General features: G+C 39.7%; 3 protein-coding genes across 3 annotated transcripts; 2 read left to right on the top strand and 1 right to left on the bottom strand.

Moving 5' to 3' along the window:
* Positions 1-13,660: 13,660 nt before the first annotated feature.
* Positions 13,661-40,710, top strand: LOC310955799 (RNA polymerase II elongation factor ELL-like; the record flags this gene model as incomplete). The annotated part of the gene is made up of 12 exons (XM_083925844.1): positions 13,661-13,798; positions 14,667-14,714; positions 26,384-26,511; positions 29,241-29,404; positions 31,196-31,440; positions 32,543-32,667; positions 33,426-33,531; positions 33,805-34,288; positions 35,592-35,643; positions 36,012-36,183; positions 36,284-36,328; positions 36,480-40,710. The coding sequence occupies 12 exons, from the start codon at positions 13,661-13,663 to the stop codon at positions 36,588-36,590; spliced, it is 1,818 nt and encodes a 605-aa protein (XP_083781970.1). The 3' UTR covers positions 36,591-40,710.
* Positions 40,711-42,268: 1,558 nt separating this feature from the next.
* On the top strand, positions 42,269-47,413 carry wdr93 (WD repeat domain 93; the record flags this gene model as incomplete). Its single annotated transcript, XM_083919854.1, has 15 exons — positions 42,269-42,340; positions 42,774-42,975; positions 43,227-43,291; positions 43,515-43,593; positions 43,678-43,763; positions 44,337-44,421; positions 44,686-44,836; positions 45,083-45,153; positions 45,296-45,373; positions 45,518-45,652; positions 46,070-46,277; positions 46,403-46,463; positions 46,594-46,750; positions 46,949-47,135; positions 47,305-47,413. 15 exons carry the CDS (start codon positions 42,269-42,271, stop codon positions 47,411-47,413), a joined length of 1,746 nt encoding a protein of 581 aa, XP_083775980.1.
* A 3,483-nt stretch (positions 47,414-50,896) lies between these two features.
* On the bottom strand, positions 50,897-54,683 carry LOC310951558 (putative gonadotropin-releasing hormone II receptor; the record flags this gene model as incomplete). The annotated part of the gene is given in 4 exon segments (XM_083919841.1): positions 50,897-51,423; positions 53,129-53,333; positions 54,094-54,644; positions 54,647-54,683. Coding segments are annotated over 4 exon segments (1,320 nt in total).
* Positions 54,684-60,948: the final 6,265 nt, after the last annotated feature.

Here is a 60,948-nt window from a genome sequence, read left to right as displayed (position 1 = left end):
AGTTGTACTTCCAGTTTACTGCTACTGAAATGGAATCTTTTTTCAGTGTGTTGTCAACAGTAGTTGTCAGTTAGCATGCAACCAACCAGCCCAACCACCCCAATCGAGGCAGCGGTGAACCAGCAGCTCCCGTGTCCTGCGAGGTAAAATTGGTGTTTTCGTCAATGGAGTCTGGCGACTTTGACGAGAGCATGGAATGGCTTAATTTCCCCCGACGCAAACTTAAATAGGACTTTCTGACGGAAGTTGTGAAAATATTCCAATAACAGTGTGCTCTTAAACCTATATTGAATTTTTTAGGTGGCTAAAATCACAGCGTTGCATTTCTTAGCTTCCATGCCTCTCCTCCAGCATGCTTCTCTCTCTGACTATGGATAAGTGCCTTATACAACCCACTTCAAAAAATCTGAACTTTCACTTTGAAGGTTGAATATGTAGAATCTTTATTAAAAGCTATATATTTTTTTAAATACACCCACAGGGCGTTTTGAGGGGTACAGAATGAAAATATTGCTTTGCCATATAAAATAAAATATTTAGTCTGAATTGACCTGACTGGTTTGACAATGACTTTCTGTCACGTTCTGTTTACATTGTAGCCAACATTGCAGGTTGCCAGGGTTGTCTGTTGTTAGGTGCAGCTACTGTTGGCTGGCACTGGGTGAAATGGAGTTTACCAAGTCTGCAGCAGCTTATTTTTCCCAGCACCTGTGTGAACGGAGAGGGGCAAAAACAAGAGTCAATATAGACCAAATATTCACTCGATGCACTGAGATAAAGGACTTCAGCGGCATTAAAACGCAAGCTGAAATGGCTACGTTTCTCCTTGATCGGTAATCTAACTTTCATGTTAACTTAGCTGTAACAGCTAACGGTAACTGTCAGTCAAACTCCTCTGCGATTTGCCGGAGGGAATGGATTAAAACAGGCTCAAACAGACTCCGGTCTCCTGTAGGCTACTGGGCAATGAACCTGGCAACCCGACTGCTTTTAATTATTTTTTGTTGTTGCGACTACAATGTGGAGACACTAGATGGTGGTGTTCTGCTCATTCTACATATTCAACCTTTAACAAATGTTAACATGCTAAACTAAAATGGTGAACATTGTAAACCTTATACCTGACAACCACAACATGTTGTCTGACCAAGTCAAAAAATGTTTATAACCGTCACCTTCAAGCATGTAGCCCTTTTGTAATGGAGATGCAAATCCCTGACAAGTGAAACCAAGTCAGGCCAAGTCAGCACACGTGTATAGAAACAAGGCTATGGGCAGAGGGGCAAGACACAATGACTGTTTAAATTAGGGCTGTCCGGCTTATATCCCGATATAGATCATTTCGTATCTTGATCATGGTATAGTTTATCACAATATAGTATGTAGTATTGTAATTCGATAAATTAATAAATAATATGAAATAACCACATGATAAGGCCTATTTTTGTTTGCGTGAATGAAACATTTGACAAATGAAAAGTACTCAGTATTTAAGTGCAAAATGAAGATATCATGCAAGGATCAGAACTTAGAGCATCATCCAAATGAAGTAAATATAGCCGTAAATCAGTACCCCTTGTTTTTTTCTGACATCATGATAGAAACTATATAGAAACATATATACACTGGAAGTTTTTACATAATTTTGACAATATACAGTATATGGTCATATCGCCCGGCCCTAGTTGAAATATGCAGATATTGGTCCTTATTTTAGGGGTCACTCCTTAAGGGTATTCATAGTGTATTCTTTGTATTTAAACTGACTGTGACAGAAGCTCGTAGTCATCCAAAGAATAAATAGGAGAGCTTAGAGAGAAGTTCAAACCCTGCTTACTTCATCACCTCCACAAATACAGAAATTATTGGAAATTATTGGACATTCTTTCTACATCTCATGCCGACGATGTTCTCCATATCTAACTCTGTGACTGGATTCTAACCTGTACTAACACACTAACATCCTGACACTTATTCTTCTTTTACACTTTATCCTTGTTGATAAGTTAAAATGTTTTTGTATAGTTGCACTGTCGTTATTTGCTGCTCTGTGTGCCCTGAATTGCCCCCCGGGGACAAATAAAGTTTTTTGAATTGAATTGAATTGAATAATATGATAGTTATTAAGATTTTAAGTATTGACCTTGTTTTTAAACAAACAGTTGTATTCAAGTCCAAATGGAAAGTTTCTACTATTCCTCTTTGCACAAAATATAAAAAAAAAAAAAAAAGTTAAGCATGAACTTACCAGTGTTCCCAAAAGAGCGAGACTAAAAGTAGCACCCCATATGAGGGAGTCTCCTCCATGGCAACTTGCCTTTACCAGGCCTCAATTAGCTGAGTGGCAGGACACACGGGAACCCTTACCCATCTCGAGGGAGGGCTTCTGAGACTGGAGCAGAGGGGAGTGAGTACAGCACTGGTTCTGTACAGTTAAGCCCATTATTGTTGGTCTGAAGAGTAACAAAGATCCAGTGCCTTTCCCCTGAGAGGACATATGGAGACAAATATTATGAAGGGGTGAATTAGATGTATCTTGCTCCCTTAGTCTTGCTCCTGTGCCCAGGGCTCTTCAGCTATAAAATATTTTTTCCATAATGGATACTTAACACAGTCTTTGTGTTAATTAGTTCATTATTTCATGCCATTTTAACCAGCATTCTTTGTATTCTACAACGCAGATGTTATACATTACAAAGCTAATAGCATATTAATGATTACGGTGTGAAATATTGAATGATTTAAAAACAGTATATTTAAAGTTGCAGTCGGACACATTTTTGGCTCATATTCACTGAAGCCGACACTATGTTACGATAGAACAACATAAATCATCCGGTTTTAAAAAAACAACCTGTTGTTTGTTTTGCAAAAATCGACAGCGCCTGTATCATCCTGTCCACTCAGCGCAGAGCTGACTGTCAGGCACAGTTCATGCACACACCACAGATCCCCTCTCCCCCCTTACAAATGTTATAATATCATAGTCAAACGCCTCAAGCTAGGCATACACTAAATGACGTTAGCAGTTGCTATCTATGAGTAAGTAAGCCAGCCTAGCTCCATGTAGAGTGTACTCCATGCAGCTTTAACCATAATCTTTAATCTGCAAACCGCAAACACAACACTGACATTTTATCATCTTTCAGTTAATAAGGTGAACTCAAAATCATCATTGACTTAATGAAATATTAACTCTTGTTTCAGCTTTGTTTTTGTCTCCATCAATTCCTGAGAAAATAACAATATTTATCATTGCAGCTTTAATTTAGCTATTTTTGTTACATTAACACACACATTAACACGCCTGTTTTGTACATAGACTGTATAAAAAATGGACGTAGCCTACCCGTCGGAGTTCGTTCTTTCAACTTGATTGAATCGTACTCGCCTATCGGAGTTGCCATCTTGTCGCCTCATTTCCTCTTACCAAAAAAGGGCATGTATGTGACTTTGGGCCGAGGAAGATTCATGCATCTGGCTGACGTATACCTCCGAGGAGAAGTTAGAGCCAGCGGCTAGCTGTCAAGAGGCGCCCCTAATTATTCATAAACTTTAACCTCCAATAAAATAAAAACTACCCAGGTACAAAAACATTCAACCCCCTCAGTATTGTCATGGAGATATGACCTAAACATACTAACTATAACGGATTTTTTGTACCAGGCCTTAAATAGGTTTTATTATGCTGTGAAAACGGCCTGTTTAACATGGGGATCAATGAGAAACTGTTCTATTGTGCAAACTGCTCCTAGTGGACACTCTGAGAACTGCAGTTTTTTGCACTTGCCTACTGGAGCAACCAGGAATTCGCTGTGGTGGGGTTCTTGGTTTTGTATTGATGACCTCTTCCAACAGCATACACCATTTTTTCAACTTTCTTACCCTCTAGGAATCTACGTCTTTATTTCAATGACTGATGAAATATGAACATTGATCCAACACAGTAACTCTGTGTCTTTTTAAGCTGTAGTCCTGACAATACCAGTCACTCCTGCTATACTGAAGCGAGTATGAAATTGTATCAAGTAACAAGTAAAAACAAGTTTACCTTAACTGGTCACTGAACTGTCAAATGCATAAACCACTTGTTCCATACCTTGCAGTGGTATTAATCCACAACCAAATGACCCAAAGTAAGTCAAAATATGAGGCTGAAATTTCCGTTTCTTCCTCGGTCTTGTTCTTTTTTTTTTTTGCACATTTAATCTATCATTTACCGTACTCTCCTTCCCTCTCTCTCACTCCTTTATGGAAGTGTCGTGCAGCTGTGGTAATACGAAGGCACCTGCCCTAAGAGGATGACGTCTGCGGCCTGAGTGAGTCATCAAGACCCTAAAGAGGTGCGGGTAGACTGTAGTGAGCTGCATGACTGCGTCATAAAGCTCAGGATGAAGCAGCTCCAATCACCCAGAAGAATAACATTCACAGAGTGAGTATATTAAGCTCATAGATAAGACACTGTGCAACTCTTTTGTATGTTTCTAGTCCTTTGACTTTCAAGTGTGATTACTTGGTCTTAATACATAATATAGCTCTTGACAAGGTGATGACTTTAATCAAGCTTCAAGGGAAAACGGCATCATGTGGTGGATACACACACACACACACACACACACACACACACACACACAAAAGCGCACACAAGCAGAGGACACGCTGATCTGTTTTTTTTCTCTTTAACACAGAAATGTATGAGTCATCCAGAAGTTTTTACTCAGAAGCTTTCCATATTGACAGTGTGCTAACACGCTAAACCAAGATTCGGATCATGGAATACATTACTTCACAGAAAATAATTGAGTATCAAACAAAAGTTATAATATCTACATAATCTTGTTCACAAATGAACACCACTTTTATGATATTTGAAGCATAAATGCAATCTTTAGAAGAATTAAAAAGCTAACATTAAACAAACCACACCATGGTCGCCTAACTTCAATGTCCATACCACACAAAGTATGCTCATCAATGGGTTCATATGATATTTCACATAAAACGTATGCACAACCGTTCATATGATATTGAAACATAACATTCTATTTAATGCTGTGAAACGGCGACCGGTACGTGTCCATCACTGGTATGTGGGTCAGAGTTAAGGTAGGGTAGTTAAGGCACCAAAACGAGAACAGGGTGCTGCCTTACAGCTAATGTCAATGGGGCTGAATACGTGGATTACAAACAAATTAAAGTTCATTACTTTTCATAGTTACATGTACCAACAGTGAATGAGAACAGCCTGCACCACAAGCTTCCAACAGAACCTTGCATGTTCGCGTGATGATGTTAAGTCTCATATGGCCAAGTGAGCAACCACCTTTAGTGTACTCACATAACAGAAACATAACATGAAAATCTCTAAAGCTTGTGTCAACCAGAAACCTTATTTCAGGCATCTAAACAAAAACACATTAAAAACACACACAGATTCACATGGTGAAAGCAATACTTTGAGACAAGAGACCCTGCTAATTTATTTTCGGGTTTAACGACTCACTCTGTGCCTCCAGGACTCTGTTGTGAACTTGTACGCATGCTGACACTAACATTTGCCTCACATGTGTTCAGATAAGACTTACTTATCTGAGATTGACCATTTCTTTAGTCATTTGAGACAATAAAATCCCAGAAATGATATTGCAGAATGCTGATGCATTTTAAAGTGATTTGTCAGAGTGTAAAAGTCTGGTCACATTACCCTGTTCGGTCAAAACATGGTTTCAAAGACACAGCCCCTTCCTGGTCCCTTGATATAAATGCTTCAGTAGTCTGGTGTCTGACTTTTATTGGATCATTCTGTCACTGTGCCCCTGTGGTTATGGGATATTGGCTCCTGCTCACAATTACCCAATCCAGTTCCAGTGGTAGGCGCCATTCATTGTTGCCTATTGTGTGTGGTGGCAGAGTACTGGTTATGCCAGACCAGAAGGGTAGTTTAATCAGACATTGTCCAATTATGCCAATTATGCTGTAAAGACTCAGACATCAACCGTTCCGCCACTTCTTAGATTTTGCTGTAAGTGTGGTTCACTGCTTTAGCAATGGCACAATACTGTTTGAAGACGGGTAAGTAAACAGAAACAGCGGCATTGTGAATCTTAATATCTGTACCACATGACTATTGTTCAAACCCAAACAATTAACAACAACTCTCTGAATACTTGAAATGCACAAGAGGTCTGCTGTGCGATGGCGTTGTGAGGATGTTTTCCATCACAGAGCAGCTCTTGTTTGACTGCTGTCTCTTTTCATGCGTGAAATGATCAGTAACACCTGTACAGTCAGTGAAATTGGTGGCTGTAAAAGTCCTGTGATCTCAATAAAAACACCAAACACCTGGGTCTGCTTAGCAACGAGTGTATACATGCATGTGTGTGAGTGATAGCACTGACACAGAGGATCTCTCTCTCTCACACACACACACACACACACACACACACACACACACACAAACACACACACACACACACACACACACACACACACACTCAGAGGGAATGGAGAACTGAATCCAAAGTCTGTTTGTGTTTCTTTGTGGGAAAGTTTTTGCACCCACCTTCACTGTCAAGACAGTGAAAACAAATGTGTAAATCTCAGACTTGAACATAATCCACTCTCTTTGCTGAGTAGACTTGAAACCTTTGTCCTTGCACTTTCCCTAAATATTAAGGTGGAGGAAGCAGCTAGTTAGCTTAGCTTAGCATAAGACAGGAAACGAGGGAACAGCTAGCCAGCACATAACCCCTTGTAAAATGGAAAATTGTTATTTTTACACTTCAGTTCTTGGACACATTAAACACATGAGATAATGTGATCATTCGTGAGGTTTTAAGATGCTGGTTGGCAGATTTAAGAGTGAGGCTAGCTGTTTCCCAATTTTCGGAATGAATGTAGACTATAAGAACTGGATACCGGACCCCAAGATGGTGTCTATTCAGTCCAATGAGTCCAATTGTTTCCCTAGCACATGCAGCAAAAAAAAAGTTTCTAGCTGCCTTGATATGCATCCCACTGAATATGTGCAGCATTGTTTCTCCCACTGGCGCCACCCCTGAGTTCCTGCCTGGCTCATAGTCTTTACATTGGGATGATGTCACAGGTTTTCAAATCAAATTTTGAGTATGTGAACTCCATGGATTAAAAATTCCTAATAGAAAGAATCATAATTGACCTTATTTTGCGGCTAATTTTGCGGAAAAAAAAATTGTCTGCAAGGCTGCAGGCTGCAAGGCGGAGTGGCGACGCGGTCTCCAGTTCTTGTTATATATCCATGTTTTCCCGTCTTTGTGCTAAGCTAAGCTAACCTGCTGCTAGCTCCAGCTCCATATTTACCGTACAGACATGAGTGTGGTATCAATTTTCTCAGGTAACTTTTGGAAAGAAAGCAAATATTCTAAGTATAGCTACTTATTTCCTCCAGTGTACCGCCAACATGCCTTGGAAGTAACACCCAGCTTTGAAATTCCTCCTCCTCTGAAACACAGACACCTTGAGTGTGGCGTTATGCAGCAATGTTAGGATTACTAACGGGTTTTTGCTCTCAGGCTTTACTCATATAAACAATTACTCGATTTATAGCACTTGTTTTATCTTAAACCAACGTTTTCACTCATCATCATCAACTTTGAGGGCAAACCTGTGCATGGGCTCATGAAGAGTCAACCAGCAGTGTTAGCTAATCCTATGACTGGTGCTGACCAATTCCTGAAAACATGAAACACTACTACAGCAAGAAAAGAAATGGTGACACTGTTTGCATGTACTCTGTGGTATAGTTTGCGGTGTATTATTTACAGTATGGTCATAAACTCACCATTTAATTGCAATATAAACCGATAAATGCAATGTAAGGCGGAGAGAGTTTTTGTTTTTGCAAATATTTTAATTACATCTTCTTCACATCTTAGAATTACAGCTCATTATTGACCCTGTGACATAATGTTTTCTTTATATAATGTTCAAAAAATATGTTTTATAAACTTTAGTGCACTTTGATCAGTAATGGTAGCAAACTTAAATTATATATCTGGTTTAAGGGGTAGCACCTTAATATATTATCTTGTCCCTCTTTGTAAAATGCTGAATGTTACATACATTGCACACAAATGGATGTGTCGTGCGTCTTCAAACATTTATTTTAAATGGGTGTCATCTTATTTGATTAGACAATATTTTAGTGGCTTGTGTTGGTCAGATATGCAAAAGAGGTTGAATGAGCCGTTTATCCCTTTGAGGTATCGGAGTACACAATAATATTATCTGTAATTCAGAGATGATGCTCATTTGCAAACATCACTGTGCTCCTGTGAAAACTAAATTAACTGATTGCTATTACAGTTCAGCCAGCATGTTGTTCTCTCACAGTGTGTCCTTTTTAACCAAGGAGAACATTTGACAAAGTATCAGAACTGCAGTCTGGTTTAACAAAATAACAGCTAACATGTTGCTGCTGTTTTACGTCTATGTTACCGACCTCATTAAGATAAATTAAAACTACATTGGATATGATTAATTGTAAATTTTGTAGGTCAGGACGATACAAATCTATTAACTTAAATACTGTAATGAAAAAGCTGAAAAAAAAAAATCTGAATTGTCAGCCTTTGAAAGTTTGACACCAGGCAAAGCGTTAGTGTTAGTCTCACACAGAAAGCGTTAGTATGTCTAACCTGATACCTTTCCCAAATTCATAGACACTTTCTCACTCTGCCAGATACACCATCTCTGCCAGCTGAAATAACAGTGTGTGTGTGTGTGTGTGTGTGGGTGTGTGTGTGTGTGTGTGTGTACGCGACCATGCTGGAATACAAATGTGCAAACTACACACCCACTCTAAGCCTCAGCCTTTGAGTCATTTGCACCGTCTTTGTTAAAATGTTTCACAGTGAAATTTGCAGTGAGGCGTCCTGCATATTGAATGAAAAACATATGTCATATGTGTTAACGTGTGTGCATGTGCGTGTGCGTGTGCGCGCATGTGTGTGTGTGTGTGTGTGTGTGTGTGTGTGTGTGTGTATGTGTGTGAAGACAGCATATTCTATAATATATGTACAGTTTAAGAGGAAAAAGGTTTCTTCCTCTGGATGACACAAACGGATGAAGCAAAACTTTAATGAGTACACTATTCTCTCCAAAGTCTGCTGATGGTAAAAGTTAATCAGGTTTGTCGAGTCACCCCATCTGATCGACAGTGCCAGTACCTTCTAACTTGATCATTTAAATTTTATATTTGCATGCACATTACAGTTGTACATATTATTTTACTGTGTGTTTAAAAACTTCAAACTTCAACGTTCAAACTTCAATGAAATGCTAAACCAGTGGATTGCTGAAATAGTGCCTGATATTCTGTTCTGATATTCTTACACTGTAACATTTGAAATATTCTGTCACTGGCAACTTGTACTGGTTCTATCAGACATTGCATGTTCACAGACAGCAAAGAACGCTAATGGCCGACCTGGGCACACAGAAAGTAGCAGCTTTCACTGGGATTACCTCAATTTAACGTTTGAACGAAAGCTTACGTCATTAAAATAATTTGACAGATAGTATGATCACATAATGGATCAACAGACTGTATCCCATTTTATTCATTAAGTTAGCATCATTAGCTAAATCTCACTTGGAACTTGGAATAAACTATACTCCGTTTTGGATGTGATTATCATTGAATCACCTCAAAATATGTTGTTTCGCCATCCGTGTACATAGCATAATGTCCTGTTCTTGTCCCACTCACAACAAAGACATATGTAGACATGTGTCACGTTTATCCTCATGAGGCTGTGATGTAATCTGTAAAGTTCAACCTAATGTTATGAACTGACGGCAGTTTTTGGACACACGGTGCTCTGCACTACAGAAGGGGAAACGTGAGGGACAATCGTCTAATGTGAACAAGCTGCCTCTTACCAGTTGCAGGTGTTCTGGGAGTCTCTGAGCTCAGGTGTGAAACGTCACTCCCAGGGGATTGGTGTGCATTAGCGGTTTCCCATGTAGCAGATGGCAAGCCACAGACAATGAGTGGATGAGACAGACGAGCCAGGTAAAGAAGAGGGAGGGGCTGACGTGGGTTAATCTTGCACTGCTTTGCTGTGGGACAAGCAACTTCAAACTTACATGCATTGGTGGGGGAAGGACTGCTGTTTTAAGTATCATTACACAGCATGCAGTCACTCCTGGACCTGAATTTTCATAATATATATACAGCATATATACATTTACTTTATATATTGGATTGTAGAGAATCACATGGTGGGCTGTACAGATACAGGATTTTTTCAAATCTCAAATTCATGGAAGTGCATGAGTTGTGAGGATTCAGCACCACCTGTTCTCTGTTGACCTCCAGTAACCCCTCCCCCCTCCTGTTATGTACTTTCATTCAGGGAGTAGCTTAGCAATTTAACTAAATAGGCTTACATGTCAGACTCATCTGCTTTGCCAATCTCCACCATCACTTGTGCGCTTTCTCACAGTTATGTAAACACTTAAGTTGCTCACATTTGCCGACGTTCAGCTTGGTCATGTTTGCTGAGCTGCGAGACACATAAATTCGACACGTGGATGTTCTTAACAGATAACAGGTCCACACAGCAGTGGATTCAGTTCCAGCTTCAGGTGATCCTGTTTCTGTTGGTTCACGGTTGGGCCTGATCCAACAGCAGAAATGAAAGTTGGGCAGACTGTCAAAAATTACGACGACTAAGCCCATTAACTCCTCAGGATAAGCATCTTTCTTGTCAAGGATTATTTACAAACTGACCCACATTGTAATTGTGGCTTGGACTTTCTTTTTCCTTTTCTGTTTTGTCCAGCTCCTCATGTGGTTCACCAGACAATTTAGAATTTTATTAAAAACTAAGGACAGTTGACATTTGCAGCCATTATATGTCTATTTAAAAATTCTCATGTGATTTAATTATTTAGCTAACAATTGAACATGGCTGGTCCCTGAATGGATGTTATGTGCAGATGCTAGGACATTTATCACCCACAGTTTTTACAGCAATCTACATTCAGAACGTGTATGCTGGTTAGTAATGTAGTAATGAGTGTCTTCACCTTTTACATTTGGTGATCACGGTTATAATGTGAGACTTCTAAGACTGTTAATACTGGGTTGTAATGGGTGTCTTTCTTTTCCCTGGAAACCAGTATTTATAAGGTTTACAGGCAATGTGGCCTATGCCAGTAAAGGTAATTTACTGAGTGACTGACGCACATTGTTGCACATGGTGAGGAACTCAACACCCTTAAAATAACCTAAAGAACCTGCCTTCAACATCCAATATAATTTTGTAGACAGATTTTCCTGCTCCGAAAGAATATGTTTCCCAAATACAAGCTTAAAGTGTGATGTTAACACTATTTTCAATTCAGTTTAGGTAATAATTGTCATAAAGACATAACTAATAATAATAATAATAACTTTGTCTTGATGCACTCTGTGGTATCTGGAAATAAGATAAATAATATTTTTAGGAATTGAATGAATGTCTTGGCATAGCTAGATAGAAACAATCTCACTAAAAGAACACATTTTGCAGGCAGGCAAAGCTAGCCAACCTAGTTTTATCATTATCCAATTAAGTGTTGGTGTGTCTTTTAACACAGAGGCTTGCACGTTAATTATGGTTGCATCATTTATCATACACTGTGATTCATTAAAGAAATGTTGATTGGCTTGTTAGGTTGTTACTAACCTGGTTAATCAGTTCAAAGCAGAGCCTTCACAACGCAGTTACACATTTCTCTACACATCTGTTAACATGCATCCTAATCAAGTTATTTTCAGGTTTTGAAAAAGCAGATTCAAATAAATAGCAGGCCTCAGGTTCAATATTAAGTCTCCCTTTAGCTTTGTTTTGGTCGCTACTAAGAAAAAGCTTGGCTCTTTAGCAGCTGAATGCTCCACTATGTTCACTATCCAACCATTAACTTTGACTGCATGCCACTTGGTGTTGGGCACGTATAGCGTACATTGGGTTTTGATCTCTTTGTCACTGAAAACAGCTCCCACGTAAAATTAGGTTGACAAGATTGGCGAGATGAGCCGAAACAGTTGAAAAACCAAAACCATGAGCTGAAAGATGCTAAAATGCTCCATCAAACTCAAGCCTGAAAAATTAAACCATTAAACCTGTGAATGTCCTCATTTGTCCAGGTCAACGTTATCCCCAAAGCAATTTCAGTCAAAAGAAACTGGACAACTGGATCCAAGTGGCTTCATCAGTTGACTCAATAGAGCACTAACAAAGTCGAAACCTACTTCCCACCAACGACGGTCGTTGGCACTTGGAGCACAAAGGGTTTCAGTGACATCATCGGCCTTGTGAGAGGTTAAATACCTGGATCTCTACACCAGTTAGTTGGACCAGTCCCAGCCTAGTCAGATGCGTACATGAACTGATGAAGCCTCTTGGATGAGAGGTGAAACGTCTACCTAGACAAATAACCAAGTCCAGATGCTTTTGACTGAAATTGCTTTGGGGATAAACCATAAACCACCGACCGTGTTAAAATGCCCAACTTTACAGCAGCACTTGTACAGCATTGGTACAGAAAAACAGTTTTGGTCCCTATAGCAAATTTCTTTGAGTAACAGGTGGGTCCCATTAAGGGTTGCTAGCATTGACTTAAGGCATCGATAGACCCGCGTCAGCTCCATTCATGTTACACCTCTTTGCCATTACACATCTTTGCCTCTTCAACATTTTTGGATTAGCCTGGAGCAGGCTGAGGGGGTCATCCCTATGTTTAAAAAATAACAGACTGGGCAACATCGGACGCTTTCTGTGAAAAGCGCAGAACATCTGACCTTTTTCTAAAAAAAGGGAACATAGGACCCGGGGAACAAAGATACGCTCCCAGGTGCAGTCAGGTACTGCCAAGATGGTGACGGCAGGAGCCACCGGCCGTTCACATTGAGCTTCATTTTGGCTGTCCAGAAACCTATGGGTGACGTCACAGAGACTATATTTTATGTCATATTTTTACTTCTGCTCTTACTACAAGCCTGACTCATAAATTGGAAGTTCTCGATTTTTGATTACAAGTGAACTCGGCATAACGTCAGTGACGGATCGGGCGGCAGACCAACCGCTGTCAGCATCGTCACTAGCATGGCGCCTTATTTACATCTAGAGAGGGAATGTCGCCACGGACACACATATTGAAATACTCAGCAAAAAGGCACTTAGAAGTGCGTTCATTAGTGGGTCATATGATCAATCCCCATCGTTTTACCTCACTCTTTGATAGATAGTAACTTAAAAGACAAATAAATGAATGAATGAATGATAAAAAATCTAAAGGAGTACGACCTGCCTTTAAATGAAACCAATAATATGGGGTCACTTCAGTAGTTCTTATAATGGTGCAGCTCTAACATGAAAAAGGTAAAAGCTGTGAATCCTTCCTGCAGATGATCCATTTTTTATACACTTCAAACTATACATAAAAGTAAGAAGCCATTGTAAGTAGAAACACGGTGTATAAGCCAGAGACTGTTTTATACTGTTTTACAATGTGAGCCTTTGGTTGACGGTGCTGTTGTCGCCGTGGCCCCGCCCACACCGTGACGTGTCAGGGAGAGTGTTGAGCCGAGAGGAAAGCAGCTTTAATTGCAGGACAGAGAGAAAAGCCAGCGATGGCTTCGCTCAGGCAGGAGCACCGCTACGGGCTCTCCTGTGGAAAAAATAACAAAAACAGCCCCAACAGGACGCTGTACCATGTCAAACTCACGGACACGGCTATCAGGGCGCTGGAGGCTTACCAAAACCTCAAGGTACCTTTTCCTCGCGCGAGTGTGTGTGTGTGTGTGCGAGCGCGTGTGTTTGGAGATGAATTCACTCTTTTTAAAGTTGTCGGTGAGCTTTTTTTGCCTTAAAAATGCGTTCACTGTCGCACTTTGGTGTTAAAATACTTTTTACGCGTATTCTGTTTTTTTTTGACAGTGACTTCTTTTGCAGAGTAAATAAGTAAGAGTCGCTCAAACTAGTTTACTGTCACCTCTGAGTCAGTTGGCGGAGTAGTGTGTTGCTGAAGCCTGTGATTGTCGGGAAAGAGGGGCCCGTCAGCTGTTTGCTGGGAAACCTTTAGTTGGAGTGAGTTAGGGTGGTGCATAGTATGGACACAGCGAAAATATTCAGTTTGAATTGAACTGTTAAAACCTTTACATTTTGAACAGCAAGTGTGTCCACTGCTCTTGTTTGTATTGGATTACATAATGTGTTGTATAGATGAATTCACCTATAAATATGTTGCAGTATAATTGAATTTATAAAGGCTGTATGGGTTAAGTGAATGACAAAAACATGGATGGAAGAGAAAAAGGCTGAACAAACTGATGGTGATCACCAAAACGTGAAATTACGTTGCGAAGACATTCCTGCAATGATTCTGTTAGTTGCTTTTGCTTTAAAGTAAAGCCGACAGTCTGTTTATAAGTTATCTAATTGACAAGTAAGCTACGCTCACAATTAGCTCTAGTGGAGACTATTAACAGCACACAGTCATTATTGATTGTGTCACTTTAAGTTACCTGTGAACCCATTACAGTAGAATTGTGCTTTCTCTACTGATTTAGATCACAGAGCTCTCTGAATATGTGTAACCATGTCACAATAAATGCTTCTGTCTTTCTCTCACCGCAGGGATCTCTGCCAAATGAACCATCAATTTGTTTCAAAGGAAACCAAGGGGTGAGGTTTTTTTTCTTCTTATACATTTAGCTCATTATGCAAAGTGTGCGTAATCTTGTTTAATCCAATCAGATAAAACTGCAGATCGCCTTTTAAACCAAGTGACGTTCATATGCATTCACCAAGGTTCGGTTGTTCAAATGGAGGGCAACATATCACTCAAACAAGGACAAACACCAAATCATTTCTTAAATTCTACAACCTCAGAGAAGCTTTTGTTCAACACATTGCTGTTGGCTCACACGTCCCCCCATGCTGCAGTGGGAGCTTATAGCTGGACGTCTCTCCAGCAGATAGGAGGCATGCAGGTTACTGGGTCAGGCTGGTGACTGTGGAGAGGCTTTGTTAGGTCAGTGAGCAGTGCTGGGGAAAGGACTAGAGGTTGGGAGGTGTATACACACACACACACACACACACACACACACACACACACACACACACACACACACACACACACACACACACACACACACACACACACACACACACACACACACACACACACACACACACACACAGTCTGCAGTATGGAGAGGAGCTATCATAAGTCAAATGAGGAGCCTTCAGCAGTACAGAACTTTGTCTACCATGTTCTCATTCGGAAGAAATATACTTTTAACACTAAATGTGTCTGCATTCACTGTGTACACATAGCCATTCCTACATCATTAATACTCGTGCTCTTGAAACCAAATCATAATCTGCAGCATGCAGGCAGGACTATGTGTGTGTTTTGACTAAAGTCAGGAGCAGCTGTGTCCTTGGGGAATACTTTACTTTTCAGTCAATTCTAATTGCATAGGCTGGTTGGAAAGAGTTGCAACCCCCTTCCTGTCATGATAAGATAGACTGAGTGGTTGTGGGTTTTGTAAAGGGGGCTTAACAGACTGGATTAAACTTAAAAGTGTGTGTGTGGTGTTGTCTGAATTTTAGGCACTGAGGTACAGTTTAAAAGTAAGTTTTAACTGAAACAGTGTTGCTGTATTCTTTACACGAGGGACTGAGGAAAGTGAAAATCATTTCTATTTCTGTGCATCATTTCTAATATTATGATCTTTCTAAGTTGTCCAGGTCATTTCTGTAAAGTCTCAGAATTGGCTTCTGCACAAACAGTCCACAGAACTGTCTGCCCGAGAAGCAGCTCTCTGCTTGGGGTTAAGTGTTGGAGGTTAAAGGTCAGTTGGTCAGCTGCTTTTCTGCTGTCTGCCTCTGTAGATCCTAACTGCAAAGGCACGGGGCCTTGACAGGAATATATGTGGCATTAAATTAGAAGAAAAGCTGCAAATCCAATCCATAGCTTCATGGCTCACACACTGAGCTGTGGGACTGAGTCTGTGCTGATAAGTAGTCAGCCATAAAACTTTGCTTCGAGATTGGATTCAATCCCATTTTATCAGAGAAACTAATGTACCTGTAAAATAAAGTGTTTTTAAATGGATACATCAATCTAGTTTACTTAGAATAGGTAGTTTAATGCACCCCATGCAATAGTGACGTGCCACCTGTTAGACTAAAATAAAGGACATTAAACAGATTACTCTGATTTTATGGTTGTTTTTTTCTCAACATGGATTCATGATAGTGAGGTCGATTTTAGCACAGGGCTGTATTACATATTGCATCAACGCATGTTTAGAGACTGGAGCGACGCCTGGGCCTGTATTTGAGGTTTTACACGATGGCAATCCATCTTTGCACCACTGCTGTCATAGCGATGTCTGAGGAATTGCATGGAATTTCACACAGCTGCCTGTATGTGCCTCTGAGAGCTAAAGTTGTTAGCCAAATGAATGTTTAGAGGTAATTACAGGAGCCATAATGCTCTTGATTACAGCGTGAGGCATCATGACTTCAGTTTGCATTAGCCTTCCCCGTCTGCCTGACTCAGACAATCATAAATGTGTGTTTTTGTAAGCGTGAGTGTGTGTAGCACTGGCACACTTTTGCTACAGTAATAGCCAGGCAGATGACATGAACTCTGCCCTGGTAATTTCCATGTCTCATTCCCAGGTTGGAGTCCCACTTTTTCTGTGTGTTATGAAAGTGAGAGAGAGCACACCTCATAAACCGGAATGGTGTGTGTAAGTGCCGTATGCATACTGTGCATGTATGCATGCGTTTTGATGCGTCAAATAATTGCATTTGTTTGCAGTGACGTGGGTGTGGCTGGTTGTTTTTTGTATGTGTGTGTGTGTTTGTTTATGCTGTGCCCTGTGTGGCCTAAAGGCATGATTTATTCATGTCTCACCTCCCTTTTTCCCGTCCTGCCCCCTCTGCCCATTGTGCAGCAGTCTTTAGCCTGGCAGGATCCCTTGAGGACCCTCTGTGTGTGTGGTGTGTTTGTTTAGGTGGTTTGCCTGTGTGTGTGAAAGAGAGAGGGATTTTTTGGCACTTGCTTTTCTATGAGTATCTGTGTATTTGAGTGTAGTTTTTTTGGTCTGTGTGTGTTTACGCTGCCTATGTTGAGATCCCCAGAGTCCCCCTCTGATTGTGTGTTGTCTCCTCTGATTTAAATAACAATGAGCGGGGGAATGCAGGCTTTGTGTTGTGACCCTCTTTGGATTACCCGAAATGAATGGGGTACAGTCAGTCAGCCCAGATGTGTTGCAGCCTGTCCTCAGGGTTTGTTTTTGCCCAACAGAAACGTCCCTGCTGCGGGTCTAATGGAGTGGAGACTAAAATGGACAGACACTGAAAACTTCTTCCATTCTTAACATTTAGCAAACTTTGACGTCTAGACTTTATTCTGACATCTGTGGGGGGTTTTTTTAAACATGGGAAACACTGATGTCATATAAGACATGGGTATAACCTGTCCCATTATCTACATGACTACTATAAACAATAATAAACACTGTAAAATATTATGCTAATTTTAATTTCCTTACTCGTATTATTGATTTCTACTAGAACATGTTTAAATGCTTTAATGTTCAAAAACACATTATTTTTCTTATACTGTCTGTCTAAATATACCTGTATTCACACTTGATATTCCATAAAATATAGAACATTTAAGAATGTAAGCATACTTTCACATTGCAAAAGATGTACTATATGTATATACTAAAGATAACTGAAATGCATTGAAAACTCTTTTGCAATGTGAAATGAAATGGCCCTCTGAGATCCAGCAGCCAGTCTAGTCCTACTAAGCATCTTGGAGATACGGAGCACATCTCGGTTCACTGAGGAGCGTGTCTCGTCTAATTCCCTCAGGAAAATACACACCATGAGCTAATAATGTACAAGGGCATTTGCATCCCCGCCAGATGTGTGTCATGGTATGACCTTGCATCTGTGGAAACATAGCGTTCTGGAGATTCCAATTAGCTTGGAAAGAGAGGGGGGGGCTTTCGTCAGACACAGTGACCCACAATTGGTTGAGGTTGACAGTTTGGCCCTCAGGCACCTGCCAGAGTTGTATCATTCTTGGCATGGGAGGGGGAATCCTTGGGGGATAGTTGTGGCACAGCACCCGTCGTATCCTCCTTACTCCTGCTTCTTGCCCTTAGGGCGCACTCACAATGTCCATCCGTACCGTGCCCTGTACCAGGCCCGTTTGTACTCACACTGCCTGGGCCTCGGGTGAATGCTTCTTGCTTGCCTATACGTCATCACGCCGTAACACGTCACATGCATTGATTGACGTCATTGCGATGCGTCGCTTTGTTTACAAATCTTTCTTTTCCATAGACCTGTCCGTGGCCGGCAAGCTGGCCGCAGCTAGGCGCGGAGCGGTTGCACCCACACTGGTCAAACGAACTAGACATAACCCGTAAAACCTGTTTGGGCACGGTACGAATGGACAGTGCGAGTGCGACCTAAAACGCATGAAAACATGCAAAATCTCTGGTTTCTCTCGTTATATGCCCTTTTCCTTCTCTGATGCACCCCCCCCCACCTCCCCCCTGCCGCCGATCGCACGGAGACACAGACACACATTGTGTTTTGTTTCTCTGTCCTCCATTGTGGAGGGGACTCCTTTTTAAATGGCATGTGTCAACTTGTGGCCCTGGGAATGATTCGTCTCTTTTGTTTGTGATGAGATGATGAGAAGTAGTGTTTATTGAGGATGAGGGTGGTGGCTGGCGGTCTGAGCGAGTGTGTTTGTGTCTCTGTGTGTCTCTAAGCTAGTGGCAGAGATGTTTGTCTGATAGCTTGACTTTGGCCTTTCCCCCTCCTCAGCCTTATGAGTTGTAGTAATGCTGATTACACCCTGCTGAGAGGAGCTGGAGCTGAGTCTCTCTTTGCTCACACTGGATTAATGCAGACACACACACACACACACACACACACACACACACACACACACACACACATGCATTAGCACAGGGCCCAGAGTGACTTGCCTCCTGCTGATAACAGACAGCGGTGGTGGCGACAGGTTTCACTCCCTCCTCCTCCTCCCGCACCTCCTCCCCTCTCCTCCTATCAACCAGAAAGGGGAAGCAGTGCCATGGCATCCCACTCTGGAGCCGAGGAGGCCAGAACAAAAGACGGCCTGTTTTCAGAAGGCCATTACTCAGCCTGCAGAGGATGTGGAAACAATAGCCTGCATGAGATCTACACCCAGACCCCACATTCAACCAAAAGCTAGCAGGAAACATAAGCCCTGTGCACAGACAGCAGTCTTTCACAGTTTTTGTTCAATCAACTTTATAGTTGGATACAGCCGGGAAAATGAGCCTCTCCCGTCCTGCATCTTCAAAGTGTGGAGACATTTATGTTGCTCATTAAGATACTGTCGCCACACATACTGGCAGTCTTTACTTTTATTATGTCAAAACTTTAGCTGCTGATTATTTTTAATTTTGTGTGTGTGTGTGCTTGTGTGTGTGTGTGTGTTTGTGTGGTTTCTGTGTTACTTCTGATGCAGGTCAGTGGAGTGGCCTTCAGATTATAGACACAGAAAGTCTTAGGCTGTTTCAACAGTCGTGTGTGTCTATAAAACAGTTAAAACAAAACATTTCAATAGTATTACATGTAAATTTTAAGGAAAGTGATGAAATTATGTTTTTTAAACTAATGTACAGACTTACTGTTGAGTAAGACTTGCACTCTTGTCTGCTCTCACTTATTGAGATAGATTTGAACCATATAAAGGCAATACTCTGATTATTGCAACTGCCATGTAAACAGATTAACAAGGTTTATATAACTGAAGTCGTTTTGCGAATGACTGTTACACATTGAGGCAGCTCTCTGGTGCTTTTATTAAATGTCACAGAGGTCAGAGTGAGGCAGATGCAAAGGTAACGCTAACTTGATAAACATTGACAACTGACAGAGTTTCTCTCTTCCCTCTTTTTATATGTTGTGCTGAAGTTTCCTGTAGGCCTCCAAACAGCCTTCATAAAACCGGGGCAAGCGTGGGTTATCGGAGAAGTAAGGGAAAAATGGAACCACTACCTTAAAAGAATTAAGATTAAAAAAAAAAAAACATACTACCGGTATATGTCTTCTCAAACTGATTCCATTATTGTTATGTGTACATGTGCAGTGGCATGTATACCACAGAAACATTTTGGAAATTCAAGTCTTAACATGATTTCTTAAAGGAAACAAAATACACCCACATGCAGGCCCGTTGCTGCTGCAGAATTAAATGTCAATACACAATCACAGATATCACTGTACATACTAGTATTTCTGGTTTATGCACAGAGGGGCCATTCAGAGCTGCAGGTATTCACCAAACCTTAAAATGCTGCTGCTACATTCGCTTATATAGGCTGAGGGTGGTGAAAAGTTTACATTTCCACCATTATTAATAAAACAAGATCATGACCATGCCTGTTTGAGGCCTGAGGTAATGAATATGTGAAATAAGTGAGCGTCCTGTGCAGTTCAGTTCAGTTCAGTTCAGACAGTACTGAGAGATATGGAAGTTCAAAAAGTGACATTTAAGCCAACAGCGTACTTGAAATCGCAGCCCATTTGTCACGGCAGTAGGGCTGGGCTATAAGGCCAAAATCTTCCATCCAGATATATATAATTTAATATCTCCATGAGAACAACATACCTGTATATCAGTCCATAGGGACTTGACTTGGGAACCAAAGGATTTCTGGTTCAAGTCCACATATGGACCAAGAGAGTAGCAAGGCACCAAACCCTAAAAAGTGTTTCTTCTAATGGGGAAGCCCTCTCGCTCTGACATCTCTCCATCAATGCATGTATATAGGACCAGTTTGTGCATGTGTGCATACTTGAGGACTGTGTGTTTAAATAATAAAACAACAAAGAAATGAAAAGTGCATGCATGCTTTCTTTTTCTTTCAGATATTTTCTCCTGTAACTTTGGTCACACCAACATTTAAAAGGGTGAAATTTCAATACAACTAATGGAATTTGTCTAGTGCACCACCAACATCTGCATGTAGACAAAGCCATAAGCCATTGCTCTTAAGGAAAGGATTGACCTTCTTAATCTTGTAAAGGAGTCTTGTCAGACACACATAAACAAGTAAACAGCTGCATCGAAGAGAAAAGTTGTGAAGCTTGCAGACGGGGAAAACAGATGGACACACGGACAAGAGTAATGCCTTCCAGAGAGATTGATAACACAGAATGTCTCACAGAACAAAAATGGGAAAGACTTGATATTTTCTGTCTGTGAAGGCAGAGGAGGAGGTAACAGTGAAAAGACAGAGACTGTCTCAGCTGTGTTAATTAGAATGAGAATGGGGGATGTAAAGAGTAACAGAAGTAGGTACAGAGATAAGACCGGTTTGCCTGGTGGGGAATATGTGAAGTTAGTAGGCGCCCGTGGATTAGGTTAAAAGAATGTATTATATGTTGAAACAAGCTGCTCTAGGCTCGCTTCTCGTGGGTCACTGAGCATTACTGAGGTCATGAATCAATCTCAAGTGTAGGGAAATATAATCATTTTTTAAACATGGCTCATGTTAGCAAGTGTGTCACTTAACACTTAACATCCTGGTAACTTTATTTATGCTTGTTTTGTTGCACCAGTTTTCTTTTTGCTTAATTTAAGAACCACAAAGATCACAAGCAACCCACAGATTCCCTGAATCTTTAACTTGAAAGGGAGACAATAAATACTTCATTATTTATGGTCAGTTGAATTCTTTAAGTCCTTTGCAAAATTGCCTCTATGTGTTTGATTTGCCATGTGCACCTCTCAGGAGAATGCACCAGGCTTTGGTGCAGACCTCAGCGGCTGGGAACTAGAGAGTGCTTGTTGTAGTTTGCACAGTGGGGGGGGGGGCCTTGAAGTTTGCCCGCGGAGGTCATATTAGCAGCCACCACTGGATCAATGCCAGCCAGTGCTCCTGGCTGCGATGCATGACTGGGCGTTTGCCACACAGCACAATTCAGTGAACACAAGAGAGTCCATAAATTATTTATTGTTGTTTTTTATGGAGGAAGATTGGAGGAAGATCTACTCATTGAGTGGCACAGGATTCAGTGTTCATTAGCACAAAATTTCAGTTCAAACTTATTTAACACATCTAATATCACCTGGACGTGCTTCCCATCTGCAGCTCTTCCAGTCATCCTCAAATAGGGATGTGTTAACTCACAGGCTTTCCTGCTCTCTGGTTTTCACACTACTTGTACTGACGACCAGATCTGTTCTGGTCACCAGACTAATATTTTTATAGTTTACGGTTTACAATTAAAAACCTGGTGTGTCTGAAACCGCCATTCAAAGGACGCCAGCAGCATTGGCTTCTCCTCTGGCCAGGAGCTGAGCTTTGCATCGCTGCTTCACCAGTTGAGCTCTGTCCAGCAATCACTGAACCAACCCCGCTGCCTGTCTGATCTGGGGCTTTTGTTTGGGAGCTCCCAAAGCTGTGGAGTGGAAAATCGGGGCTAAGGTCGTGAAGTGGGAAGTTGGCATAATATGTTTTTGTTTTTAAACACATAACCTTTGCTATGTTAACGCCGGGACCCCTGAAATGGAGACATAATGAAAACGCTGCTGACCCCATTTTAATTTGAGTTGCGTCGAATCCAAGACAGGCATTAACGGAGACCTTTGGAAACGATAATGTGTACACCCATGTTTGCTTCCTGATTGGGCCTTATCATTCCCGACTCAAAGGCATCCTCAGGCCATATTTTATACATTGTCTATGGCACACGTGTTTTAACTTAAGCTCGTTATACAAATATTCACTCTACTTTTAGCATAGTTTTTGGTGTCTGCTATCTCTAGTAAATGCTCACTATGTTCACAAGCCAGTTTCTAATTTTGTCTGTGTACCTGTGTGTGGGCTAACATACGGGGTCAAGACGCAACGGACGGCACCTTTCACATTACAGGTAGTCAATTGAGCAACTGTAAGGATTCATTGATTATGGTGGTTTCTGAATGATGTTCTAGTGGATCAGCTTAGTGATTAATTGGCTAATCATTTAGCGCTCACAAGGATCCAAGAGTTAAAGAGATAAGTTTGCACAGACCTGAAACACACTGACTACCAGCTGTTTCTCTGGTACACAACTACCCTAAAGTTTCACAATCAGGGGAGGGAGAGAAGTAAAACAGGTTTACATGTGTCAGATGGCACGGACAGTCAAAGGCGAGCATGTATATACATTTGTATATATATCCCCATCTCTGTTTTCATCACCACATTGGTTGTTGAAATAATAAGGCTTTAAACTGTATTACTGTGTAGCAAATAGGTATGGCTAAGTGGTCATTAAGTACTTTTATTATCTTGTGAAACGTTAACAAAACTGTCTCATGGTGAGAAATAATCCCTCTGGTTAGCTCTCCAGTGTGATCATAACATGTTTACTGTCCTCCGTCTCTTACAATCAGTGTTACTCCCAGTGTTAGCTTACAGGCTTTAAGCACGTATCATAAAGGGATACCCACAGGCAAATATTACATAATCCCGAATAAGACACATTGAATCATAAATCATGTCAAACACGCTACAAGCAAGCTAGTCTGTATCTTTCAGTGCTATCAGACTATATGCTGTAAATTCCTGCAGTGAAAGCCTGCGTGTATAGACATGTGCAGCAGCCTGATAAGCTAAAAGAGCCAACGTCTGTGTTGCTACGTTGCACACTTGCGTCAAACATCTGATGTGACTTTTAAAGACAGAACAGAGACAAAGGGCCACTCTGCCGAATGGGGACTGCACAGCATTTTCTAAGTTATTACTTCAGATTGAATTCACAACCCTTTGAGAAAATATATTCTCATATTGCCCTGTTCTGTATAAATAACCATACTTTGAAAGTAGAAATGTAACAAATCAATGAAAGCATTTAAAGTAACATGAAATTAAACATTGCATCAAACTTGGCAAACCAAAATCTCTAAAAAAAAACAAAAAAACTTAAAGATCCCATATTGTAAAAAAGTGAGATGCCCATGATTTTTTGTTTTGTTTTAAATTATAAAGCAGGTTGAGGTGCTATATAATCGCAAAACGCTCAATCCGCAGAATTTTTTTTTTGCCTAAGCATGGCATATATAAATACCTGCCATTTAAGAGTCAGATTGTACTTCACTGTACTTAAGCTATAAATGTCCTGTGATTTTCATTTTTACTGTTCAATTTAGAATATTCAAACATACTGTAAACTGTATACAGTAAATTTGAGGTCATATTGTCTAGCTCCTGTAGCGTCTGTGTCTCATGCACACATACAAGTGGACGTGGTGGACCGCGTGGGTTGGCATCATGTGTGAGCAGAGGGACACAGCAGGAGAAAGTAGAGGAAATCCCCCATGATAACTTAGTGTTTAAAGCTGCTTCCTACCCCCCAAAAACATGGCACAGCTGCCTGCAGCATGAAGAATTGGACTGCTGAGAAACTGATGACCTTGCTGCCACGGTTAGTAGGCAGGGAAGAATACTTGTGACCGGAGGTCAAAAGATAAGGGTTCTTGCAGATATTTAGAGAGCAGGGCGACTGGTTGGGCGATATATGGTGCCGATATCATGTTGTTGTTGCCCTTACACTTGCTTACCATCATACAACTATGCCAAATGACAAATTGTAAATATTTTACTCATCAGGAGTTTTCGAGCCCTGTACGCTAGTATAGCTGGTCGAAAGCTTGCTACTGTGAAGCTGATGTCTGCCTGTAGAACGGCAAAATTGACACAAAGGTGAGCGCTAACTTTGTACCACAGCAGCCACACTGACAAGGCTGTCTGGTGTGTCTGCAGACATGTGGCATTTATCGGTCTACCTTCACTCTGGAGACCTTTCACTCTGAGATATAACTATATTCAGTGTAGCTCCTGACTAGCTAGAGTCTCTCTCTGTCCATTTCTCTCTTACTCTCACTCATGTGGCGCGTAAACCTCCTGTGGTGCTTCTGTAGTGTAGCACTGCGAAATTCCCATAAAGCTAAATGAAAATACTAGTGCAGTAAGTGAAGTATTTCAGAATTCTTCTTTCACAAACGGGCAATTACATCTTTTTCAGTGGTCAAATTGGTGTAGATTCTTCCCTTTTTTCTGATCCTCATTTTTCCTGATCTGTTATTATATGTCTCTGTGTGTGTTTGTTTGCCTTGGAGGTTGCAGCCTTGGCTCTGCTGCACTCCACTGAGTCTGCCAGGAGCTCTCATGGACGCCTCAGTGGAGCGGACTCTTAAAAACACTGTTTACCCAAGGATATTTATTTCAAGTTACAGAGCGACACAAAGTCTCTCTCTTGAAATCCTGTGTGTTTCTCATGGTATTTACACACACGAGTCTGGGTTACGAGTGTTTCTCAAGGGCATATATGAAATTTAATTTGACTGGACTACTTCTCCACAGTTCATCCATTGTAAACAAGTGCTTTGCAGTCAAACTACAACACTACATGTTGTTCCCCAAGTCCCCGTTATCTCCCAGATGTTCCTCAGTGACAGGTATCAGGTCATGCATGTTATTTCTTACTGTAATCTGACAGAGGACTCGTAATCTTAATATACATTTCACAACTTCTGAGGAGCATCTATCTGACAGTGCTCATCTTTGATGACCCAACAATCTCCTTTTTCTAACGTAATTTCCTTTTTTTACACGTCATAGTGTTTAAATATAACAGTTTTTTTTTTAAAAGCTTTATGTACAGTATATTAGTCCCACAAGCCAACTGGTATGGCTCTAAAAAATTCAAAATTGTCAGTAAGCTGTTTGTTCCATTCAACAGTGCAGCCTCTAGTAGCTACTAGCAGACCTTTAGACTTGAGGGTGTACTATTTATAAAGGACCTTTTAGCTATACATGTCAGAGACTAGTCTTTGCAGTGGGCTGTTAAGTTGTTGAAAAAGCAACTTTATTGATTTATGTTGATTGCAAAATGTTTGGATGGCCCCGTGCTCTTGGCTGCAAGGCATTTGGCACCAGTTGGTCTCTAAATTTCTACTGAGATAAATGTTCCTCCCTACATTAAGATGACAGTTTGAATGATAACAAAAGATCCATGAACTCAAGGGTCCTTGGGAAAACACTGTGAAACAATACAACCATTCTCTTCAGTCACGGGCTATTTGGACACATACGTATATACAGTACATTACCTGTTTATACAGACAAAAGCTTTTATAAAACAGAAAAGAAGACCTGGCATAGGAGTGACTGTACTGTTGTTTTCCAATCATCATTATGTTTGTTAAGCTGTATGTTTTTACTAAAATCTGACTGTCTTCTGTTTTTTCTTCCCTTACATAGTACATCAAGATCCCAGCTCCCACACCAGAGTCACCTTCTGCTCTTCGCGTCTTCTCCTTCTACTTATCCAGCGACAGCAAAGACCAACCTCAAGCCAGCTTTGACTGCATCCATCAATATGTTTCAAGGTATGGAGTTAATCGGCTAAGACTTGTTATTTTTGCATACTGTATGTCCTTGCATTTAGGTTGCAAATCAAGTGCTAATTATTTTTTCTGAAAATTTTACTCTTAACTGTACTTTTTCCCCCTAATTTACTATTCGGCCTTAAAGTGTAACTCCGGCGAAATTGGACCCCGCAGTCTTTTTCAGCATCAAACATCAAATAAGCCATCGAGACAGGTTTTTTTGGGTGATCACCTATTAACAGAGAAATCCTGGACAGTCGCTAGCAGCAAGATGCGGCTAACACTGATTAGCTCCGGGCAAAGCACGGAAAGCATCCAAAACAGCATTTTTTAATCACTAATATTGCTCAAAATAGCACCAAACCCCTACAGCAGCATGAAAACAGTCCCTCCACATAAAGCAAAGCACCAACAACGTAGGGCCTAAAAAAAAATTATTTATATTTTCCTTTACAGCAGCAATGGATACTCTATTTTTTAACTACATGGCATACCTGCACTACATGTACTCTACCAGCTTGTGTGTCCCAGCACGTCACACACACACCCACACGTCTTTATATGAACAAAATAGCACAGTACAGTTCAGTACTAAAGCTTCAATTAAAATGTGCTGATTTTAAATGTGTGTACTTTTTTCTACTCAGACCGTTCTGGACCGTTGGCATTGAAGACATCTCAAGCAATATTGAAATGTATTTGAGCGAACCATAGATCTCCACTGTCAGAACGTCAGAAGTACAGGGATACGCAAAACTAGCTTTCACTGATGATGTAGCCTAGCTTTAGAAAGATGCTGATAGCTGCTATGCAAACAACCATTTCTATGTTGTTACATGATCATAAATATGGACATGACACCTACACATGGAAATATGGACATTACGCCTGCACTGCTCAATTGTTGCTTTTTGTAAACAAAGCAACAACAAAAAAGTTTTCTGTGGCTGTAGTGGGATCTCAGCTGCACACACACACACACACACACACACACTGTAGTGAGAGTCATTTCCTCCTTATCTGGCCTGTTTAGTTACAGCAGATGTATTTAGGTTTCGTAGTGAAATGAGGGCGTCTCGTTTAGATAATTCATCATTTCAACTTCATAATCAGCTGTAATTTGTCCATTGCGGCACTTTCAACTCGCGCGGCAGGAATAAAATAGAAACCAAGCATCCAATAAAATCATGCAGCATCGCTCGCTGCCAGTTGGGACATTCCAGTAGGAAATAAGATAATCAAAGTGATTTTATCGCTGACGCTTGCTCTTTGTCAGGAGTTGGGAGTTAAAATTGTACTCCGTAAGATTTCTATCTATTTAATTGCGTTTTAAGTTAATATCTATTAAAGAGTGAGTTAAAACAATGGTGACTGATCATATGACTCACTAATGAAAGTCCTTTTACTTGCCTTTTTTGCTGATTACTCCAATATCTGTGTCTGTGACCACATCCGATAGACGTAAATACGTTGCCTTGTTTACTGACCCTGCTGACAGCGGTTGGTCTGTCGGCCCAGATCGTCACCAACGTGCGTGCGTGCGTGCGTGCGTGCGTGCGTGTGTGTGTGTGTGTGTGTGTAACATATAGGGGACGGACTGGAAGTAGAGAGGTGAAAAATACGATTGAATCAATTCAACAACTAGCGACTGTCTGTGATATCTGTGTTCATAGGTGATCACCCGAAAACTTGTCCTGATGGCTTATTTGATGTATTTCCATGCTAAAAAAAGACTGTTGGGTCCAATTTCGCTCCAGGGAAAACTACTTTTTTTTTTTGTATTAGGTCTACAGTGGCAAATATTAACTGCAAACAACTAATTAAGTGAAGCTAAATTAGTTAAGGTATCCGATCTGTCAGTCACAACTACTTCAGATGCAAGTGTTCCCGGACGACCTTTTTGTCATCAGCTTTTCAGCTCTCTGTGTCCACGTCTCTGAGGGACGTCGTGAGAGACTCTTAACTCACTGCTTGCTGGACACAGGATGGGGCAATTGCAATTTCCTGTATATTTCTGGCCTGACCCTCTCATTACAGAGACCTGTGATGCCTTGTTTATGGAGTGGATATGCTTGGAAACTGAGGGTTATGCTCTTTTGTTGGCTCCTGCTGCCAGAACTCAAAACTCTTTCAGGCTCCAGTCCGCTGCTGAAGCCAAGACAAACAGCGTAACAGCGTGAGGGAAAGATCCTGCTCTCTCTGCCCTCACATTTGTTTTCATATTTATGGATTATAGGGATTAAGGCAAGAAATGATCAATGGTCACGTATATAATTGTGTTGTGAAAATTAAAATGGAATAAGGGAAAAAAGCCCCCATTTCTTAAAAAATATGGAAACAATGAATTTGGCGTTACAGTAAATACTTGATTTATTTACAGCCGTAATGAAGACCAGGTTTATGTATGAGACTTTTTACTTTTGTCCAAGATTTGTTTTGCAGGAGCCAAGCTAATCCTTGCGCTTTCCCACAGTCTCTATCCCTCTTTGAACCAGGATATATGGCTTCCCACATGTCGCGACTGCAGAGCTATATCTAGTGTGTGACATAACATACAGTAACCATAGACCTGTCTTAGCCAGCTACCACCACAAAGCCACTTTATTCTGCATGGCGTCCATGTTGGTATGCTGCTCTAAGATAGCTTAAAGGCCTATGTCTTTACAGTGTTTACTGTACAGCCAGCAGAAATCCCTGTGGTTCAACAGCTCTGTGTTTTTGTTTTGCAGTGACGGCCGCGAGCAGCTGGAAGGTCAAGGCATCATCCAGGACAAGATCACAGTGTGCGCCACCGACGACTCCTACCAGATGACCCGTGAGAGGATGTCTCAGGTGGAGAAGGACAGCTGGAGCCGCTCAGCCATTGAGATCAAACCCGGTGCCACACATCCAAGTAAGAATAGACCAGAGGTCTCTGTGGAGCAAAAACAGATCAGAGGATGACACATCTGCAGATTTTCATGGTAAAAGGCCAAACAGCTTTCAGCTTGGAGAGGGATACAATGACGGCATATAAAAACAAAAATAGAAATATAATAGCACCAATAAAAGCAACAGGAATATTTGACTCGCATGAAAAGATATTTAAGTTGAAAACCAGATATTTTCCTATTTTGGTGTATAATGAAACCAGATGTGCAGGCCGTATTTTCACTTATACAAATAAGACCAAAAGCCTATACTCCTGTTTCATATTTATTATTTTGTAGCAGGTTTTGGCTTCTGGTCCTCAGTTTGTTGTTAAGTCCTATTAAGTCTTTCCTGTTGCAGCTGGCTTTGGCCAAAGTCAACAGCATCTGTCTTCAGCCATCATTTCAGAGGTAGGCGGCTAATTCAAAGCTTTAAAGACAGGTTGTTCCTGCTGTTCTACTGCAGTGTATGGGAAGCAAATCTCTAAAACTTGGAAATATTAACTAGTCTGTGTGTTGCCGAAATATCTCACTGTAGTTGCAAACGTACTACATGCCTCTGATTTAACAAAAAATAAGTTAATAGGGGGGTTTACCACCAAACTAAAAAGCAGAAAGGCAACATTTGAATTTTGACGATAAATTTCATTCAGTGTTTGCCAGAGTGCGTTTGGGTGTATTTTCTCAGATCTTAATCATCAATTACACCTTCCAACAAAAGAGACATGAACTGGCATGCCTCTTTTTTCTCTTCTTCAACCTTTTCCGTTGTTATGCAATATTGCTTCTTGGCATGACTCTGGACCCCTGTGTCAGTGCTGGAGCTCAAGGGAAGATGAAACTCTGTATGGTTTAGAGCAAATTTAGACTGTGAGGATTGTGTAACATCAAGTCTTAAAGTGAAAATAACCAAGCAACATGTATGCCAATAAGGAATAAATATATATATAGAGAGTATGCATCTGACACCCCATACATCCCACACCATATTCTGTGAATTTTTATCAGGATCAACGGCTGCTAGTAGAGTAATGATCATGCATATACGTAGAGTTATTATCACTTTTGCACGGCGTACTGTTGTGGTTGAAAGGAAAGCCTTCTTTTCCTGTACCTCTGCCCCACTCTGACCTTCAAAGCGCAGATTAACCCGTAATGGGATTAGCACAGAGAGATAGATGGCTCTCACTGCACGTCTGTCCGCAACAGAGATGAAACCAAGCAATGATCAATGGGGATTTTACATCTGAAGACAAAAAGGATCAGGCCAACATGCACATGTGAGCTAGACATAAAGGTTAGTCGAGGGTATTTTATTAAATGTTATCCCATCAGTCAGACAGTTGTTCAGACAGTGCAGCCCAGAGTAAGAGTAAGCTAAGGGCCTTGGTAAGAGTTGTCAAATCTGGCTGCCTTTAACTTCTCGTCTGTTAAATCCCTGCTTTTGTTTGATCGCCTACATAAAAATGTGGAAGGTTTTTGTTTGGTTGTTTTTTAAATGACACATTTCAAAAGGTCCTGTTGTAGATTGTCGTTGCTCTGGGTTAACACATCAGTTCCAGTGAGCTTGAGTTTAAGTCTCTCTAAATGTCAGGAAATTCCTAAGATTAGTTTCCTTGTGACTCACGTAGAGATATTTGAAGGGGAAGAGTTTTTTTTAGATGTAAAATACATATCAACAAATCTTTTTCTCCCTGATATTCTGTAGATTTTGAGAGCAATGTAATACAAATACAACTTAACAATTACACTGTGTGACTTTTTTGTATGTTCAGGTAAATGCGGCAAGTTCCCCAAGAGGCCAGCTTCTCTGTCTGCATCAGACAGCAGCTGTTACAAGCAGCCCACCAACAACCGGAGGAACGGCGGGATTCCCGCTCTGAACCAGAAGCCCTTGAGAGAGCGCATCATCCACCTCCTCGCTCTCAAACCTTACAGGAAACCAGAGCTGCTGCTGTGGCTGGAACGAGAAAGATCCGGTCCCAAGGACAAGGCCGAGCTGGGTGCCATATTAGAGGAGGTACACAGAAATCACTGTGTCTGTGTGTATGCATACTAAACACTCACTCACACATCGGAAAAATCATTGTGTTCACTGTTTGCACCTGAGCACATTTGACCTCTACATTTGCACACTGCTTACGTGTGTGACATATATAACACGACAGTATTGCAACCAGCCTTTAACACATTGTAAAACACATTTAACAAACATATAATCATATGCTGTAGAGGGGCCAGCTTTGCTTTAATTGAACTTGTGATCTAATTTAAAAACATTTACTTTATGGGATTGTCGTGTATACATTTCTGAGTAATTCTTAAATGATGTTTGTGCGTTTGTACTGTCAGCATCGGGGTGTTTGTGTGTATTTACTGCCCTTGTCCTTGCTGATGCGTGTGCATGCATGTGGTTTTTTTGGCGTTCGTGCGTGTGTGTAATTAGGGTCGATGCTGTAATTGTCTCTGCAGAGATTGTGTTTGCAGTTGGGCGGGCCGCTCTGGCAGAAGGCCCCAGAAAGATAGATGTCCTCTGAGAAAGTCAGATTACAGGGGAGGTTTAAGCCTGAGACTCTTAGTTGGGAACAAATTCTCAGAAAAAGGGTTTTGCTTTTCAGGAATGTGGATGTGCCATTTCTTTCAGCACGCCCAGGACTCCTGTTAGGGACTATTACTTAAGACAAACTACATTGTGTTGGTTTAAAAGAAAAAATAAAGACATAATTGCAATTTCTATAATTTCTGTGGTAGATAATACACGTTTGTAACACGCCCAAGTTTGATGGTTAACAAATATAAAAGCTGGAATATTACAAGTGTGAATGTAGGTTCCCTTTTAATTCAAGAAAAGGAATTCATATGTTGCAGAATTAGATTAAGACCTTATGTTGATGACTGGTTTGACTATTTGTTCATTTACATGTATGACTGGATTTTTAATTCTGACAGATCCCAGGGCATTTGTCATAAATCCCAGTGTATGAATTCACATAATAGATAAAAGATAACAGGTTTTAAATATTTTGTTACACAAAAATCGACAAAGAGAATAAACTGAATAAAAGAGCTGAAATACTTTAAGGGGAGTTTAAAGTAACATCATGCGTTATATTGTATTTTAGGTGGCCAAAGTGAATCCCAAAGACAGCGGCTATCTGTTGAGGGATGATTTCTACAAGCACGTGCAGAGAGACTGGCCAGGCTACAGCGAGGAGGAGAGACAGCTGATCAGCAGGGTGCTGGCCAGGTGGGTCAGAGGCACAAGCTGAACCAAACAGACATGATGCCATCTCTGTTGTTTCAGCAAACTGATTATTAAATCTGCCGCATTACACAGCCTGTTTCTCTGTACATACATATGCACATGCAAGTAGCTCCTCACTTCTCAATATGCCCAAGGTTTTTCGTGTTGATTGTTGTCAAGAAAATAGTAAGTGGACATAAAAAGTTTATTTTTTACTGCATGCAATAATAGTGTCTCACAGCTCTAGGCAGGCACCACCTGTCATGTCATCCACTTCTACTTCTCTAAGTCTCACACATTTCTGTACATGTGCTAATCGAAAATTTAGAGAGCAAAATCTGTTGCATTTCCATGCTTAACTTTAATAGTACGCTTGTTAATCTGCATAGCTTTGCAGATTCCAGTTAATGTTGAATCTTTAAAGTGTGAAGTAACGGTGAAATGACTAAAAATATTTATATTTATTGTCATTGTAAGTCTATGTCCATTTTAACTACACGTTTAGCTATTTTACTTATGTTTATTTTTTATAAAGTAATATTTTGTATTTCTTCATTATTATTGGTAGTAGTAATTCATTTAAATGCTGCCATATGTTCAATTTGGGGGAAAGTTCAGTCATGTAGATGTGTGTTAAATCTATAAAATCAATAAATGTATGCTTTAAAATGAGTACATTTTTGAATCTCTCTAACTTCCACATAATAATAGTAATGTTTTTTGTCTCATCTGTAAATTCCTTTGTTCTTTCTTTCTAATAGAAAGTTGCACATCGGCCACCAATCAAGGAATGTTCAAGCGAATGTGTCGATGAAGACCTCAGAGGATACAACACAACATCACAACGCAGCGAAAAATCCTGCATTGGTAAATGGCCTTTTTTATTTTTCATTAAATGTGTGAAAGTGTCTAATCTGTTTTTAATCTGGTGCTTTTTATTATTCTGTATTCTGTGTGTGTTTATAAATTGTCTAGTCACATTTGATGGCTGCCGACTTTACAGGTGAAGTCAGTTAAAGTAAATGTTGTGTTGCATAGTTTTACGGTCAGAGTTGGGCATCAGACTGTCTAAGGTTCAGGTTGTTTCTGTGGTTTTGTAAGGAAATATTAAAGTTTATTTCTTTCTCTCTCTCCTTCCAGAAACGTCCCGTGCCTTTTGACTCACTGGAAAGGTTAGCTGTTAAGAGACAAAGACTTGCGGACCAAAGGTTGCCACAACAGCCCACAGTAAACGGAATTTCAAACAATAAAGGGCACAACATTGCAGCTCCTAACCTCCACCCCAGTTTCCACACAAAAACTGAGTTTCAACGGACAAGTAACCATACTGGTACCCACAATGGCTTACCAGGGGGCCACAATGGCTTTCCGCTAATGCACAAACTGTCTAGCACCTCTGACACACCTGTCGCAGAGAGCAGAGAGCAAGAACCCAAAGTAAGCAGCCACCAGCCACCACAGGGTGACTCCGACTGTGCTTACCAGCAGCTCGCCACCAGCCAGCAGAGGAAGAAGAAATCTAAAAAGCACAAAGACAAGGAGCGGGAGTGGTTGAAAGAGAGCAAGGGCAGTGAGTGGTTAGAGACGAGTCCTGATCTCAAGCAGAACCTGGACAAACTGGACAGTAAGGCCTTTTTTTTACGTAGACTTTTCTTGATACTGATATTAGCATGTATCTTAAACCGTGTGATCACATCCTAAAACCAACACAGTGATGAACAGGGGTGTTGATTTTAACCACATTAGACAATTTCCTTTCCTCCATTTTGGAATTGGAGAAAGTTCAGATAACACTTGAAGGTCTCACATTTTGTAAGAAAGTAATTTTAAAGCAGGTGCTATTTAAATACCATGAAAGAAAACACTCAATCCACAGAGAAATGCACAGCCCATTTTCAGAAACTGTGACGTTAAACAAACCGCCAGGACCTCCGTGCAGTTATGATGTCACAAATATTCTAGGGATGCAACGGTTGTGAAATTCTGGGCAGATACCCATGACAATTTGGTCGATAGCCGATACTGATGTTTTGTTGTTGTTTATTCCCCCTTTTGTGACAGGAGACAAAGAAATAAATACAAATAAAAAAGACGTTTAAAATTCATCAACCCCACCTGAGAATAAGCACAAATACAATCATACAAATTTATGAAACAACCTTTAATATATCCTTCTTTCACATGAAACCGCTTCAAAAGCCCTTTTAGCTGCTAAACGTGGATCTTAAAGAGACAGGCACTAAAACAGAGCATTTCAGACAGAGTGTGAATACAGGTATATTCAGACAGACAGTATGAGAAAAATGTCTTTTCTGAACATTAAAGCATGTGAACATGTTCTAGTAGAAACACATAGTACAATTATGAACTTGGAAAATTAGCACAACGTGGAACCTTTAATTGCTTCTCTGTCAATTTGGATATTACATATATTATATGGCAGTGGTCCCATCTCCAAAACACTGTTGACCTGTTGTTTCTCCTCGAGATAACAGGCTAACCAAACAGACTTTGAGCTGATGACCAGCGGTGAGGGTGTGTGAGGTCTGTCTGACAGCCCACATACAGTATTATCTCATAACTGTGTTTGCTCCCTTAAGCTCATTCTCTTGAGTCCTCAGTGTGTTATATGGCTGATTGACTCAACAACAGCCCGAGCAGCGCTTTGCGTCTCTAAGCTGACATGTCTCCTGATACCCACAAAGCTCTTAGCTAGTCTGCACAGGGGCGAGCAAACACACACAAACACACACACACACACACACACACACACACACACACACACACACACACACTCTCTCGTGCTGCGTTTTGCAAAACAAAAACACATTGCTTAACATTCAGACTATGACAAAGTGTCATGTAGATGACTGTATTGACTCAGCTGGAGCTAATGTAATTTTCTTTATCCTGTGCTTTTCTTCCAGATCCTGACATCACAAATGCTGTGGCCTCTGAGGAGAAGCCGGATTATGTTCTGTGAGTGTAAAAATGTTTTAAATCACTTTGCATAGTTTCATTTTTAATACATGCAAGGAACTGTATATTGGCTGTTAAAATACCTGTTGAGAACAATCATAACTATCCCCTTTTTAACTGCATGTTTGCTATTTTTTTCTAATTTAGATTTATTAGGATTACAAGTATTACACATATATAAACATTCAATAAAAAAATGGTCTTAAATGGTGAGGAATGAGGGCACCCCTGTATCCGTATCTGTATCCTTATGCTGCTATCTTGTGTCAGAAAGAGGTACTACACAAAAAGAACATTTGAGGAAATGGCCTCTTTTAAGAAAAAGAAAATATATATAGAAATGTAATTGTCTGTGTGTCTCCTCGTAGAGCATATGGCGCCATCATGAGTGTAGAGCAGCGTGAGAGGTACCAGGAGGATTTCTGTGCAGAGTATGATGAATACAAAGACCTCCACTCCCGGATCGCCACCATAACCCACATGTTTGTTCAGCTAGGATCCAAGATCAAAAGCCTGTCCCCTGGTTCACGAGAATATAAGGTAAATAAACAACCAGATCTGATACATGACATGCATGCAATATGTGATAAGGCATTGTTTTATGCAGCTAATTTAATGTTTTGTGTTTTGCACCATTTAGATAATGGAAGACCAAATACTAGAAAAGTACAACAAGTATCGTAAGGTAAGACAATTTAAATGGTTTAAGTTATGTGGTTAAATTTGCTTTGACTGTGGACAAACTGTTTATTTGCTGGTGAAGAATAAGGGAATATCCCTCTGCAACCTTTTGTGAATTTACCTTTTTTTAAAAACCCTTTCTCCTCTCTCCACAGAAGTTCCCAGGCTACCGGGAAGAGAAGAAACGCTGCGAATATCTCCATGAGAAACTGTCCTACATCAAACAGCTCATCACAGACTTTGATGTCCCTCAGGCTTCTTCATAGCATTGGCTCGCCCCTTTTATCAGATTTTTATTTTTCATGAAATCCCCCTCTTTGCATGAACAACCTACTGTAGGTGTCAAACAAAGCGTTTTGACTTGAGAGGGATATTAAGGATTTTGGATGAAACTGCAGACGTCAGCACATACTGCCTCTGCTGCTGGAACGCAGATGCTGCTGTGAGCGCCAATGATATTTAAATCAGTAGCATATTTCACTCTGGTATTTGTAAGGCTGTTTCTTTTAAGGTTTCATTTCTTAAGAGATGTCTTTTTTTGGTGTACAAAGTCCAAGGGACAGGCAAAATATAGATGTTGGAAAGAATCTGTGCACATCTAATTTCCCTTATAGTTTTTTCCCGCCTTGTTAAAACCAGTCATTTTGATGGAAAAGGTAACAAATATGACTTATCCACTTTGAAGTCAAACATTGCTTGAGGCAGAGTTCCCCTTTCCTTTTTTTGTAAAGTTAAAGGTTTTAATATGCAGTGTACTCAATTCCATATCAAAGTTGCCTCATTCATGATACATGATTGGAGTAGCCCAGTGCAAAAATACGAAATGTTTGAAGTCATTTTATCTCTGCTCAAGCCTTCACATCTTATTATGTAAATGGTGTGAGATAATTCCACTTGTTCCCATTGCAGTTTCCCTGATTCTTTTTGAAGTTGGGTTGGACAGGCATTGAAGCTAAGAAATGTAACGCTGTGAACAACTAAACATAGTTTAGTCACCAAAAATAGTCAAGGGTTTCAGGCACCATGCTTGATTTCAGGCATAGAGCATTTTTAAATTGATATAATTCAATACATTTTACACATTTGTTCGTGGAAAACTTCTCAGGCTCACAAATCACTTCTTGCTTTAACCCCTGTGAATGCTATATTTAGAATATTTTCACCATTTTATCTTGACAGACAGCCCTGTTTAAGTTTACCGAAGCTGTTATGTACGCTCTCTTCACAGCCCCCAGACTCCATTGACAAAAATTGAAATTTTACCTCAGAACACAGGAGTTGCTGGTCTACCGCTGCCTCACTGGGTTAGTTTGTTAGATTTGTTAATTCCTAACCCTTTAAAACACCAAAGAAATCAATATTACAAATAAATGAACCAACCGGCGACCGCCATCTACTGCCGGTAATACACTGACTCTGGGTAAGTACCTCCTACAACCCCACTCCAGAATATCAGAACTATCCCTTTTATTCTTCAGACATTTCAATTCAATTCAATTTTATTTATAGTGCCAAATCATAACAAAAGTTATCTCAGGACACTTTACAGAGTAGGTACAGATTTTATTTATGATTTACAAAAACCCAACAAGTACTCCACAGAGTACAGTGGCAACGAAAACCTTTCCTATAACAGACAGAAAGACGAGTAAATATGTTGCTGCATCAGCATCTATAGTAGAGATCAAAACCTGGTTTTTAATGAAATCTTAAAAAGAAGTTGATTTTTTTATATATAGGAAACAAGTGAAATAACCTCACCCATGGCAAAAACATTTTTTTTCAAGACTCAGTGATATATAAATTGATATATTAAAATGAAGACAATTTTGGGGTCGTACTGTCCAACTGGATTCATCGGATGAGCTTGTTTTACGAGATAGTGCACACTACATTTACATTCTTGAAATACTTGCTAACATCTTGAAAGCAGCTGATTCCATTAAGGGAAAACCTGGAAAATATTCAAATGTTAACATGTTGAGATTGAGGTTGTGCTGTCCCCCAAATGCACTTGTGTTTAAAGTATTTATTCACCACACCCCTTTCTTTCCTGTGACTGGTAAAGGGACCAAAATGCTTGGCGTTGATGGCTGTTGCAATAATTTGGTTAGGAGGGATGATTTTCCTGCCCAAAGTCATTACTGAGAATTCGTACAAAGTCTAGTTTAAAGTATTTTAACCTACTGGAAAGAAGTGTCTCTCTTTTTTCTACCTTCCAATTATTGATGTATTTATTTTAAGCCACCTTCCTCTGTTCTGTTGTCAGTTTGAGGCGTCAGGTCTTGTCAGGTCTTGTCAGATCAAAGTGTTTGTTTGTTTGTTCCAAGCAGCTTGGAGAGGTTGTGCGCAGATCAAAGGTTCACCTGATAAAATATGTTGTATCTCCGTCTGACCTGACACAGTTGTGGGGGGTGAATGGGTTAAAGCTGTCCTGAAGCCCCCTAATTATGAACCCTGAAACGGGGAGGTCATCAGCCACTTCACCCAACACATGAGATTATTCATTTATTATTATTTTTATTGCATCCACATTTTACATATAGAGTCCTGAAAGAGTCCACCCCGAAATGAGTCAGCATTTTTGCACTTCTAGTTCCCTGGTACTTTAAGACCAGGGAACTAGAAGTGCAAGAATGCTGACTCATTTCGGGATGTTTTTTTTTTTTATGTTTTTGGTCAGTTGCCTGAAATAAGGTCTAAGGTTAGGGTAAATTTAGGAGATTATTTCAACATTGTGTGTTCAACAACATAAAACAAGTCAGTAAACATCAAACATGTAAAATCAGTGGGATGCTAGCGGTAGTGACGTTGACATCGTGCGACTGTGCTGTATTTCGTTCATAGGCTGACTTTAGCTTTATACGTCTGCTGATTTCATTTACACTTCAAAAATCATAACAGTGGCGTTAATTTGTGACGATTGTCTTGCTGAACAAAACAGTGTGGGTATCATAAACTTGTTCATCACAGAGCTTATTTTCTTAAATAATTCAAAACCCATTGGAAACATCTTTTTGTAGAGGGAACCAGGGTGATGTGAACTTCCAGGTTGGCCTACAAAAATCTGTCATCCCTGCAACACTATTGCGTTGTTGGATTACTTGAGAATTCACACAGCACTACGAAGTGGGGCGACTCTTAATTGGGAACTTTGTAGTGTAGAGCAAATTTAACTTATATTTTTACTTAATATTTGGTCTTCAGGTAAATATGAAGCCATTTTGGTAAAAGTGTAAATTTGCTACACCATAACCAGTTGTGGTAGTATTTTAAACACTCGCCTGAAGGGTTTTACGTCCATCAGTTTCCAGTTAATCATCAGTGACCATTCAGCGTTTTTGCACTAAACCCAGTCTGAAAAAAGGCTAGTCAAATTCTCATTCAGATTGTAATTGTTCTTTGTGGTTACAATTTTTGTACTGAATGCTATCACGCAATGTAGAAGCCTTAAGATTACTCTTTTATAGGACGAAATCTTCCAACTGCCAATATCAACGAGGAGTAGTTACCCACACTCATCTGTTATCTGCCTTATATTACACTCAGCTGTTTCATTTAAACCTGTCTTAGCCATTTTATTTTACTGTTCAAATGAATACAGTGGTTTTCACACATATTTGAATATGACTTTCTGAAGGAAATGTTTCATAGTTACGAATCATATTTTTAATGCTCGGTTTGATTGGCAATGATTGCATAGCTTACTCATCAGTTGCATTTGTAATCCTTCTGGTACTCTGTTTTCATAATCATTGAGATATATGGTCAGATAGCCCATTTATCATTAGGAATACCACTTTGGATTTTACTGTGGCTGATATTCCCACTGACATCCCATCTGACTCAGCTCATTGAGCACACAGAGCAGTTTGATTGGACGACTGTCGACATTCATTTCCTTTCATATTTCAAGAAAATGAATCCATTGTTAAGATGACAATACTCGATCACTTTCAGGTAGTGGGATGTAATTATAAGGAGGTTTCAGGAAAGGGGGTAGGTATATAATGTCAAGTGGTTGATTGAAGACCATGATTATCTGCAGGTTATTGAGTTTGATGGAGACCATAATTATGATGGAAGTATAATGAATGAATGAATCACTGCTCTTGAAGACGGAATATTTCTTCCAAAAATCACAAAATGAATGTGATTGATCTGTGCAAGTCTTAATCACAAAAAGTTCATAAGGTGTTTTGTTTTTGTTTGGGTTGGTGCTGAATATTTACGAGGCACTGGTGTGTACTGCACGGTAGGTATTTCATGGACCACATACCTGCTGAAGGTAGAGTCAGAGAAGAGAGTATGCATTCTGAACTCAATTGTACAAATGTATACTTTTCCTGTTGTGCAAAACTCAAAAGAATAAAAACATCAAAGTAATTTTATTGTTGCAAAATCCATTTATCGCCCAGTTATGAATTGATATAAGTGCAAACTTGATGGCTTATTAGAAACCCTGAAACCCAACACTTGTAAGTTATATTGTATACGCCATTAGTTACATTAAAGGTTTAATATGTAGAATGAGCAGAACACCACAATCTAGTGTCTCAAGATCGTAATTGCAGCAACAAAAAAATTTAAAAGCAGTCGGGTTGCCAGGTTCTTTACCCAGTAGCCAACAGGAGACAGGAGTCGGTTTGAGCTTGTTTGAATCCATTCCCCTCCGGCAAATCGCACCATAAAAACAAGTATTGCAGAGGAGTTTGACTGACAGTTACCGTTAGCCATTACAGCTAAGTAAACAGGAAAGTTAGCTTACCAATCATGGATGAACGTAGCCATCAGGGTGTGCGTTTTAATGCCGCTGAACTCCTTTATCTCTTACTTGGCCTATATTGACTCTGGTTTTTGCCCGTCTCCGGTCACTCAGCTGCTGGGACAAATAAGCAGCTAAGGGATTGGCAAACTCCATTTCACCCAGGGCAAGCCTACAGTAGCTGCACCTAACAACAGACAACCATGGCAACCCGCAATGCCCAATGCTATTGGCTGGTACAATGTAAACAGAACCTGACGGAAAGTCATTGTCAAACCCATAAAAAAAATATATTCAGACTTCAACTTCAGAAAAACAATACTTTTATTCTGTACCCCTAAAATGCCCCATGGGTGTATTGTTTTTTAAATATATATATATAAATAATAAATAATAAAGATTTTACATATTCAACCTTTAACCATTGTTAAAGACGTTACATTACCATCTATCATTATGTGAAAAGTCAACACTGGTCTACTCTCTAATATAATGGTTAAATGAGGGCTGCGCTGGCCTGACATGGAGCTTCCTAAGTTGGCCTACTTCACTACTTCACTGGCTTCGCAGACCTCCATGCGCATGGCAACGGTTGTCATGACGACCTGACATTAACAGCTTTCAACCCTCCTCAAGTGTCTACGGTGACAATTTAAGGTAAGACCGCTGGCATATGATGTGAAATGCAGTCGCACTTCTTAGTTGATATATTTTTACTCTCACAGCTAACCAAAAGTCACTATGACTTCTTTTCCGTTCTCACTGTGGATGGTGTAGCTAGCGTTAGCTGTAGCCTACGTTGTGTGGACATAGCTTATTAGCACTTATTAGCGCTAACACTGACATGCCTCTTTATCAGCCAGTAGCCTACACGTAATAACGTTAACCTTATTATTTTGCAATGCACCGTATAGTTCTGTACAGTTTTGATGCACTTCATAATTTCTGTTTCATGCAGAGGCAGATGTAGCCTACTTTTTAAGCCACAACATTCACTTGACAACTGGGCTGATTAAGTAGTGGCTTGTGTGGTCTGCATGGTTTGACACAACTTTGGACAAGACATTAAAGACAGTATCAATACTAACTCAAATTACCATGATCTGGTGCCAACCTATTATATATTCATCAGGTTAGGTGATGTCCATGTACACCAGCGGAGGTACCCCAGACTCAGATATGGAATCATCTTGCAAAACAGAGACATCCAGAAAGACAACACCTACTTTGGAACTGTCCGGTGCAACACAGGTACAGATGGGGAGTTTAAAATATTTATTCATGTTCAATGTCACATATTTGACAAACCATTTGCCGAAACCCTCCCTAAGCTGTGTATTATTGTGACCCCTGGCCAAATAATAAATATGTCCAACAGGCCCTACAGGCACACAAAGCTAATTCAATTCAATTTTTCAATTCAATTTTACTTATGGTGCCAAATCATAACACAAGTTATCTCACTTTACAGAGTAGGTATAGACCACACTCTATGACTTATTTATTATTTACAACAATTCCCCCGTAGAGTACGGTGGCATCGAAAACCTTCCCTTTAAGAGGCAGGAACGTCGGACAGACCCAGCTCTGTGGAGGACGGACATCAGTCTTGACCGGTTGGGTCATATGGTTTTTATTGTACCAATGAAAATAATATTTCTCACTGTTGTGACTCATCTATCAGCTTCCAGAGAGCACCAACTGCCTGGCGTGCTCTGAAGACGGCAGGTACCTCAGCCTGGGTCACTCCCAGGGATTGTCTGTGTGGTGTGCATCTACTCTAGTATGTGCTGCAGAGTGGCTGCAGGACAGACTGGAAATCACATCTATTCAAATGACCGGCATGGCTGAGACAGCCTATCTGCTCGGCACTGTTGATGATATGGGTGGGTACTAGTACGCCTCTCTTATTCCTCTCCTGCATAAAACATGTGCGTAGATAGTCAGATTTTCACAAACAAACAAATACAGATTCATTTTTATGTGTACAGTTAAAAAGTTCTATCTTGATGCTGAAGTCATGATTAATAATTATACTGAACTGAGACACTGAACAACACCTGTGAACTAAATGAAAGAGGGCAAACTGGAAAGTGTTGAAAATGTATCATCACACTGACATCATCTTCCACTGCAGGTGTTGCTAGAGTCTTTGCATATCACTGTGAAGGAATTCACCTGCTCAGTGTTCTAAACATCATGGTGCGTATTGCCAGTGTCATTTTTGAGATGTAACTTGTCATATTTTATTAGTCCACACCATCATTCCACTATTTTTATTTTCACCACAGAATTGTTTTTTAAGTTGTCAATAAGGATACTTACAGGAAGTTGATGATAAATCAAATTTGTCTTTTTTATGATTGTTTTGCAAAATATATAAAAAAAATTAAATAACAGTTTCAACCTTTTTTTTCAATATCAGGAAAATATCAACAAAAGGTGCATTTGCTTGACATTTGAACTGTCTGAAGGGGGAGAATACGGAGCTGCATCAATCAGCTGTAAGTACAAACTTTCAATTTGAGCTATTTTTTATTGCTTCATATTCAAATACTGATTCCCAAATATTTTTACATTTCTTTCAGGTAACGGTGCTGTTTGGCTCGAGGTCTATCGTTTCCCCTCAGAAGTATGGCTCAAAGAGATAGAGATGGCACTATCACAAAAACAGGTATAGTACTGAAATTTGATTGATAGGCTGAATAGTATGGATGACAGAACCTGACAAAATAAAAATAATAATATTAAATATATATATATATATATATATATATATATATATATATATATATATATATATATATATATAAAAATATATATATATATATATATATATATATATATATATATATATAAATATATATATATATATATACATTGAAATGCCCACCTAATGAACCAGAAATAATATTCAAATAAATGTAGTAAATGTATTAATACAAAGGGACAAATTCATATTTCTATTTAAATTAGATGGTTTGTTTAATTACCTTTGTATTAATTCCCATATTTATTTACTTTCCTGTTTAATTTTCCATTTTATTTTGTATTCATTTTGAAATGTTTTTTAATTTATTTTGTATTCATTTCAAATGAATTATTATTAATTATTCCTAGATTTAAAATAGAATGTGTATGTACTGTTATGCTGTACTGATATGCTGTGTTCATACAAATATGGCATTGAATTACTTCAATACTTTATTTTTAGAAATCTAATAATTTATTTATTTGTTATGCTCAGGACCCAAACTCATCTGAAGAGGTGAATGTTACAAGGTCTCCAGTTGCAGTGGTTATCAAAATCAAGCCACCCAAAATCCCAGCAGGTATATCTACAACAATGTATTGCAACTGAAGTGAGCTATGATTGAGCAGAGCGGAAATCCATGTGGGCGTGTGGTGAAGTGGAAATCCTGGTGTAGGTGCAGTGGGGAGTGTGTCTGCATCTATCTCTTTCTTTAATGACTAAAGTGTCCCAACAGATATTTCTGTTTTTTGCTGTTACTATTATAAGAATGAGTAAGACTATTATAAGCATGAGGACACATTCCAGTTACTCAGTATCCCAGCATGTTTCGGCTGTTTTGCAGGGACAGAATTGAATGATCCTCTCGAGATGTCGCAGGTGACAGACTTTTTTACACACTGTTTGGCTCTGGACACCAGCAGCAGGCTACAATGGGAGGAACAGTCTTTTGATACAGATGCAGGAAAAACAAAGGAAACAAATGAAAGCCCAAGGTACGATACATTTGACAATCAGCATTTCAAATTTGAGCTGATTTTATACATGTAATCCTTACATGGTCTTGTATAGAAGTCTTGGCATGAAATATATATATACTGTATATACGGTATATATATATATATATATATATATATATATACGGTGTATGTATGACAACTACTGAAACCAAAATTGACCCATTGGTAATGTTGTGTATGAACCATGTAAAGCATTAATCAGTTACATGGAATGTTTTTCAGATATTGCACCCAGCACTTTCTTCTGCCTTGCAGACAGTTTCCTGGTGACAGGAAAGCAAAGTCTCAGCCAGGTTTGTAATGCCAAATGTCGTCGCCATCTTATAAATCCCTATAGATTTGATCCTTCATATGTATTCATTCATGGCATTTTCAAGCCTGTAGTGTCAGGCCATGCTCCTATTAATCTCGTCTTAATCTCTGACCTTTCCTCAGTTGCTGTCTGTGTGTGGTGGAGTGGCAGCCATAATCTTCTTCAGTATTTGCTGCAAAAAACACCCAAAAACAAACCAGGTTAGGATATTTATGTGCTGGGTGCTCACATCTTTAAAACATCTTGCCTGTTGTTAATAGCTAACACCTACTGCCTACTTTTTTCTTTTTACAAGAAATGGTATTGGGTATACATTTATGGTTTTGACCCTTCTCTTTCTGAAGCAGATGTGGAACCCATGCCAGATGTGTTGTGGCCAAATGCAAAGGAAATCCTCTGCTCTGCTGTTAGTGGATGTACCCGCTACATAGCTCTTGGGCTCGATGATGCTTTGGTGTGTGTGTGGGACAGGCAGTCTGGTGAGCAAATCTTAAGAGGAGGTATCTCTAAAACTTTATCCAATCTGAACCCTGTGACGTTTAGCTTTAGCAATACAGTGTATTAGAGTTACTTAATTGAAACACCTTGATTGTCATGTTGTATAAAAAGCCAGAAATTTCAAATAACCTGCGAACAACACTCATATACTGTAGTATAGTATCCACATGTAGTTTAATTGTTTTGTATTTTCACACTTACATGATTATTTCTATAGAGCTCTTCGTCTCAGTTAGTTGTGAGATATTTTTAGGATTTCCCCAAAAGAAACATCACTGAACACTTAATGTGTGTGTGAGCGACTGACAAGCTGACAGACATTTTTTACCCTAAAAGGGTTTTGCAATATGAACAAGGCTATGACCTGTTTGATTCTCATGTCTTTGTCTTTTCCTCAGGGTCTCCATTGTCTTTTGTTTTAGTGTCAGCAACCGACAGCGCTTTCGTCAGGATACAATTTGTAGATTTCTGGCCCGAGTCTGCCGATGATTTCCAGACTTTTACCGCAGCAAAAGTCTATCTTTTGGTGTTGTGTAAAAGTGGAGCATTTCATACAGTTACAACAGGACGAGGGACACAATCCTGCTCAGTGCAGTTCTCTGAAAGGTTACCTGAGATTTCCATATTTACATATTTAATGTATGCATCTAACTTTTTTTCCAGCCAGATGAAATGCAATCATTTTGTACCAAACAAAACGGGTTTACACATCATTTCCTATATCTCAACAGGCCAAAAGACGGCAGGGACCTCCCAACTGTCACTGCATCAGTGCCGTTCCTGCAAAGTTTGGTAGAAACACTGTAATTGTTGATAAAAAAGTTTAAAGCTCATAGTATAAAATTAACTTCCTTAGAATTTACAGTATTAAACTTTTAACTGCTTCCTGCTGTCTTCTTTTTTTATTGTTTGCTTCAACTAGTCACTTGTGGTGCAAAGAAACGGAAAAATGTTCCTCCAAGATTTTATCAACAAAACCACTGTGTGCTTCTTGATTCCTCCCACAACTCATCGGATTGCCACTCCCTGTAAGCCTGTTTATGCTCTGAACACTCAACAGCAGACTCTGTTCATACAAGGTAAACCCAAAGACGTTTTTATTTGTTTTCTTTTGCATTACACCATAGAAGAAGCAAAGTATTGATGCTGGAATCACCGGTGACATGTATGACTTTCAGTAAGTTCATATCAAGATGGATATTTAAGCAAACAAGCTGCACAAACAGGATTACATACAACTGAACTATTTCAACTAAAGACTTTCATGTTTTACGCAGGTGATCAGGACCCCAGCTGCAGTGCGTCTTCTAAAGGAGGAAGCCAGAGTCAGCTTTTTATTTTCCGTTTTGGAGAGCCTGACATCATCAAGCAATATATTGTTTCACTTCCAGACTCTCTGCGACAACAAAACAGCCTGACTTGTGTCACTCTAGAGGAAACCTGTGATCTCTACCTCCAGCAAAGGTCTTTATGCAGCTATAATGTAAATATTTGATGTGCAGTTATTTCTGAAAATGTCCTCCCAAGATGAATCATATGATATGACTCCCATGCCAAAGACAAAGCACAAACAATTCATAGAGGAATGTTAAAGTAGTCTCTTGTTATGTGTTTACTGTTGTGTTGCGTGCAGAGCGATGTCTGTCGATGAAAGGAATAAAGCTATAACGCAGTCCTGGAGGCAGCTACAGGAAAGTGCAGCGATGGCACAACAGAGACACAACAGAGCTGAAGTCAGCTGAAGAAGTGCGACAAGTCTTTTTTCCACAAAGGTACTATTGTACGTAGTGTTTGTGTGCATGTTCATTTTAGCTTCTTTTTTCGTCCACCTTCACTACACTATTCTCCTTGACCCAAGGTGCTTATTTACACACGATGCATTTTTTACATATAGTATGTTTGCTGCAGTATAGTTTTTAAACAAATGTATAAAGTAAGTGAAAAAGATACCATATTTAGACATTGCATTGTAAATAGTTTTGAGTAGCGTTCAATCCAGTAACTGATGTTGCTGCTCTATAAATTATTAAATATAATATTTCCTTCGGGACACTAAATAATGAGGGCACTGCACATTGCAAAAAATTAGAGAATTCAGTAAAATGAATAAAGCCATGGCTGAATCTAAAGAAACAGTAAAAACATGTGAATTGGATCAAAGGTTGCAGGATTGTGTCCATTCGTTATGGTAAACTAGAAAATGAGTGAGGGAGAATAAGTTGCTGATGTATTTCTTTTTTATTATTGTCAGTTAAACCTCTTACAGCAACACTTTGACACTGTGCCTGTAAATGCACCCTCCACACAAGACTGTTAGTAAGCCTTTGTTTAATACTATCTCAAGGGTCAAAATTTGACTGCACATTACCAACATAACCTAATCTCCTATTTTCATTTGCTTTTAAGAACAATCAGACTGATTCATGGCTCTGGTACTGAATTTGTCTTACTGTACCAAAAGTAATGACATTGTTTCTTGTGTCGAATTTGGCAAATTTGTATATCTGTGGTGCTGGAAGGCCGTCTCTAATTAAAAGGATGAGTGTACTGATTATGACTGGGCCGTTTTCAGTCTTGGCATGCGGCCTTTTTGTTGCCTTTGGGGTCCTTGAATGTTTTTAGATGTAACGTGTTTAATATCAAAAGACACGAAAAAATAGGACAGGGGGCACAGATTTTGCTTAATATAATTCATTTGATTGAAATGACATAATCTGTCATGCAGCAGTCTTTAATAAGACCCATTCAGGGCATAGACTGTGTATACTATGAAAGTTTAGTTTCAGCGGTGATGAAGATGAGATGTTTATTTATTTTTTTTGTAACCTGACTCCGCCAGAGGGGTCGATTTACATGATTCTCATTTGCTCAGCATATCCATCTGGGAACTCTTGTTTGTAGATCTTTTGGGAAGGCGCAAATACTGGTTGCTGATTGGATAAACCATCTGTCTATCACCAACATACAGGCCAAATCAAACAATCAGATCAATGAAGTGTCAAAGTCATTTCATCACACTTAAATCCGCCTCAAGTCTTACGCTGATTGGTCGTTCGCTTGGCAAACTGCTCCAAATTTTCTCCGTTACACGTTACGAGACTGATGTGCGAGTAAAATACAATGGAGATCAGGATGGTCTCACAGGGCTAATGTTTTTGGCCTTTTCATGCCTTTATTTGAGAGGACAGCTTGAAAGGGTGACAGGAAACAGGAGAGAGCGAGAGACAGAAAGAAAGAGAAAGAGAGGGTGGCATGCAGCAAAGGGCCGCAGGTGGGAATCAAACCCCAGCCGCTGCGTCGAGGACTTTCCGCCTCCATACACGGCACTGAGCCACCAGGCGCCCCAAGAAGCGATGTTTTATTGTGTAGCTCACAGGAAAATATAATAAACCATTTCTTTGCAATAAACCAAAGGCAGAAACTTTGCATTTTTAGGTTCATGCACACATAACAAAAATGGTTTTATGTATGTAAAAGAGACTTTCACATTAAAGGGAGCATAATCAGCATATACATCCATATTTATTGAGTACTTGGGTAACAGCAAATTAGAGGAATAGGTAAAATGGGCTTACAAAGTCACAATATTTTAATGTTAGATACCTCATTTGAATTTCTAAAAAGCTTTTCCGAGGGTGGATGCCAAAGGGTCAAACATCATTGAGAGCGTAAGGACAGCACAGGGGCTCTATTAAAAGAGCCTGGCATTTGTTATATCATATTTAAGGGGCGGGGGATGCGGCGGTGGCCTCTTAAATTTGAGTATGAGGCAGAGACATCACTCTAATCCTTCATGTTCTTTAGTAAGTTGTTAGTAAACATTCAAAAACAAACCTGCAACTGTCATCACTCCCAGCTTCAAAGCCACTTTAAATGTTCATCCTTTCCCAGGACATACAAGCCTTTTGATACATTGATTTTTCTCCCTGACATAAACAAACATTTCTTAGCAAAAGCTAAGGTCCAAACAAAACAGCATTAATTAAAGTGGCAGCAATTTGCTTGTCACAGCTTCCACAGAAGCTAAATGACTGCCTGTTGAAAGTTATGGTATACCACCCACATGTTGGTATGGCAGCTCTTAGCTGAACACTTGTATAAAATGTATAAGGTAACATTTTCATATAAGGACCAATTTTTTCCAATCCTGGTTGCACACTGTATGTATTTATTATTGAAATGATGTGGTGTACTCAGTTTCACATTCAGGAAGAGTAAATGCATGCAGAAAAGGTTAATGAAAGATGGGTGCTATGGGCATCAATTTAAAGAATGCATATGGTTTTTTATCTCAGTTTGAAATTATTGTAGTAGAAAGTGACCAATCAACTCTCTGACATAAGGCCCAGGGCTGAAATACACCACTTAACCAAGGTTAAATACTTTATCTAGCTTCATCATTTATTTTCTAAGACATGAAAATTGCTGCAATTTTCACCGATTCAGATTTTCTTTTAGAGTTATGTGTATATGATATGTTGCTCAATAAATCATGTTTTTTGAAAAATGAAATAAAGTATTTTATTACAGTACTTCTAAAGTTGCTTGTCATGTGCAATCTCCCACTTGTCTGTATTTGGTGTCCTGAACATAAGAAGAATTAATGTTTTCTTCCAATTGAGTTGAGGACTATTTGAATTAATGAATTGAATACATTTGTTATCTCTGCCATATTTTCACAGTTTAAGGTTAAAAAAATGGCCTTTGCATTTAGATGCTGTGACTCATCACTGATTAGCAACAGCAGAGCCCTCGGGGATCCTACTGCTACTAATCACTACAGACAAGCAGTGTGTGCATATCAGAGATCTGCATTGCAACAGTTTACTATTTCAACTATATTTGATCATTACTCTCTCCGCACGGCTTGTTGTAATTTTACCTTTGAAAATTAGCAACATTTCCAAAATCAATGGATTCACAATAGACTCTAAAATCCTAGTGAATAAATTTAATTCAAAATGACCACAAGTTACTGTGTACAGAGCACTGAACATTCCTTTATTACAAAAGCGTATTATGTTAGTGTAGTGTGATCTTCGTATTTGTTTAATGAAGCTTCGCCTCTTTATGGAAATACAAAACTCTGTGTTTTCTAAGCAATGGCAGATGTGAGTTTTGGGAAGAAGCATGTCACAAATACTGGAAGAATACACACACCAGACAGTCACACAAATAAACTGGAATAAATAAAACAGTAATAAAAACTCCACCCCGTACTCTCCTCATATGATGCTCTCAGGGCTGGACTGGTTGGGATCCCTCTCTGCACAATTGTCTGCAGTTAAAAATCTACTTCTTGGATACGTCGACTCTGCTCTGCTATGGTTATCAATGCACAACATGAACCTCTCCGGGCTCGCTGGGCTCACGTCTCTTTTCAGTGTCAAAGAGGCGGCAGCACAAGTGAAAGATCCGGTTAAAACTGTGGTGTTGTCCAGGTCAGACGCAGTGGCGGTGTTACAACAAAACCACCGGAGCCCCCTTCTGAAATGAATGGTAAACAGGCCGTAGATGACTGGGTCCAGGCAGGCGTTGACAAGCCCAAAGATGAACAGGATGTGGGTCAGTGAGTGGGAGACCTTTCCCTCCAGGTCAGCGGGGAAGAACCAGTACCACAGGCCCAGCAGGTAGTATGGAGTCCAGCAGATAATGAAAGATGAGACGATCACAATACTCATTTTTAAAGTTCTCATCCGAGCTCTGGGGATGTTATTCTTTGAACACCGCAAATGCACTTCATTGGAGGGCACTAGGAGCAGAACAGATGATGGACACAAAACAGTACACATTATACAAGGCTTGAATGCAAACGAATAATTAATATATTACTGTATTTGATATACTGTATGCAAAATGTAGCAGTAATATTGGCTTTGGCATTCAGATTTAGTGTAAAATGTAATTTCTCACAATAAGGAGTAGTTCACTCATGGGAATTCCTTTCTTTGGGTTCACTTTTAGAGGGATTGGAAAGAGAAAAAAATGTGGAAGGCCCGATCGAAATCAAATCAGGTGTAGGTGAGTTTCTCATTTATAATACAGGTAGTTGTGGTGTTATTGGGCCAGGTAAGGTTTCTGTGAGATTTCTGCTAAGAGCTCTGAAAAACATTTTATTGTAATAAAAAAATGTTTTTATCGTCAGTCACACTAGTGATGCTTTGAGCTAAATGCTAACGTCAGCATGCTAACAACCACATGCTCCCAATTACAATGTTAACGTGAAAGTTTAGCAGGTATAATACAGGGTTCCTACGCAGTTTGGAAAAGTATGGAATTTAATTTGGGTAATTTCAAGGTCTGGATATGTTTGGAAAAAGGGATAAGAGTATGGAAAAATGTTTGTGTTGTTTCCAGACTATTATCTTATAAATATATATTAATATATACATATAAACAAGTTTACTAATGCAACACAGCCCACCTGTAGATGATATGAAACTAATAAAGCTGGCTGTAGAATGGTGTCAGCTTACCACGGTTACCATGGTTACCGTGCGACTGCGATTCTCATTTATTACATTTTTTTCATAGGTGCCGTCTACATTTTATTCATGATTTATTCATTTATTCATCATTTTATTTATTTACAAGTATGTTTACTCCATCTAATAGCCATTGAAGCAAAGACTTATGTTTCCATGTAGTTCCCTGGTTAATTGTTCATCCCTACTGTTACTGTCTATAGGGGTTTCAGGTTCACAGTTATTCATTTCATTCTTTAAGCATTTAGCTTAATGTGCATTGAACATGTCTCAGTTTGGAGTTCATTCACTTATATGAGCTACAATACGTAGGTTAAAATGTCTTCGAATTACTTGGCAACGTAATGGCATACATAGTCAGGATTTAACATATGTGTTAAAAGTTGGATTTTAGAACCATTTATTGACAGAAGCATCTAACAATTGGTATTCAGATGTTTAATATTCACTGAAAAATCCACAGAAAAGTCTGCAATTCTGAGTCTGGAAAATTAGTAGGAAGCCTGATAATATTTACCATGTCCACCTAGTATGTCGGCATGACAACAATATGGCTTTTCACAATGCACTTAGGCCTAGGCTAAGGGAGCTAAAGCAGTCACTCTGGTACAATCATGGCACGTTAAGATTTCACGGCCAAATTTCATGTCACTCATTTCATCCAATATCTCTCAAAATGTGTAAAAAAATAAATAAATGTAAACCCTCATGGTGGCCAAGTCAAATTCCTGTGTGTCCATTGATGCATTTGGTGAATAAAAGCGATTCTGATTCTAATGACACAATGGATGTGATTAAAGTAACTTCCACTTAGGCCCTACAGCTCTGTGTGGGCAGAAGAGCAGACATCATTAAATCACCTAACAAACTGTCCAGCTTACTAATAAAATGGTCAAACTAAATGCAGCAGCAGTTGTTATATGAAAGCTAACTACTGAAGGGAACTGAGCTTAAGACCCCATTTGAACTCACAGTTGTTATTTTTCAGTCGTTTGGAGATCTCACAGAAGATCCTGGTGTAGCAGGTGATCATGATGACCAGAGGCAGCAGGAACAGGCAAGAAAAAGTGAACATGTTGTAGGCCGTTTCATGCCAGTGAGAGGCAAAACTTCCATGTGTGGTACACTGAGTGAAGACCTCAGGATAGATGATGGTCACATTGTGAAAAAGGAACATCTAAAGGAGGGGAAGGAACAGTATTTAAAGTCACTGAGATAACACCTATGCCTTCTCCCATGTGTTTGGTGGATAACGTCATTCAGCAATAACTTATGTAGAGCTGTCTCAGGACATGAAGTGTAATAAGCAGTCTGATAAAAAGTTGTGTGATACCTGTTTCTGAGATGGGTTAGGATTGTTTATGTATTGACCTGTTTGTTGGCTGCACTAGAACAATACATACACATTTTGCACATATTTAAAGGTCCCATATGCTAATTTTCAGGTTAATACTTAGTGTATATTGTGGTTTTCTACTGGAACATGTTTACGTGCTTTAATGTTCAAAAAACATCTTATTTTCCTCATACTGTCTGTCTGAATATCTGTCTGAAAAGAGGAAATCATCTGTTGGAAGAGGGCATTTAGTTGGTGGTCTGTTGAATTCCCCCTCCGTCCGAAACGCTCTGTTTTAGCGCCTCTCTTTAAGATCCCCTGTCAAAAAAGGCTAGTCTGCTTGGACAGAGTTCCCGGGTCTTTTGCACTCTCTAGTTGTGACATTACAACTGAACAGAAGTACTGACAGCTCATTTAAAGGCACAGCCTCACAGTGTATTTCTCTGTGGAGCGTTTTGATACTTTCACAGTACTTACAGCACCTGTTTTCCAATCAAAAAAGTTGTTGTTTTTTTTGACAATATGGGACCTTAAATGAAAACCTGAAAACAAACCCTGGTTTAATGAAAATGGTGTCCACAGCTGGGACACCTGACCTCACCTGAGGGACTGACAGCACGACACTCATGCCCCACGCCACAGTCAGCATGACTCTGTTCCTCTTCCTGGCTTTACTGATGGCCAAAGGGTTGAGGATGGCTGACTGCCTATCAAGACTGATCACCATGGTGACAAAGGCGCAGGAGTACATCGCCTGCAGCTTGAGAAACATCAGTAGCCTGCAGACAAAGTCTCCAGCAAGCCACTGGACTGTGATGTTCCACACGGCGTCCACAGGCATCACGATGAAGGTCACCAGCAGATCAGCCACCGTCAGGTTGATTATCAGCACCCTGACGTGGGATTTGCGTTTCCCATCTCTGTGTGCTGCCCACAGCACAGCCAGGTTACAAAATGCTGAAATGCCACAGAGAATGCAGGTAATAATCACTCTGACTTTGGCTGCTGTGGTAAATGTGGGGAGCTGCAGGGAATCATCTCCCGTCGTCCAGTTGGTAGTGGGCAAGGTGCAGTTGCAGCTGGCATTCAGTTGGTGGTCTGTTGTCAGGTGATACATGATTGCTGCAGAGTCACACAGAGTGGTGTTCATTGTCTGAGGCTTGCAGAAGCAACATTCTGCTCATCCACCATGAAGATTAATGCTAGTAAAAGTAAAGAGAAGAGGCAATCAAGGTTCAGGATGGATGAGTCACCAGCCATGAACTGTGCAACAGTGCAGGTCATCGCAACACATTTGTGTTACAAAAGAAACACATGAATGAATAATACATATCTCTAAAACATCTCATCAAGGGGAAATAATGTGCATATATATGGAGTGTTTCTCACAAATCGGTGAGGTGGATAGATGAAGCCCACAAACTGTGAGGAACATGGAAATCATGAATTCAGTAGCATTACAGTATACATTTAGTTAGTATAAGCATAAACTTCTTAACAACATGGAAACAGGAAGGATACAACCTTTTTTTAGATGTATTAATAGATGTAATAAATGAGTTTACTGTTTGAGAATTGAAAACACGGGGATCACCATATAATTCATTTTTGTTTTGTGAGCCCAAACTAAAATTGTTTCCCAATAAACTGCAACAAGAAAGGAATCTGCATATGTTTGACGGATTTTAAATGCAAATGAATTTCAGTCCACTGGTTGTTGTTCATTGTCCCCGCTGGTGTATTTAGTAAATGCTGAGCGGTCTCTGTTATAAGTCAAGATTGTGTTGCCCACACATGCATCACTGACATCAGACCACTGTCTGGTTGTACAGTCAGTGTTTCAGAGTGATCCCTACAAAAAATAAATGAACTTTTTTATCTTAGACCATTCTTTTTTTTCTTTATTGTTTTTCTTTGTGCTTTGAGTATTTCCGTTTTATCTTACTTACTATATTTCTACTATTACTACTACATTTCAGAGGTAAGTATGATCGTTTTTACTCCATTTATCTCATAAACAGTTCCTAGTTCCTTTACAAATTCAGATTAATTATATGAAATATAAACCAACGCAAATCATTTTGATGTATTATTATAGAACAAACTACCCATCAGTGTAAACAGTAATTTAAATGAGCTCCGCTTGTACCAGCTGCAGCATTATAGTGATAAACACATTAATGCATCAGTAATATAATCCAATTATATATTTTATTCTGAAACTGGTCATTCTGAACAAGGAGTACTTTTATGTTTGGTTCTTTAAATATTGTTTGATGCTAAAACCTTTATATGCTACTTTTACTGAAATAAAATATATCACTATTTCTTCCTCCACTGCATGTTGGTAAAATACATAACATTATAGCCTAAACGATGTTCATGTATGTTCATATATTAAAAGTGTTGTGCAAAGCACCGGTTCATTTAAGCGTAATTACGCACACGAGCTTCACCCATCCAGTCTCGAATTAGATCGCAGTGAAAACAAGCGAATATTGATTTAAGAAATGTAACGAAACCTCACATGCACTGCTGATAATTAAACCCGAAATAGTCTTTACAGATCATGCAGATATTCAAATGTCAAGAATGTGTGAATAACATTAGCTATGAAAGCCAGATCTTACTGAATATCCCTTACACAAATATGTGTGTGGATTTTGCGCACAGTTGTTTTTTATCCACACATTTGACACTAAAAGTTCACGTTCAACCCCAAATCACATTTAAACCAAAACTATATCATATCCCCTCTGTGTAGCCTAAGCCTATCTTGACATGTGTAAAAGGAAACTTACGTTTATGTGCAGGTGCTCATGGTGAGAGCGGACTGTGGATTTAGCCTTTGCGCACCTCTGGGACCCCAAATACTTAAAAACCTTCCACACGTAGCTCCTCCGCTGTCTACTGCGTCCAGAGCGCTTCCAGCCGCTCCACTTTTATCCACATACCAATCAGAGCCATGCCACAAAAAAACTCCGGGGTGTGGCCTGACTTCAACTCCATATTCATTGACATGTTTATTAGAAAATAAAATAAATAGCCCATATATGAGAGCGAATAAATGTCAGGAAACGTTAAAATGATAAAATCACATTTGAATGTCTGCGTGCTGTTTGAAACCCTCCAGTAAAAGCTGTAGCCTATGATGAGACATGATTCATGAGACATGACACAGGCAGCTGAGACTGCTGCCTGAAAAACAAGATTCTCTTTGAATATGACAAACATTTCTGCAAAAAAAAAAAAAAAACAAGATCAGAGTCTGTCAGCTGAATATGAAAATCAGCTCATAGACAGTGTGGTGCTTTTAAGTTACTAACACCATAAATCTCAGATAATCATCATTACTCAGAAAAGGTTGCCATACTTGCCAAGCATGTGGCAAACGTTTCCCATAATTCTCACAATTTGGGAATAGATAATAACAGAAGTGGGTTAAAGCTTCTCATTTGAAAGGCTGAACTCAGCACAACCCAGACTCAGACTCAGATGTGGTACATGTTGTGCACTAAAATCGCAGAATGGTAAGTGTAGTTAGTATCTTTTATTAGTTTCTGTTGTTTGTTAGTGTGTCAGTGGCTGACAGCTGTGATGACAGTGGGGTTTCTCTCGGTACTGACAGTCCACTCTGCTCCGAAGGTTTTAGGGTTCTTTGCCGGTGTTGTGTCGACGTTCTTCCCCCGTCAAATAAGGTTTCACATATTAGACAGCGATTGGTTAACGGATTAGTGACATTGCAACTAATACATAAGAATTTCAAATTTCAGAGAAGAGCACAGACATCTCCTCCTTCACTTTGCACAGATACAAGTCACTATAGTCGGTGTAAGACATTTTAGAGGACAGAAACAGCAGAGAAACACCTTCAGCTTCACTATTAACCTATATCAGAGAAAACCTTTAGGGTGATGTTACCAAATTATAAGGCCTAGTAAAGCCAACACCATATACTATATTATAAGTTGAAGCATGTGACATTCCTCTGACCTCTTGCTTTTTGGGGTCAACTTCCTTCCCAACCCCATGTGATGTCGTGTGACTACCACAGCAAGGTTTCTGCACTGATTGCTTTGACTTATCAGTGGGGAAGTTGCTGTTTTTTTTAATTCTGTCCCAATTTTCCTGATATCCCAATCTAGGATATTCATATGTAGCTGGAGCCAGAGCTGATTAGCTTAGTTTAGCATAGCATAAAGACTGGAAATTATCTCTGTCCAAAGTTAACAAATCCACTAGCAACTAAAACGTTAATGGCGTTATATCTTTTTTTGTTTTATCTGTACGAAAAACAAAGCGCAAAAACGTCAATTTGTTGCTGTTTGGGGGTTATTTCCCAGAATATGTCTTGCAGTTGCCAGGCAACCAGCTTAGCCTACAGGAAGTTAGTGGTCATGGCCAAGAAATGGACTGAATCACTGTGACTACGCACTAACAACAATTTATTGCAGAGAAATGTGAATATTAATGCTAACCTGTCTATTTGTGTTGTCAATTACAGCCGTAACTGTACGATATATATATAGTTATATCTGACCTATCTGATGTTTCTGCTGTGCATATTTTATGTGCTGTGTTATTGTGCTAGTGTCTTTGATAAAACAAATTTAGCATTACAAACAGTGACATCTCACCACCGGTCAGACTAACTGTTAGTTTAGATCTCCGTTACTATTAGATCTCCAACCTATCCTTAGTGAAAGTCTTGTTGTTAATGAGATGTGAAAGATCAAACAGTCATTAGATGAATGGGATGAGAGAGAGTTATTGTAAACAAACATTGTGATTGGGTCTATAGTCCAGCATATTAACATTTTTACACTGGGTGCTGGTACGGTTGGTGGATTTTGTTGCCTTTGGAAAGAACTGTTTCACCCAGTTTTCAGTCTTTATGCTAAGCTAAGCTAACATTTGAAATCTGAGAGAAATCTACATCTACTAATAAAATGTTTACGGTGAGTTTAATACTCATGACCGTGTATCTAAGTGCTGGCCTGTTTCCATGGTAATGTCTCACTAAGGGTTTTTATACATAAAATGCGTCACATTTGCGGCCAGGCAAAGACTGCAACTTGACAACCTTTCTTTGTGAAACCGAGGCGTAATATTCTTACTTTTCCAGAAGATGGCTTTATGAAATAGCCGTAAACATGTGACGTGACGTGTAGTACAAAGTTGGGTGTACAGTAATGTACAACATGCATCGGAAGAAGTTAGCCAAGTGATCTGATAATTCACAAGATTCTCTGCCGTCAACATTTCATGGTTTTCACAGGCTTTCCAGTTGCTCATCACGATGGTCGATATTTTGTGGTCTCTCCTTCCTGTGATCAGATGTTTCCTGCTTTTTAAACTCATGGCTGTGGGTCGCACAACAGGTCACGTCATCAACACCCTGTCACACCTGTGCTGCAAAGCCACATCCACTCTATTTATATTAAAATTGAGCCACCAATATGTGTAGGGTCTGAGCTGTCACATTAAGATGCTATATATATATATATATATATATATATATATATATATATATATATAATATATATATTGTACCTTGGTCTGTCTGAATTCAAGGACCAGGCGGCAAAAAAGGCAGCCAAATGTCCATCTTACAGTTCAGTGTAAAAAACACCTACTGAAAGTTGAAAACAGGTAAAGTCAAGGAAGGTAGCTGATAGGGATTAATTAAATTAATCAAATTAGTTAAAACAATCAACCGACATTCTTCCTTCTTCCATACATTCCAATTTAAAAGCTTTATGAATACTAAATAGAAAAAGTGAGTAGTGAATTACACAATCAAAAGTACATCATATGGTGCCAAGCTGTGGGGGGTTATAAAGTGTGCGCACATTCATGGCCTAGTAAGGGAGATAAATTACCCGTCTGCTCTGTCAAGTATTATTGTTTGATAATTCCTTAAAATGATCAATGTCAGGTTGAATCTTTGTCCATGCAAGCGCATGTCAGCTTGATTTCAGTAGCAAGTAAACCACCACACATTTAAATAAAAAACCACAAGTGTTTGCAGTAGTGTGAAAAGAAATACTTAAGGTTCAAAGTTATCATTATTGCTCCCATAGGGGAAATTAGTTTTACAGTCAGGGTTCACATATAAACAGAATACAAAAAGACAACAACAACACAGCACAGAGCTAGAGCAGGGAAATGGAAAATCACACAAAAGTAAAAGTACACATGTAATTACGTTTCTTTGTACACTGCTAGGACCCGGGATACAAATCATGTGTCAACATGGTCTGAATGACAACAAAGAACCTTGAACCTTCAAGAAATCACAGAAAGTGCAAGGAAAGCAGGAAGAGTGCTTTTTTCTAATAAGCATATCAAGAGCATTTGGGATGAAGAAGACATGGAATCTCTTAGTCCTAATCTATTCTTGTTGGACAGATTTAGATTTACAAACCAAGCAAGTAATACAAAAGTAATCTCTAAAGACACAAATCATCATCTCAGAAAAACAACGTGTTTTTGCACACAAAAGTGTGCGTGCATAAATAGGCCAGAGCTGGATTGTGATCTCATGAGTCATTTCTTTTTCCCCTGAGGCCCAATTCACACCAAATCAGGCGCCACAAAACTGAATCATAATCAACTTTTGGACAAAACACAATGGAGACACAAATGGGCCATTTAAGTGACACTCCCACAATGCTGCACAATCCTGCGCGAATCGCCACAACGCCTGATTTGGTGTGAATGCAGTCTGTGGGTGGGTGGTCTGCACCATTTTGCGAATTATGCCTGCATTCATACAGCACATTCTTCTTATTTATATGAATTAGATTGAGGTATTAAATAAACAGTACCAGATGAAGCCAACGCTTGGTCCAATCAGTAATATTTTTTGCAGTGCCTCTCAAGAAACAATCACTGTTCTTTTGAAAGCGCTGAAATGGAACAATGATATTATAAATCAGAGACATTGGAGAGCCCGTGTCTATTCATTTCCTCAGTTTCCTGTTTGTAGCTGACAGGAGTGGCACCCAGTGTGGTCTTCTGCTGTTGTAGCCCATCGTCTTTATGGATGCTCTACTTCAGTGGTTCGCAAACTTTGTACATGACGTACCACCTCAGAAAATATCAGGCTCTCTCATTAACGAACAAAAATATTACAGGGAATGCTAAACTTCTTTTAAATTACATTTCACAGATCTTAAACGTTAAAGTATTTTCAGTCCTTACCCCAAGTGAAGGAGTTCAAGTAACTCGGAATCATGTTCACGAGTGAGGGGACGATGGAGCGTGAGTTTGGCCGGAGAATTGGAGCAGCGGGGGCGGTGTTGTAGTCACTCTACCGCACCGTTGTGACGAAAAGAGAGCTGAGCCGGAAGGCAAAGCTCTCGATCTACCGGTCAATCTTCGTTCCTACCCTCACCTATGGTCATGAAAGCTGGGTCATGACCGAAAGAACGAGGTCGCGGGTACAAGTGGG

Source organism: Echiichthys vipera (assembly GCF_963691815.1).
Source record: "Echiichthys vipera genome assembly, chromosome: 1".
In the NCBI taxonomy this organism is placed as follows: Eukaryota; Metazoa; Chordata; class Actinopteri; order Perciformes; family Trachinidae; genus Echiichthys; species Echiichthys vipera.
This window is presented reverse-complemented; position numbering and strand designations above follow the sequence as displayed.